This window comes from Adiantum capillus-veneris, chromosome 25, assembly GCF_014529385.1.
Source record: "Adiantum capillus-veneris isolate H3 chromosome 25, ASM1452938v2, whole genome shotgun sequence".
In the NCBI taxonomy this organism is placed as follows: Eukaryota; Viridiplantae; Streptophyta; class Polypodiopsida; order Polypodiales; family Pteridaceae; genus Adiantum; species Adiantum capillus-veneris.
Genome location: NC_140955.1, coordinates 103,098,490 through 103,170,578, shown reverse-complemented (window position 1 = coordinate 103,170,578; position 72,089 = coordinate 103,098,490). Strand labels below are relative to the sequence as shown.

Genomic DNA, 72,089 nt, shown 5'->3' with positions numbered 1-72,089 from the left:
AATATTTTTGGTGGTCTAATTTATGAGAGTAATAGAGAATATATGTAGGAAGGAAAAAATCACAATAGTGAAAAAAATATACACATAAATAGAACTAGTTTTTTTGGATTTTTGTTGGGATGGAGTTACACCAAATATAAGAGAAGCTTACATGAAAATATTTCTATATGGAATAAAAAATATGAAAAATGGTAAGAAAAATTGTGGTAATGGTGAGGCAATGTACAGAGCATAAATATCACACACCTAGGTAGAAATATTAAAATAAATACCAAAATAGTTATGAAAAAATATTTTATTTAGGCCCTATATACAAAGAAATATTTACATACGCATGGGCCATAATATACTTATATTTTTTATTTTTTTGGCTCAACTAGCCCAATGGCTAGCTAATTGAGGGTTTTTTAAGAAGATATGGGAAAAGTCCCGTGACTCACGCACGCCTATGTACAGTGAAATGGTAGGGATAGCCACAGTGTTTGGGTGATTTTGGTAGGGTGAGGTAACTCACTGTGGCAATTACAAAGAGCCGAAAAACGGCTATCAATGCTATGCAGCAAGAAATTGATTCTATTCATAAGAATCATACATGGGATCTAGTGGACTTGCCTACAGGTAAAAAGCCTATTGGTACAAAGTGGGTTTTTAAGGTAAAAAGGAAACAAGATGGTACTGTTGACAGGTACAAAGGGAGGCTTGTGGCAAAAGGCTATGCGCAACAGAAAGGCATAGATTATGATGAAACCTTTGCTCCTACTTCTCGTGCGTCCACAGTTAGATCACTAGTTGCAATTGCTGCTCATCATGGTTGGAAAGTGCATCAGTTGGATATCAAAACTGCTTTTTTGAATGGTGATTTGCAGGAAGAATTTTATGTAAGTCAACCAAGTGGTTTTGTTGTAAAAGGTCAAGAGCAAAAGGTATGTAGATTGCGTAAAGCTTTGTATGGTCTCAAACAGGCTCCAAGAGCATGGTATGAGAAGATACATACTTATTTGATTGGCCAAGGATTTTAGAATAGTCCAACAGAAAGTACTTTGTATGTCAAAAAGAGAGATGGAGTTCTCATTATGCTAACACTTTATGTGGATGATATGCTTCTTACAGGCAATAGTGCAGATGAAATTGAAGCGTTTAAAGATGTTTTGAGAAAAACCTTTGAGATGTCTGAACTTGGTTTGCTACATTATTACTTGGGTATTCAGTTTGTGCAATCAGAGGATGTCATATACATGTTGCAGGCAAAATATTTGCATAAAATTTTGGACAAGTTTGGTATGCAAAATTGTAAGCCAATCTCTACACCCGTAGAAACTGGATCAAAGTTGAGCATGCACGATGCTGGAGAACCTTTTGATGTACATACTTATGCAGCAGCGGTTGGTTGCTTGATATATTTGGCAGGCAACACTCGTCCAGACATTCAATTTGGGGTTTCACAAGCAAGCAGATTTATGCACAGCCCAGGTATGCATCATTGGCAGGCTGTGAAGCGCATACTTTGTTACCTTTCAGGTACCCCTAATCTTGCCATGTTCTTTCCAAGGGGAGATATGTATGGAAAGCACAGTTCTATGCAGCTTCTTGGTTACAGCGATTCAGATTGGGCTGGTGATTTTGACACACGACATTCCACAAGTGGCAATTGTTTTTTCTTGGGAAATGCATGTATATCTTTGCTAAGCAAGAAGCAACCCACAGTGGCTACATCAACTTGTGAAGCTGAGTACAGGGCAGCTTTCACGGCAACAGTTGATTGTGTATGGATACGCAGGTTATTGGCAGATCTTTGTGAGTGTCAACAGGCACCCACTACCATTTTCACTGACAGCCAGAGTGCTATGGCAGTTGCAAGGAATCCAGTATTTCATGCAAGAACAAAGCACATAGAGGTTCACTACCACTATGTCAGGGAAAGGCTACATGCAAGGGAGATCACACTAACTTACTGTCCTACACAGGATAACATTGCAGATCTATTTACGAAGGCGTTATCACGAGAAAAGTTTGAAGCTTTCCGAAAAGCTTTGGGCTTACTCTCATACACATGATGATCTGCTACCTTGTACGGATTCACACTATCACTACAGGGGGGATTTGTAGACATGTAGTAGTGTTAGTGTGTATACGCGCTTCACCAGGGGCACTTTTCTCCCACTGGGTTTTTCCCCCTTGACATCCGGTGTGAAAGGACACCTTATCTCTTAGGGTTTCATATAAGCTTTGTAGCTCTGAGTTTGTAGATACATTATTATTCTAATACAGAGAGACAGACTACAGAGATCTCGTACGCAAGCTCTGTGTCTTCTCCTTCTCCATCTTCTTCCTACTCTGAGTTGCTGTCTTCCTTCTGTTTCCTGTTTCATCATCCTCAACATTCATCATCACCTTTTTATGAAATGCCCTTTCAATTTTCTTTTTATGCCAAAATTTTACCAAACCCTACCATTATTTGGTTATATCTTTGCTATAATTATCTACTTGATTTATGTGTATCTTTGTCACAATTTTCTGGTTGACATGGCATCTATTAAGTATCAACATATTGTCAAATTTCTATAGCTGAAGATAAGTCATGTCATGGCATGTCTACATCTATCTAGAAGATCCTCACTTGCACCTGCATGGCTTGGAAATTTCCACGATTTTATAACAAGATTCACTACGACTTCCTCTCAAAATGGGACATGATTTGGATCATAGTAGACCATTTTAGCAAGCAAGCATATTTCATACCTTACAAGAAACCTTGTATGCACCTCACTATAATTCCCTACCATGGCTTTCCCAAAGTCATTCTTTCTAACCGCGATGTTCGTTTTTGCAATCACTTCCGGGTTGCACTCAATAAGAACTAATGCTCTAAAATAGACCACTTCTACTTTTCAACATCAGACAATGATCGGACCAAAGTGACCAAATGGACCTTCTTTGATCATTCCCGACTAAGAATGTTACTAAACAGGATCAACACTTTCTCTACTATTAGTAATGATGTCCCCACTACTGACTTTCTTTGGTAAGAGACGATGCCAAAAAATTTGTAGAGGCCACATAGTGCATTTAAAGAGCATAACAGAGGTACACAACACATGCTAATAAGAAAATAAGACCCATAGTTTTTAAAGAGAATGAACTTGTTTGGCTTAGAATAAAAAACAAAAAATACAAAATTTAGGAAAAAATCCTAAAGCTAAGTTGGTCCGAGATTCTATGGCCCATAAAAAATACTTGAATGGGTGAATGCCTTTTGCTTGGGCATGCTCTCACAATGGAAGAGACACAACTTTTTTCACATCATTTTATGAGGACCACACATGTGACCTATTCCTGATAGTCCTACCATTGATAACCCTCTCCATATTGAGGATGATGAAAAGTCTAATTCTCGAAACAATTCTTAACCATGACCTCGCCACTACTTGCACAAGTAATCAATATAGAAGGTGTTTATTGAAATATACAAATTGCTCCTTGGAAGAATGCCAGTAAATATCAAAAGCATCATCTCTCTCTCTCTCTCTCTCTCTCTCTCTCTCTCTCTCTCACACACACACACACACAGTGGTTGTTTTGGTAATTACAAGTTTTCCATGGCTCTCCCTTGTTGTAGTTGCAAGAGACCATGCCAAAATTTTTGTAGTGGCCACATACTGCATTTAAAGAGCATAACAAAGGTACACAACACATGCTTACAAGATTATAAGACCCACACTCTTTAAAGAGAATGAACTTGTTTGGCCTAGAGCAAAGAATTTAAAATACAAATTGTAGAGAAAAATCCTAAAGTTAAGTTGATCCTATATTCTATGGCCCATTTGAAATACTTGAAAAGGTGAATGACAACGCCTTTTGCTTGAGCATGCTCTCACATTAGAAGATACACAATTTTTCACACATCAATTTATTAGTACCACACAAGGGACCTATTCCCAATAGTCCTACCATTTATGACCCTCTCAAAATTCTGATTCTTGAAACAATTCTTGACCATGACCTCACCACTACTTGCAGAACTAATCAATATAGAAGGTGTTTATTTAAATAAACAAATCGCTCCTTGGAAGAATTCCAATAGAAACCAAAAGCAACGTGTGTGTGTGTGTGTGTGTGTGTGTGTGTGTGTGTGTGTGTGTGTGTGTGTGTGTGTGTGTGTGTGTGTGTGTCCTTTGCTACAAGTACAAGAAACCACGCAAAGCACATCAAGGTGCATTATTGTTTATATTAGGGACAAACTCTCTACAAGCCTAGGGCAACTTGCTTACGTAGGATTATCTTCTTGAGCTTTTCACAAAAGCTGACCTCTTTGTAGGAGAGGTCAGCTTGGCTTATGTGCCGACACAGGAAAACCTTGCCAATCTTTTCACAAAATCTCTACCTCATGAGATGTTCAAAACATTTTGCAAAGCTCTGAGCTCACTTTTATTTATGGATGGATCACATAGGGTAAGGGTTTTCCCTACGCATGAGTGCAAGATCATATTCACTGGGGGAGCTTGTAACCATATTATGGTAGTGATGCATGTGAAAAAACCTAGGATTGTCATGGCAGTTTTTCCCTTGGCTTGCATGCATACCCTTCATGTTAGGACCTCTTAATTTTGTATAAGTACACTTAGTAATAGTACTTCCTTTGTTCTACACTCTTGAGCTTTTCCTTCATCTTCTGCATCTTCATTGCACCTAAAATTTCCAACACAGAAAAGGACCATGAAAAGATTATGAAAGAGTAGGAACAACGAGAGATGTGCTTGTATGCCAATCTCACAGAAAGGAAAACTCATGCTTGGGATTGGAGGTGATGGCTAGGTTGTGCCAATAAAACAATGCTTGACTAAGAGAGCAAGGTATGTCCCACCAGTTATGAGAATTACAATAAGAGCAAAAAATTTAAAATAAAAATTGTAGAGAAAAATCTGTTGGGAGAAGAGCGGGTGACCGGTTGCTTAAACTATTCACCACATGCTCGCAAACATCACCATCAACCTGTTGGGAGAAGAGCGGGAGACCGATTGCTTAAACTATTCAACACATGCTCCCAAACATCACCATCAACCTGCCCACCTCTTTTTCCAATTTCGAAGCACACACATACACCTAGACACACACACACACACACACACACACACACACACACACACAGAACATAGAATTGACATAGACAAGATTGTAAGAGGGTGTAAGAGAATTGTAAGGGATAGCGACTTGAATAGAGAGTACACAGCAAATAGAACATTGCATAAGAGAGTAGAGAAGAGAATCTGCAAGAGAAAGACCTAAATCTAGTCCCAAACTCCATGGCACCTCTCTTGTGGAGTTGGTATTTAATATATTATCTGTGAGTTTAAGGTGCCAAAAATTGAGGCCCCTCTTTTACAACCACTCCACTTTTATAAATGAGTGAAGCTCATTAGTTCTTGCATGACCCATAAGGGGCATTCCCACTACAATTATTTACAGAGCCATAGTGGCTTATTGAATTGAAATTCTAAAATACTGTGTGAATATAAAATGGCCAAGAGTAATTGCTGACGCCTCTTCATCAACTCCCCCCCATTCCACTCTACAAAATCATCATCAACTCAATTAGAAAAATAAATAGGTAGCACATAATTTACCATTACACCAGATATCCCAATTGGAGCTAACCACTACAACAAGAGGGTGCCCAGTCTCGTAACATCCCTCCCACCAAGGATAGCAATTGTCCTCAGTTGCTCAATAAAGAAATCAACTAGATCGTGAGTGATGAAAATTGTGGAGAAGCTCTGGGAAGTTGCGAAAAAACTTTATAGGCATCCATCTGGCATCCTCTCTAGGATGGCCCTTGAAAGTCAAAAGGTAACAGTTATAAACCATGCTAGCGCGTGTAGTGGTGGTCTTGTAATCAATCATTTTGTTCGGGATGAGTTGCTCTTCTTGGTCTACAAGTGAAGGTGGGTATTTATAAATGTGATGTGTAGGTAGGGGTCCTATTGTAAATGTGCCTGTGTGAAGGTAATTAACAATTAAAGTACATTACAAGGTTAGGCTTCTTGTTGAGATAAACACCATGATCCAAAATAAGATCTTAAGAGTCCTCATACCCAACATATCCTGCTAGGGCTAGTAAGCCCAAGCTACAAGATATGCAATACCATAGCAACTTGTTAAACTTCACTTTTCTATCAAATAAGTAAATGCTATTAGGAAGAAATTGGTGTATTCTGTTATACTGTTATACAGACGTGTTTCTATGTAGAAATAGAGTTAGCATACTAGTAGTAAATAAAGTAATGATGTCATTTTAGCAACTTAATGACTTGGCATTCAGCTTTTTGAAAACAAAATGTAAACCATTGTAAATTTGGAGTTTGAAGCTCTCAATTCTCGAGAGAATTTTGGACTAACAAGTGATTGTATTTATGATCTGTCAACATTAGAACTAAAAGTGGCCTTTGTGCCATGATAAGTAGCATCAAGATTGAAAAATATGTAGCATGCAATCGTCAATGATTAACTACAAATGTCACCTTAAATTTCCATACATGATTTAAAAAATGAATATTACCATGAATCTCAATAATTTTTGTTGTAAAGAGATAGAAAGGAGAGAAACTTACAAATTATATTCACAGGCATACACTCAACATGGAATGTGATTAGACTCACGACAATCATGTGTCCGTGTCTTGGTATTGATGAAAAAGAAAGAAAGAGATACATTACCCAAGGTCTGTATAAACTTTTAAGATACCTATTTTGATTGTTGGTGGTTAGCCAATCCAAATGGCTTCAAATACAGACATGTGCTTAGTGGATTCTTCCACTGTCTTCTTGGTGCCATCTCTGCATGCAACTTACAAATAGAGAAAACTCCATGGAGAGTTAATAGTACACAGTGCATCTGATAAAACTTGTTTAAACACATGTTTCAAGAAAATTCAAGAAAATGTAATAAATTTAAATTAATGTACCTGGGTGTCAAAAGGGATTCTTTGTAAGCCCTTTTGACAATTTCTATCTGCTTTGAGAGATTTTCAACATCATCAACATTAGCGGTATTTAATTTGTACAATAAGCTCGACAATGGTATTGTTCTTGGGTAATCGTCAGAACACAAGCCACTACTTCCAAGTTGTCTGGGAATGATAATGTCAATGTCACAAATGATTTGTAAGCTAGCTGTCCTATTTGGTGGTTCAGTAAACGAGGCAAAGAATCCGACTTGGCATCGGAGAGCTATGAAGGACTTTTAGAAGGGGTGTGCTCGACATCATTAAATAAAAGGAGCAGAACTAGAAGAAGAGAAGAGTTGTCATAAACCTTAAATTATTGTCGATTGCGGCTAATCATAAGTGTAATTTGCATGTGATCGTCATTTTGAGATAGACCTCGCATCCAAAATTCCCACAAAAAACGATCAATTAAAGGGTGAGTAATCAAGCTTACCTTGGCTTCGCCTATCCATGCAAAGGAAGTGGATCATCTTCAAGGGATTGAGGATCGAGTGGAGGTTGAGCTTGGATCGGTGCAAGCTCTCAAAGCCATCTAACCAACAAGCTATAAGCTGAAATTTAAACATCCGACAAAAATTGCAAAAAAAAATGCCGTGGGAGACCTCCCTTCCTTGAGAAGAAACCCCAAATTTGACCACCACAGAATGCTGCAAAACCGCCCTCAATGTGGGCGCTCGAGGAATCTATGCACCCTTTCCTTCATGCACGAGGGCCAAGACACCTTCTACAGGTTGTGAGCTTACCAATATCCTCTGCTTGCCATCTCGAGTCTCTTTCTGACTGACCTCCCATGCTTTTAGCCTATGACCACACACCTTTTAAAAAAAGGTGTGGCTTAAATTTTGTTTTACTTTCGGCCACTGGGCTCTAGAAACCATCCACCTCCTCTCAGCTCCTTACTCCTTAGCTTCACAAAAAAGATAAAGAAAACAGATGGCTCCAAATTAATCAATGCCATTGACCACCAGCTCACTCTCAAGGGTTCAGAATCCTTAAGGGTGCAATCACCCCCCGCCTTGAATTCATGGTTGACCATGAGTGTTTGAGAAAAATGTCCCAGCTTAATATTGTGCCGTTTTTAATTTCGAAAATGTTAGTTGAGGGCAACGGGGAAAAGGAGAAATTCTGCCCCAAAATAGAGAAAAATAGTGGTACCCCCCCACCCAAAAAAAAACAAAACAAAACAAAACAAAAAAAAACAAAAAATAAAACCTCTTGGAAAATTCAAGAAAAGGAATTTTGTATGTTTGGAAAATTGATTTTTTTTTTCCCGAACACTGTCGACCACCCACTTGGTACTCAAGGGTTAAGTCCTCAAGGGCCTATCCACCCTATTACACCCTTGACCAACAGTCCCATTTAAAAACTTTCTCGATCGATTACCCAACTAGAATTGCACTTGACCAAACTTCAAAGCCAATCACTTAAAATTATTTCGACCACCCAACTTACACCTTATTTTGACCGCCTAACCTTGGTTATTTTGTCTGCCCTTATCCTTTTTTGCTGCCCATTGCATGCCTAGTCATTTACGGGCAATTCTTTGCCATCTAACTCTTGCTTACTCCTCTCCCATGATAATCTCGCACTATTTTATTAGCAATGACCTTGTGACCTTAAATTTACACCTTTGAAATTCGACTTTATGAGAAGCCGTCCCTATTCCCACCAAGGCCTTTAAAGCTGGCTCCCTAAGTCGATGCAGTTGGGAGAAGAGCGGGAGACCCGTTGCTTAAACTATTCAACAGATGCTCACAAACATCACCAAAAACCTGTCCACCTCTTTTCCCAATTTCGAAGCGCACACACATACCTAGACCACACACACACACACACACACACACACACAGAACATAGAATTGACATAGACAAGATTGTAAGAGTGTGTAAAAGAATTGTAAGGGATAGCGACTTGATTCGAGAGTACACAGCAAGTAGAACATAGCATAAGAGAGTATAGAAGAGGATCTGCAAGCGAAAGGCCTAAATCTGGCCCCAAATTCCACGGGCACCTCTCTTGTGGAGTTAGTATTTAATATATTATTTGTAAGTTTAAGGTGCCAAAAATTAAATAGACAGCATATAATTAACCATTACGCTAGCTATCCCAATTGCAGCTAACCACTACAGCAAGAGGGTGCGCAGTCTCGTAACAAAATTCTAAAGTTAAGTTGGTCCCATTATTCTATGGTCCATTTGAAAAACTTCAAAAGGTGAATGACAACGCCTTTTGCTTGAGCATGCTCTTACATTAGAAGATACACAATTTTTTACATATCAATTTATTAGTACCACACAAGGGACCTATTCCCAATAGTCCTACCATTGATGACCCTCTCAAAATTTTGATTCTTGAAACAATTATTGACCATGAACTCACCACTACTTGCACAAGTAATCAATACAGAAGGTGTTTATTTAAATATAAAAATCGCTCCTTGGAAGAATTCCAGTAGATATCAAAAGCAACGTCTCTCTCTCTCTCTCTCTCTCTCTCTCTCTCTCTCTCTCTCTCTCTCTCTCTCTCTCTGTGTGTGTGTGTGTGTGTGTGTGTGGGCGCACACACACGTGTGGTTGTTTTGGTAATTACAAGTTTGACATGGCTCTCCTTTGCTACAGTTACAAGAAACCTAGTGTTCTACTGACGCAAAGCACATCAAGGTGCATTATTGTTCATATTAGGAACAAACTCTCTGCAAGCCTAGGGCAACTTGCTTACGTAGGATTATCTTCTTGAGCTTTTCACAAAAGTTGACCTCTTTGTAGGAGAGGTCAGCTTGGCTTATGTGCCGACACAGGAAAACCTTGCCAATCTCTACCTCATGAGATGTTCAAAATTTTTTGCAAAGCTCTGAGCTCATTTTTATTTATGGATGGATCACGTAGGGTAAGGATTTTCCCTACGCATGAGTGTCAGATCATGTTCACCGCATCACTCATAGGGGGAGCTTGTAACCATATTATGGTAGTGATGCATGTGAAAAAACCTAGGATTGTCATGGCAGTTTTTCCCTTGGCTTGCATGTATACCCTTCATGCTAGGACCTCTTAACTTTGTATAAGTACACTAAATAATAGTACTTTCTCTATTCTACACTCTTGAGCTTTTCCTTCATCTTCTCCATCTTCATTGCACCTATATTTCCAACAAAGAAAAGGACCATGAAAAGATTATGAAAGAGTAGGAACAAGGAGAGATGTGCTTGTATGCCAATCTGAGAGAAAGGAAAGCTCATGCTTGGGATTGGAGGTGATGACTAGGTTGTGCCAATAAAACAATGCTCGACTAAGAGAGGAAGGTATGTCGCGCCAGTTATGAGAAATACAATAAGAGGAGAATCTACAGAGATTCTGTGTGTGTGTGTGTGTGTGTGTATTGGGACTTCTATGCATGCTAGTCCACGTTACACATTAAATAAGAGCATGTATGATTGTAATGCAAATACTCACTCATGCCATGTAAAAGATAGCCCTTCTATAGCCATGCAAAAGAGAGATCTTTATATATGTGCTTTCACAAGCACTTAGAGAGAGAGAGAGAGAGAGAGAGAGAGAGAGAGAGAGAGTCAAGTACAAAACGTACGTTTTGTGAGAGAGGGGGAGTCTTGTGTGGATGGATGTGAGAAGTGCTGAGGTCTCGTCCTTGGACTTGTGCCACACAATTCCATCATTGCAATCATTTTCATTGCTACACTTAATCATTTTTAGTTACAATTAAATCGAAATTGTTTGTAGGGACATAAAGTATGCACACTCATTGAATCATAGAGAGAGGGAGAGAGAGAGAGAGAGAGAGAGAGAGAGAGAGAGGGAAGAGGGGGGGGGGGGGGGGGGGGGGGGCTTTGGGAAGTCGCACTTCATGTAACCAAGAACGCAATCATCATTGTTAAAGTTTGATAAACTTATGTTTTCTATGTATGCTCCTTAGTTTGCTCCTTAATTTATTGTTTTAAAATGAAAAGGACCAATCTTAGGCTCTTAGATGAAAGAACCATTTACATACTAAACAACGTGAAAGTTCACTATGGTCCGAGAAAGGCTATGAGAAGAATTTAATAATAATTATATTTTTGGTGAGAGAAAACAAGAAAGTGACACTAATTTTTAAAACATATGTTATCGTAATAAAATATTATGTTTTTTGAATAAAGTGTAACAATAAACTATTTAGATTACATTATATTTCAAAAACATAAAAAACAATGTTTAAAAAATCAATTGAAAGCATTATAGAAAATTGAGCAAAAAAGGTGGAAGAAGACAAAAAACGTTATGTACGATCCAATATTGAAGGGCCCTTTTAAAGAGAGAGATATACAAATGTCAACACCTCTCACAAAGACTTATAAGAAATATTAAAAAAGAAATTTTTTTGTCGTGTGAATCCAAGGGTCCACAGTTGCACCAAAAATCCAATGCTTTATTAAGGACTCCTTTTGTAGTCTAAAAACTAAAGAAGATTTCAAAATCATTCAATGCTTCACATGGAGCTAGGTGAAGGCTCACACTGGCATTCTTAAACAAAAGAATGAAAATAGGTCATACAAGGCTCTTAATTGTAGACACTATTTTACAAACTCAAGAATAAAGAAAAAATGTCTAGTCATATGAGGCTCTTAAAAGAAAGGGCATATTTTATAGATTTTTTTTTTATAAAAAAAAACCCAAATTGTACACCCGACTCCCTCCTTCACTAAGGCTTGTTTTAGAAAATCAAAAGTACTCTTCCAATGCTTGGAATGCTAGTCTCGAAAGGCCTAAGCCCTATGATGCCTTAATGGAATGCAGTGTTAGTGAAAGATAAAGGGTAACTTTACTTGGATTAAAAGTATGTGTGAAACTTTTCTTGTCCATGCAAAAGTTTAGTTTTGTTAGCAAAGTTAACAAGCTTGATAAATGTTAAAAGAATTTAAAATGGGTTGCCATAAGAAAATTCTTTCACCATATTTGGCAAGCAAGGAACCGCCTCATGTTTGAGGGGGAATCTGACTGTCGCAAGCTTTTGTGAAATCATACAAGAGAGCAGAGGGATGATCCACATGATTGGAGGCAAACAAGCCTCAGAGGACTGGTCTAGAACGATACATGTCATGGTAATAAGTAAAGCCTAGGAGTAGTTGTGGTCTCTCTGTCAAGCAGAAAACTTGTAATCTTATGACCCTCAAGGTCGGTCAGAGCTTGAGGTTGGTGTATATTTCTGATGTTCTTAATACTATCCAATCACAATTGTGAGTTTTGCAACAAAAAAATAATAATAGTAATAAATCATGTTTAATGAATAATCAATAGTACGGTACTGAAAGTGTGGATATGCGTGAATGCGTATGTGTATGTGTTTGTGTGTGTGTGTGTGTGTGTGTGTGTGTGTGTGTGTGTGTGTGTGTGTGTGTGTGTGTGTGTGTGTGTGTGTGTGTGTGTGTGAGAGAGAGAGAGAGAGAGAGAGAGAGCACTCAAGAAATGAGTGCAAAAGGTCTTGGTTTTTTCAACCTCAAGGTCTAGCATTTAAGAACAAACAATGACATGAAGGTATCCACCTGAAACTATCATTTCCTTATCATTAAAGCTAACAAAACTAACCAAATACTAAAGCCTTTTCCGCTCCCCGTGTGTATCTACTAAGTGACCTGTAAGCCCTCCGCGGCTGCTATGATGTAATTTTTTTATTCTCCTCTAATATAATTCAACACACTTATGTTCTTTTTTTTAAAAAAAGCCTTTGCCACTGACATGCCAAAAAGTGGCATATCTCAAAGTCAGAGTACATGCAAGACTTTCCTTTGAAAGGACATTTTTAAAAGAGGGTTTGGAAAGAAACATATTGCCCATACTTTTTACTCTGGAAAACACAAATTAAAATTTCACTTTGATTGCTTATTTGGCATATATGTTGCATGCACTATCATACATGTTGCATACAACACACACGTGCACACACACATATACACACAACTTGATACAGAAGCATAAAAGGTCCCATATGTTTTCATGTAGTGCTAAAAAATCCCATTCCCTCGACAAGCAAGAACAGCTCTAGCATACGGCACAAGCAATGGCTACATTCATACATACTCGGTTACATAGTGTTAAATTTATTAATATTGGCTTTAATTTTCAAATTTCCTCTTGGAAAATCGACAAAAAGGAATTGTGTTCAGTTTCCAAAATTATTTTTACCAAACACTGTAGCGTAGTGTGTAACTTGTTTGCCGTTTGTAATGAGTTGTGCATTGATGGCTCTATGCCACCACTTAGTTGAAGGAACCCCCACAATTGAAGTGAGTCCAGAAGAAAAATTCACGACTACCGCAGGTGTTGTATGTGGCTTCTTCTCCACAATTAAAATCCACTAGAAGCGCTATTATGAGGAGCGTGGAACCTTGCTCTACCATCTAGGGCTATGGTCAAGCGAGGCTATGCCCGACAAAGCATTAAATGAATAACTAAGCCAACTATACCCCGACAGAGCATTAAATGAATAACTATGCCAACTATGCCCAGACAGAGCATTAAATGAATAACTAAGCCTCTTGCATGGTCACGAGAGGCTTAGAGCGCCTTCCCGTAGTGTAACTCAAACCGCTTCTTGTGTAGCTGGCCCTCCAAGTTGGCAAGCCCTTCGAAATTACAAGTAAGGCCCCATACTCGTCCACTCCATCGGCTACAGCCAACATCCACAATTGTACGCTCCAAAGTACACTCGCGACGGTACTCCTCATGCGGCGTCTTCATGTGAAAAAGTTGGGTAATGCATTGGTGATAGTGGGTTTCGGAGGCGAGATGCATTTCTACAGGGTGGTTCACCACCCTCCAAACCAACGGCTCTTTTACGCTCGACACAATCACAGCACGCCTATGGGAAGGCCTTGCAAGTTAGGAGGGGTAGTCAGAGGCAGTTTACGAGGGTCTACGGGAAGGCCCTCTTAGTTATTCATCCTCCCAACTATGCCTTTAACTTCACAACTATGCCAAAATCGCCATACTTATAAAGGGTAGGCATATTAATTACTTTGATGCTCCTTTTTTTTTTGCGTGTGATCAAGAAAGAATGAGGCTTAGTTATTTGTTCATATAGGCCTTGCATGACCATAGCGGAAGTAACTATGACGGTGATCACTGAGAGGATTTGATGCCCTTCCTCCCTTCAAACGGCCATCAACTCTTTGTAAGAAGGGTAGATTGGTACAAAAGGTTGCGCTTGAAGAGGTTAGAGCCTGGTCGCATGGCGTGATATCCTGTTGAGCAGGCGTGCGCGACCAAGCTCTTATAGGGTAAATGACCCAACTCAAGGACAACAAACTGGGCTCATTGCTCTAGTGCTCCAATTTCAGGCCACATGGGCACAAAAGATGTGCAACATCAATGGCGAACTTGGTTGTGTTCGATGCAATGGAGCATTTTTGCCACGTTCTCACTCTTTCTGAGGCAAAAAACAATATAGTACACATGCAAGCGAATCCAGAGCCATCCATTGCGGGGGTTTTAGTCATAGTTCCAACCAATGAAAATGCCTCAAGTCAAATTTGTAGTCCACTAACTCGAGCATAGTCCTGGTCGTTCTTCTTGTGCACTTTTCTGGTGTGTGGGGAGTGACTGGGAGTGCCCAACCCGATTCCTAAAACAAAAAAAATTGTGTTTCAAGTGGAGGGACGTCGTAACCATTATTACCGGGACATGCCCTTTTATTGGCACGATTACCTTACCAAAATTACCTTCCACTTTTGCAAGATACAATCTTGGGCATTCTATCAATAGAAGGATCCACTAACAAAATGCCCTTCAAAAACCAAATTTGTCTAGTTAGGCTGCACTTGAGACCTGCATGCTTTGGAAACAATGTTGCCAGTTACTACTTGGCCCTAGGGCTTTTGTTGGGGTGCTCCAATTTTGTATGTGAACTTGGCCGGCCTCGGAAGTTGCAATCTAGGACTTACATTTTATCGGTTCTCTTGGGCTTCAATCTATAAGTATGTTGCTTCAGCTATGGAATTGTTGAAGACATATATAAGCATGTTGTAGATTTCTAATGCATGAAGAGTATGAGTGTTTTTTTTATTACATGGTAATATTTTTTGGTCTTTCAATGTCTAACAGGTGCAACTTTTCTCATTCTTCATTGGAAGGGCAATTGCAAATTTTGCCCTTAATGCAGAAGGGCATAAGATGCATGTGCCTATTGTCAAGAGGAGTTGGCCTAGCGGTAAAGCAAACGGCTTTAACCCTTGCGAATGCTGGTGTAGGGGTGTGGGCACAATGTTGTAAAGCTAGCTGACGTGCGTCAGATTGCCCAAAATAAAACGATGCATATGCTTGTCATTAGACATTTTGGGTTGCCCTTCAAGTGCTACTGTTGTATACAAGGTTTTCTATTTGGAAGCCTTAAACTTGGCCTTCTTAGACATGTTAGTTTTAAACCTGGCCACCATCACCAACCCCTTGGAAAGAGATTCACCCCGAGAGGAAAAACAAGGACAATCCTGCCCTTGCCACATTTGAGGGCTCTCTCTCCCTTGGATGCATCAACCAAAGGGGATCTTATCGAGATCCTTCTGCTGTTCCAGCCTGCACTACATCAGTTGTCTCGCGACGATGCCTACATGTGGCTTTGCCCCACTGACCATAATACTATTGTTGCTATGAATGTATTAGCTGAAGACAACTTTGACCACACTAGCATAGCAAATTTGAAAGGTTGTGAACAAATGCCCAGTAATGGACACTTGACAGAGGCCACTCTGATAACATACCTCGATCCTCTTCATCAGGTGGAAGGGAAGATCTTGTACATATTTACATCCAAGACTATTTGGCGCACGGCCGCAACACTGCCTATAACTGTTACCACTGAAAACAGCAGAATGATGATGATATTCACCGTATATAACAAGTGAAATCGAGATAATTTGTCCCGAAAGACTGATAAATAGAATACTGACGGCAGAATGATGCATAATGGCACAAATCCAAACGCACCCATAAGAGCACTAAAATCTGCAAAAAATGGTAGCATGGCAGCAATGAGAATTGCAATTAAAATAAATAGAGAACGGCCAACCAGTCGGAGGAACAGATTGCGAGGAGAGAACCATCCCATGTTCACATTTATTACAAGGCCCTCATATTTTGCAAACAAAGGCTGCATGTATACCTGCTTGAGGAGGAAAAGCTTAGTACTTCATTGCAAAGAACACAAGAAGCATAGACGCGTAGGCTTGAGTCTTACCGCGGTTGCCCCAATAAGCTGTAGGCATGCAAAAGCATTTGAGAGGATAAAAAGCCACTTGGGAACAAGGGACTTCATGTTGTCAAAAACTAATCCTTTTGCAGAGCTTCCAAAGGCCCAGTATCCGGATATGGAGACAGAGAGAAACGTGAGTAACGACACAGAGTAACAGACCAGCAAGCCTTTGAGCATCTTGCTAGTGGGTGGGGGCAATAATGTTGCCTGCAAGGACACCATTAAAACAGTAAAACAGCAGGAGCCTATTTGTGAATGACAAACTTACAAATTCTCTCTCACATAATCATAAATTGAAAGCTCAAAAGCTCTTGAATACTTGGAACGCATGATGTAAATCAAATGGAGGACACAAAAATCTTGCAGAAGCAACCATTACCTGTATCTCTACAATCAATGGGTTTGCATAGGCTGTTAGCGTAATGGATATAGCATTAAATGTCCCAAACATCACATGGAGAGGTGAGCCATGTACAGAATAATCTTTGGGGGGTGCTTCATCTGAAAGTCCTGTTAGACAAAACCCTTCATTTTCTTTAATTCCAGGCTTGAAATTCTGAAATGCAGTTGAAAGGACTTGAACAACTATAAATGCACAAGATACCATGCACAGGCATGTCTCACATGCTCATTAGTGTCAGACCTAAAAGCAACCACGAAGCGGGCATTTAATAGGCTAACACCACAATAGACACTCGAAACAAAAGGATAACTTTTGTATGAGATTGCCATTTCACCTGCAATAATAGAGCCCCCGACTGTGCAAATGCTGAAGCCAAGGCACAATAGCATTGACAAGAGATTAAAGAATCGAAGAGAGTGGAAAGATGGTAACTGAGAGAGAACAAGAGCAAAGGCTCCAAAAATGGCAGTGTAATAATAAAGTCTGACATGTCCACCATTGGATAACGCAGCACTAAACACCGCCTGCCATTAAAAAAAATGATAGTTACCATCCCTTTGCAACTCTCTCTCTCTCTCTCTCTCTCTCTCTCTCTCTCTCTCTCTCTCTCTCTCTCTCTCTCTCTCTCTCGGAATAGTTTCCTACGACGTTAAAATTCTCTTCTTCTCAGGTGTGTGTGTGTGTGTGTGTGTGTGCTAATAAAAAAGACGAAAATGGTATAACCTTTCTATCACCCAAGTGTGGTAGATTGGTTATGCCATTAATAACAGGTTTTGAGTTCAACTCTCCTCATCGGATAGATCTTTGAGGTCTCTTGGGATAGTTTCCTACAATGCTAAAATTCTCTTTTTCCTCTCTCTCTCTCTCTCTCTCTCTCTCTCTCTCTCTCTCTCTCTCTCTCTGCGTTGGCTGCAACACACCAATCACTGCTCCAATAGAAAACTTTGTGTGGTTAGCATTAACAAAACGGTAGATTGGTTATGCCATTTCTCTCTTGAATAACAGGTCTTGAGTTCAACTCTCCTCATCGGATAGATCTTTAAGGTCTCTTGGGATAGTTTCCTACGATGTTAAAATTCTCTTCTTCTTCTTCTTCTTCTTCTTCTTCTCTCTCTCTCTCTCTCTCTCTCTCTCTCTCTCTCTCTCTCTCTCTCTCTCTCTCTCTCTATGAGATACGGGGTCATTGCACAGTGTTCTATGAGATACGGGGGCGTTTCCACTGCTTATTCAGAGAGGGTTTTGGTCCTCTATCTAGGGTCATGAGTTATGAGGATCAGAGATGTCTTGGACTATATCTACTTGAGTTACACAGGTATAGAGACACTTTACTGGGGAGAGCTAGAGAGAGGCAGTCCCAGAGACACATTACAGATTTCTTTTCACTAGATATGGGACAGCCAGAGGAGCAGCCACCACTGCAGAGCTCGTCCCACACTCATTCGACCACTACTGGCACTCTCATCGACCGAGCATTGGAGCTACAGAGATACAGACGACCGCGACTGAGGAGAGGAGCTACACAGCATCGACGGAGACTACAACAGAAGATTCGAGCCATACTCTCTCGACATCCAGAGTGCAGATGAGGATGGATCCTCACCATTTCTTCCATCTTTGTTTCACACACTGTTACATCCAGTTTACCGGGTACCTATTGTATCAGCTGCTACACCCACGTAGTTTTAGATTGTAGTAGTAGTAGTAGTATTTTGTTCCACTTCTAGTTCTTTTCTAGTTCTTTTGTACCCAGACATGGTATTAGATTCACTATTTTGTAACTGATTGGTCTCATAGGTCATTTTGGCCTTTTGAAGACGTTAATATAACATTTCATTTCTCTACCCATACATGGTATCAAATTCACCAAATTTGTAAACGGACTGGTCGTATAGGTCATTTTGGCTTTTTAAAGACATTAATATATCATTTCATTTCATCTGTGTGTGTGTGTGTGTGTGTGTGTGTGTGTGTGCGCGCGCGCGCTGGCTGCAACACACCAATCACTACTCCCATAGAAAACTTTGTGTGGTTAGCATTAACAAAATGGTAGATTGGTTATGCCATTTCTCTCTGAATAACAGGTCTTGAGTTCAACTCTCCTCATCGGATAGATCTTTAAGGTTTCTTGGGATAGTTTCCTACGACGTTAAAATTCTCTTCTTCTTCTCTCTCTCTCTCTCTCTCTCTCTCTCTCTCTCTCTCTCTCCCCCCCCCCCCCCCCCCCCCTACATGGTATCAGATTCACCAATTTGTAAACGTATTGGTCTTACAGGTTATTTTGGCCTTTTGAAGACATTAATATATCATTTCATTTCATCTGTGTGTGTGTGCGCGCGCGCTGGCTGCAACACACCAATCACTGCTCCAATAGAAAACTTTGTGTGGTTAGCATTAACAAAAAAAAAGGGTTGACAAGCTTCATAACATACCTCCAAGGTCCCTCCACCAAGTAGTATCAATGCTATAACAACTACGTAGCACAAAACATATTGTAAAGGAGCTACAAAATAATGAGCCCATGTAGGTCCTGTTTACAAGAAACAACGAAGGCCAATTCTCTCTCTCTCTCTCTCTCTCTCTCTCTCTCTCTCTCTCTCTCTCTCTCTCTCTGTGTGTGTGTGTGTGTGTGTGTGTGTGTGTGTGTGTGAGCCCCGTGCAACTAAGAGTGCTTATTCGTGATTTGATACTCAAAGAACTTGACAAAATATTAATCACCACATTCAAAGAGACAAGAAACAAAATGAGGGTTGAAGATGGGCATCCCTCAACTCCTCCAAGGAAATACATTTCTGCTCAATCCAAGTACCTTCAGATTGAACTCATTTACAATCAACCCGAGAGTGAGTTTAAGTAGACTCACACTCAGATCATGCAAGATGTCATGTATACATGCATAAAAACAAACAACACAAAAGATGAGTAAAACATATTTACAAAGAGGAAATTCACTTGCTTCTTGGAATAGAACAGTAGTCCATCTTCTTGGTTGCATTCATGGCGAGACAGAGAGCTCAACCTTTCAAAAGTAGAGCTGAATTTCGTGATTTGCAGGTTTGCTGCCCTAAAAATCAGCAAGCTACAACAAAAGAGAATTGTCTACTTGGAGAGAGTTTGAGGATAGATGTAGAGGAAGATGATGGCGGGTAGCATAGAGGCTTCTTGGGCTAATGATAAGAGTGAAAATTCAGCAAGTAGATGATGCTTAAATGAGGATGCAAGAGGCTGAATTTATAGGTGGAGTTGCTTTATGAACACAAAGGATAAGCTCGGTAGCAAGAGGACAAGTGTCCAACCACAAGACCAAAAGGTGAATGCATGTGTGACAAGTGTCCCAACTTTTGAAAAGCTCTACAACAAGTGTCCTTTCAACGGTTTAATAGAGTGGACAAGTGTCTCAACTTTTGGAAGCTTTGCAACATCTTCTAAAATCTTCAAGAACCTTCCTTAGTTGGAAAACTACTAACAAAAAGAAATATCAATATGGATATCAAATGAAAGATATTTTCGTGTAGATCAGGACTCTAGCTTTAAAACATAAATACAAGATGCTTGTGAAAACATAGAAGCATTCAAAACATTAAGCCCACATATGCACAATGAGCAATTTTTCATATTCATGCCATCTTATTGATTGTAACTGTCGTTTCTGGCTAGTCTAGATCACACTCCAGGGCATTAATCCTTTCTATGTGTGAGTATGACCCTCACATACGAGTTACAAGCCACAGGTACCCCATTTTGGTTGGCTAGGTGGGAGTGTGCATTATCTATTTTTCTAGCCCGCTGCATAGGTCCACCATAACCTATGACCACTCATCAGTGACCTACTCAAATGCACTATTCTTGCTATCTTTCAAAAAGGAAAACAATTTTCAAATGTAAAGAAAAAGAGCAGCATTAGAAAAAGGATACAAGATCTTTGTCTATTGAGTTGTGACACTCTCTCTCACAAAATAGCAGGCCTAAACCCTTTGTGTTACATAAGGCCAAAATGGCATTACAAAATATGATCGTAGCTAAAATCAAGATACAGCTATCATTGAAAAAAAACCCGCAAGACCTGTAGGGATTACTCCCATACACCCTTTAAAGGCGCAAGAGAAGGGCCCTTTATGTGACTAACGGCACCCCATAGCAATTCATACATCACAGCAGTAACGCAGTTTGACTGAGGTGATTGGCTGTCCCTGTTGTGAGGTGCTACCATTTCGCTGGAAGGTCCTTCAGCCACCCCCCATAGGCTCTGATCGCCATTTCAACAGGCTGTGGGCAGTTTGCCAGTCCATGCCGCTGGCTGTCAGAGGGCTCCCCCATAGACCCTCTAAAGGTGCTATTAGGGGGCCCTTGAAAAAACTAATCTGTGCTTCATAGGCCTCCACAAAAGTGAAGGGCCCTTCACCTAAAATGTCTCACTGAAAATGTAGGGGGTCCTTCAACCACCCCCTACACTTGAGAAATGCTTTTATAACTTGGTATAGGAGGTCAACAAGTCAAAAAGAGAAAGAGTACTCCCAATTCTTTGGTGCAAACGGCTGGAAACTTGTTGTTGAAGGGTTTATGGGCACACAAAGAGATTTTTATGGGGCCCTTTACATTTAAAAGGGCCCTTTTCTTAAAGTTTGATTTAGAGAGTTTATGGGGGAGCCCTCTCAATCGATCAGACTTTTGGAGTCAGAAGGGCCCTTCAGATTTTTTATTTTTTATTTTGGGGGGGGGGGGGGGGGGGGGGGGGGTCTTAGAAACCTGAGGGGGCAAAGTCTATGGATTAATGCAGGATAAAGGATATATATAAAATGGGGGAAGGAGGAACCTGAGAAACAAAGACTAGCACAAGAAGCTGTAAAGAACCACAGGGACTTACACAAGAAGACCCGCAAAAGAAGTATGACCGTACCAAAGCATATCTAATTAGAGAAAGAAAGAGATTCTGAATAGCTAACTGTTCCCGTGATTCCTAGTAGAAATTGCGGCACAGATCGCCGATGATGATGTGGCATGTCCATATGGCGCTCATTAAGTGGAAGCTCATGATGTGGCAATTTTTTTGTGAGAGTTTCTCTTTTAACATCTATTATTTATAACGAGCTTGCACGACCCACCTATGGAGGGTCTCACTCGCTCTTAACAACGGTTTCAAATGGCCAATCTTATATAATTTCTCAAGCTCACTCATGAGCACACATAGAAACGTTCACACTACATATCTCTATTCTCGCTTTCGAATGTCTCTATCTGTCTATGTAAGCATGTGTGTGTGTACACACACACACACACACACACACGTGTACCTTCATAAAACACCTGCAAATCTATAGTATCCTTTGCCACCTAACTTGGCTTTCAAGTTCCTGTCCTCATCATCACTTTCCGTAAGTCTCCTCTAATGTTTTTCGAGTCTTTGACGGAGGATTCAAATGTCTTCCATATGTGTCTCCGCAGTAGCTCCTCTAGTTTTGTAGTTGTTCTTGATGTCTTGGATTTGTAAAGAACCTGGGATAATGTGTTAATTAACAGCCTCACCGGCTGTATATTGTTCACCATGGTAAGTTCCACGATTACAAAAGGTGGAGGTGGCCGCTAGGTGCAATAAGGGGAGAGAGAGAGAGAGAGAGAGAGAGAGAGAGCCTGTGATTACTCGTCACGTGAACAAAAGGGAAGAGAGAGGTCGTGTGATTACACAAGGTGGAGGTCACCACTCAGTAGGAAGAGAGAAAGAGCATGTGGTTACGGAGGTCACCAGATGCTGCATGTGTTGCCACCAACTTGAATCTTGTCTATCTTGAAGATGTAATCTCTCTCTCTCTCTCTCTCTCTCTCTCTCTCTCTCTCACACACACACACACACACACACACACGCGCGCGCGCGCGCGCAAGAGTTTACCTCAAATTACTTGTTCTAAGACCATCTAAGAGATATTACCCTAGGGTGCATCCAGATGGCACTACCGGCCACCTGTTTGGCTCTTCCTAAGCTTTTGATGTAGCCCTCTCTAGTATAGGTGGTTTGTAGCCCTATGGGCAATTTTTATTAACTAGTGGAAGAAAAAAATAATTATGGCGCTCCCAAACTTGTGAGAAAACGCTAGGTTTGTTGCTCCTTTATATAGACTTTTGAGTACTAGGTCGGGAAATTTATGCTAGGACGGGAGAATGTGCAAATGTGCGCACATGGGAGTTTTCTGACAATAACTCACTTTTTTCTGACCCATTTGACAAACAGATTGGACCGACACGTTCCTCTAACCTACACCTACATGCACGTCATGTTAGATGCCCACTGAAGTGTAGAGAATGGTGTGTGTGCGCGCGCACGTGCGCTCAATGTGGTGATTCTCTTCTTCCCAGGTCAAATGCCTATTGCTCACGATGTGGACCAGTGGGTTGATTCTCTACTCAAGAGGCAAGCAATCCGAGGAGTTTACTTTGGTGCAAGAGGTTTTTATGAGGTGCGACTTGTAACAGACTTGGACACTTCAAGTCGAGAATATACCGCGACACCACAAAAGATCACTTCAAAACAATTCACAGTTCACAATTGATTCGACATTGGTCCGGCGAACTTCCGTGCCTAGAGATATTGGCCCCAAAGACTGGCGCCCCTTTCTGTATTTCTTTTTGTATTAATCTACAACTCTAAGTACAAGCGAGCCTTCAGGACTCACTCTCAGACTTTGCGTCCAGATGCTCTGCAGAGTGGAAGCCCAAAGACCAATTTAAAGAGTTTACAAGGAATGCCAAAAGCAGAGCCCCAAAAGCTGAAAATCAAAAGCTCTTCAAGAAATAAAAGCAGAAGAGGTTTCTCCCTTATAGGCTTTTGCAAAAATAAAGCAAAGCTCTCTCTCTCTCTCTCTCTCTCTTCCAATTGCGTAGCCAGCCCAAAAAGCAAACTGCCGCAAATCAGCCTGCTTGTTTTTTCCTTGCTGCCGTAATTTCCGCTGGCGTCCGTACAGCCTGCCACGTGGCACATTCACCGCAATTTGCGGCATGTCCGTACTGTAGCGCCACGTCAACAATTCAGCCTGCCACGTCAGCATTCTGGTGTGTGTGTGTGGGTCTAATGGACAGCAGCTAGTAGCCATGTCACCAATCTGTGACATACCCCCCTCTTGAAAGCATTGTAATCGCCCTCGATTACGCTGCAAAACAAGCAGAAGCCATAAACTGCCTTAGAAGACACTGACTGTTAGTACCGATGCACTACGAACACACATCTAGCACATGTACCAATCGACAGTCACATCACACGACATCATAGGACATCACTAGACATCACATGACAAATCACATTCAACATTCATTCGGATCTTAGACCATGATTTATCAGCAATGCAATTAGCAATCGCATCTAGATCCACTCAAGACCTTATAGATGCCTGATTGACTAACCTCTATTGCAACCATGTCTATTCGAGATCATTCAGACCAAAATGCTGCAGTCATTTCGTCTATCAGTTCCTGCACTTAAAAACAAGTCAAGAACAAATCAGTTTCATATTCGGAAATTCCATTTCATAAAGTCATACAGCAGAATACTTTCAGCTCTCAGTATCCCTGAAGCTCAAAGAGACATCAGTGACTCTAGCATTCTAAAATCAAGGCATTTGTTGACAAAGGAGCGGAGTAACTCCCCTCATGTGCAACCCACTGCACCAGATCTCCGACCAAGTTGAATTCGGGGTTCCATTTGAAGTGGACTATGCTAAACCAAAGCTTCAAGGTAAAGTTTCACAATCTGAGGAGTATCTGCTAGGGTCCTCCTCCTCCATCCACTTCGCATCCAATGCAGGGTAGTTCTTGAATTTAACCAAGAACTGTCTTCGTACTTTACCCTTAATCTTTATTTCCTTATGTGCCAAAATCTTTTCAGAACAAGGATCTCCTCGTCTTCTTCTACTTCGGGTTGCTCATCAGGCTCCCCATCTTCGGGCACATCACCTTTAAAAGGTTTCAAGAGACTCACGTGAAATGCATTGTGAATCCTCCAGGTGTCAGGTAGTTTTAGCGGAAGGGACATCATTGATCTTTTCAGAGATCTGGAAAGGTCCGTAGTATCGCATACTAAGCTTTGGAAAAAGCCTCTCCTTTCCCTTCTTCTTTCTCAGGCGTGCCTTCTCAAAAGGTAAGAGCACCCAATCATTCAATTTCAAATCGCGACGATGGCGATCCGTTGCCTTTTTCTGTCTTTCCTGAGATTTCTGCAAAGCCTCGTGGACCTTGGCAAAAGCCGTGTCCAAGTCGCGCGTATACTCATCGGCTTCAAAAATCTTATCTTTCGTGCTTAGAAAGGGTGAAACCTTTGCAGCACCTTCAATAATCTCAATGGCGCCTTCCCCATCGAAGAGTGTATCGTGTTATTGTAGGCAAATTCCACCAAAGGTAGATACTTTTCCCATTGAGTCTTCTGATCCGAGATGTAAGACTTCAATAAATCTAAAACCACTGAATTGGCAATCTCAGATTGCCCGTCAGTCTGCGGGTGGAAAGATGACGAGAACTGCAACCGCGTGCCAATGTTCTCCCAAATTGCCTTCCAAAACAAACTCATGAATCTGGGGCCCCTGTCGGAGACAATAGTCTCGGGCATGCCATGTAATTTGAAAATCTGGGCCACAAACCGTCTCGCTAAATGATCTGGCTTGACTGTTTTCTTCACTGGAATGAAATGAGCCTGCTTGCTAAACCTGCCAATAACAGTCCACATACCATCGTGACCACTCTGTGTTCTCGGGAGATCAAAAATGAAATCCATTGCAATACTTTCCCATGGGCGGGTGGGTATGGACAAAGGCTGTAACAATCCCTGTGCTTTATGCCTGTCAAACTTGACCTTCTGGCATACCAAGCAATTGCGCACAAACTCGTCGACATTCTTCTTGAGTCTCGGCCAAAAGAAGTATCTCTCTACCCCTTTCAAGGTGGTAGCAATGCCACGGTGACCCGTAAAAGGTGGACAGTGGCATTCGGTCAAAACCTTTTTCCTCAACGGCTGTGTAACGCACAACATGGTTTTCCTCATCAAGTAGCCATCCCGAATAGAATACCCCGCTACTATCTCCCCATCCCGTATCCGTGTGAAACGTCTATAAAATCCATATTTGTGGCATGTTGGTCGACCATATTCTCGAAGCTCCTATGATGTATCGTGGAAATAGCCAGAACCAACGGCTTCTGAGACAAAGCATTTGCCAACAAATTCTTATGTCTGGAAGTGAAACTGTGACAAGATGTTCGCCCACCGCATCTGCTTTTCCGATAGCTGCTTCTATAACAAGAAGTAGCATAAACTCTGATGGTCTATAAAGACAGTAAAATCCGCTCCGAGTAGGTAATGCCGCCACTGAGTAAGAGCATGGATAACTACGAAAAGCTCTCTCAATCTGTGATGTCAATTCCGGCCTTGAGAACAATCGGCTCTCGTAAGCAATGACATGGCCTTCTTGCATTAAGACCGCACCTAGACTACGACCACAAGCATCACAATATACTTCAAATGACTTCTGCAAGTCCGGCAAAGTCAAAACTGGTCCTGTAGTCAGTTTCTCTTTTAACGTTTGAAAGGCAGTCACCTCTGTGGGCCCCCACGAGAAAGGGACTCTTTTCTGTGTCAAGATATGCCAAGGGGAAGCAACCTCTGCAAACTTTCTAAATGAACCACATGTAGTACGAACACAATCCCAAGAAGCTTCTAACTTCATGGACATTCATCAAATCGGGCTAATCACGGAGTCTCTATCTTGGCCAGATCCATCTGCACTCCTGCTGCTGACACAATGTGTCCCAAAAAGTGTATCTCGGATAGGAAAAATTCACTTTTCTTTGCATTAATCACTAACTTGTGATCTCGTAATGCCTGAAAGACTTGAAGCAGATAATCTCTATGTTCTTCCTCATTCTTGGAGAAAACAATGTTATCGTCAAAGAAAGTGCCAACAAATAGTCAGTACTCTCGAAAAATCATGTCCATCATCCGGTTAAATGTCGCAAGAGCATTGGTTAGGCCAAATGGCATCACCAAAAACTCAAATAACCCAAAAGTCGTCCAAAAGGCTGTCTTGTAGACATCTCCCAGCGCGATCCACATCTAATGATATCCACTTTTCAAGTCGATCCTGCTAAAACACGAGGATCCCTGAAGTCGGTCAAGTATATCATTGATTCTAGGAATCAGAAATCTGTTCTTGATGGTGATTTTGTTGAGAGCTCTATAATCGATGCACATTCTCCAAGCTCCGTCTTTCTTCAAAACCAACAACACTGGAGAGCAATACGGTGAAGTACTAGACTAGACAAGACCCTTTTCCAAGAGGTCTTTCACTTGGTTCCTAATTTCTTCGTTCTGGGCTCGGCTCACATAGTAAGGTGGCCGGTTCAGTGGTGTGCTTCCAGGTATCAAATCAATGGTATGATCTTCAGGACGAGCGGGTGGTAACTCGCCTGGCAGGCCCTCTGAGAAGCAATCAACATGAGAGTGGAGAAAATCTTGGCGTTCTTTATCAAGTTCAGACATATTTGTCCTATTCTCATCACTCAACTCTTTTATAAAGATCGAGTAAACAAACAGACTAGATTTCATTAATTTTGAAATGGCCGAAGCCGATACAACAGGGACAGACTCGCCCTTAAGTTTTACATCGAGTACAATGGTTCTTACCAACTCTGTGGTCAATGTCGCTTTCCTCGCCTGATAGTCGACCACGGCGTTGTTCTTGTGGTACCAAGGAACTCCCAAGAGAACATCACAACCTTCTAAAGGCATTATGTAAAAGTCGTCATGCCCCAAATACCCCTAACAATGCAACCGAAAGTTTGCCAATGACAGGTGTAATGGCTACGTCCCTGTCGGGTGCCGCTAGAACTGCCTCTGCAAGTGGTCCCATCCGATTGGGAGTGATCTCGAGCCGCGCCGCCAGTTCCGGTAAAATGAAGTTGGCCTTGGCTCCTCCATCAAAGAAGATCAGGGCTTCTTGGTTTTTCACTTTGCCCCAAGCTCAACAAAGTTCTGTACTCTCGTCCATCGTGCTGAGATCAGTACCCATGCAATCTGGAACCAGTCCTGTTTTCATCTTGCCTTTTCTTCCACGTTGCTCAGCTGCTCTGGAACTTTCAGGCCTTTCGTCGTCCTTGTCGTTCTATTCTATCTGTGCCTTTTTAGGGCACTTTGAGGAGATATGCCCAGTTCCCTGCATCCAAAGCACTTCCCTTGATGTAGCGAGCTCTCTCCTAAGGAGTGAGTTTGGGTCGTGCATCTTCCTTTTCTGGGTTGCTCTTCCTCTTTCTACTTTCATTTGTCGAAGTCTGTTCGGCTCTTTGTGTCATGATCTCATCTGTGGGGTAGGTCAAACTGCCTGAGTGAATGGCAAAACCCCGTTTCGCATGACTCATCAACTCCTGAATGGAAGCTCACTTTTGTTCCAAGCAATGATCTCGGATCTCTGTAGGAAGACCCAAGGTAAATCGCTCAATATGTTCCTTGAACGAGATCTTCTTAAATGAAGAGGCGGGTAGAAAAGAGCTCCAAAATCTCTCGCAATAAGCGTCCACTGTATCCTTCTTGGTCATCCGAAGATGGTTCCAAGCAGTTCGTATGTCGTGTTCATACTCTCGAGTCAGCCAAGAAGAAATAAAAAGCCTCTTGAATTTCAGCCATTTAAGAAGCGCAGTCTTGTTTAATAGAAGCGTGGACCACCAAGTTTGAGCATTCCCCTTAAAGTAAGAGGCAATTCTCCGAATCTTAGAGTGCTCTGAGTAACGCCCTCTAGCGAAAGCAATGTCAAACTGCTGTACAAAAGACAGCCTTCCAAGCATCTCTATAACCAGAAAACGTGTCAAATTTAATTGATTGTCCACCTTCCTTAAACTTTTGGACTTTCTTGCTTTTGTCTTCCAGAAAGTCATACTGGTTGGCTTTGTAAAAATTCTTCTTCTTTGCATAAAAGCTGTTGTCATCAGAGTCCGAACTGACGAGTCCTCTGTAGAACTATCAACCATAGGGCGAGATTTAGACTTCTTTGCCTTTTTCTTGCCCTTTCCGAAGCTTTGCTTTTTGCTTCGCTTTTTGCCTTTTCTGTCTTCTTCGCTCAAGTCAGAGGAGCTAGAAGAACTCGAAGAAGAAGAAGAACTGGGTACTCTTTCAAATCGAACACGCTTCTTCTGCTTTCTTGCCTTTTCAAAAGTAGATTGACAACCCAAATAACCTGGGAAGTCAGCACCTTTCTTCTGCTTTTTGTCGTGCTTTTTAGCTTTGTTCTGCGCGTCAAAAAGCTGAGCAATTCGTGCATCAACCACCTCTTCTAATTCTTGCTCTGTATACTTCCTGGGAGTAGGAGGTTTCTTGAGAGCGGGTTTGCGGGGTGGTTGTGTGGTCTCCCGCCACTGCATGTGCACCTCATCGAAAGAAGTCTGGCTCATATATTTTGCAATTTCGGGTCCTTCGCAAAATTAAGCATCATCTTTGTTGCATCGCCGATCAATTGTCGACGCTCCATCTCTTGACGCTCCGCCTGAGTAGGCCGAGGCGGGCCGTACTCCTCGCGTGAATCTTCGTTGTGATCTCTTCCCGCATCTCCGGATGCAGAGGAAGTCGATTGATCTTTGCCTGAAGCCATAGGTGTCGCGTAAAAAGGATCGGATTTCTTGTAGGAGAGAAATCGGCCGCGCTCTGATACCACTAACAGACTTGGACACTCCAAGTCGAGAACCTACCGCGACACCACAAAAGATCGCTTCAAAATAGTTCACAGTTCACAATTGATTCGACACTGGCCCGGCGGAGTTCTGTGCCTAGAGATATTATTGGCGTTTCTATTAATCTGCAACTAGTACAAGCGAGCCTCTACGTCGAGATGCTCTGCAGAGTGGGAGCCCAAAGACCAATTTAAAGAGTTTACAAGGGATGCCAAAAGCAGAGCCCCAAAAGCTGAAAATCAAAAGCTCTTCAAGAAATAAAAGCAGAAGAGGTTTCTCTCTCATAGGCTTTTGCAAAAATAAAGCAAAGCTCTCCTCTCTCTCTCTCTCTCTCTCTCTCTCTCTCTCTCTCTCTCTTCCAATTGCGTAGCCAGCCCAAAAAGCAAACTGCCGCAAATCAGCCTGCTTTTTTTTTCCTGTTGCTGTAATTTCCGCTGGCGTCCGTACAACCTACCACGTGGCACATTCTCCGCAATTGCGGGCCTGTCCGTACTGCAGCGCCACGTCAACAATTCAGCCTACCACGTCAGCATTCCGGGGTGTGTGTGTGGGTCTAGTGGGCAGCAGCCACGTCACCAGTTTGTGACACTACTCACAGACATGGATGCTCGAGATGCATTGCTTCAAATGTCTCCTCTCTTCTTTAATACGCAAATGACTCATGTTTTGCCTTGGGCTCTTAACAAAGACTACCAAAGTCTTATTCGTCATAAGTGTCCAGTTTGGGTTGAGGTGGTGGATTTTCCCCGCACTTGGCGTTACTTTCTTTCCTTACTGGCTGCTCAGCTCGGTAAGGTCATTTGCCTCCTAAGCTGGAGGTGAACACCAATCGTTTCTACATCCTGTTTGGTCATATGCAATTTGAATGTCCGGAACAGAATTTGCAACCACCTCCTAGCTGTCCCTCGCCCTCAACCTCCTCTGCCTCTAAAATCCTCTTCTGAAGTTCGGCCAAAAGGTGCACCACCTTCTACTTCGACAGTTGGGGTGAACAAAGGCAAAAGCATTGAGGGGGCTCTTCATTAGTGATGAGTTCTTGGCAATGCCTGAAGCAAAAAGTGCCAATGGAGTGGCATGCTCAGCACAGGCCGGCATGCCGAAATGGTGGGAGGAAGTGAAGACAATTTCCAAAATGATCAAGCCCATCATCCACCTCCTACGAGTGTTGGATTCCATGAAACCTTGCATTGGCAAGTTATATGGCCATGGACACCATGATTGCCTCTCTTGAAAAACTTGTGACCGACCCCAATAGGTAGTCACCTTTTCCTATGCACTACTTTCTTGAGTTTATTTTGAATCTTGATTCAAGCCTTGTGCATGTACTATGTAGTTACGAGGAGATCCAAGAATGTGTCAAGGTGGAATGCTTACGATTCCCCTCTTCATGCGGCGGCTTATGTAGTGGATCCACAATTCCAACAAGGGAACCAATGGAAGGACAAAGAGGTGATGAATTGTTGGCAAACCAGCCTTGGGCGCCATGTGCCCGACCCCAAGGAAAGAACACAGATTCGGAGGCAAATTAATGTCTACAGGAATGGAAAAGGAGAAATTTTTCACATGCCCAATGCACAACGAACTCGCTTTGAGATGGGAAGTGCTCTTTGATGGGAGGCGTTTGGGGTGGGATTGGGCGGCTTACAGGATTTGGCCATTCGCATTCTTAGCCAAGCATGCACTACGAGTTGCTTGGAGCAACTTTGGAGTGTGTATGTTCGTGTTGCCTCAAAGAAGAGGAATCGTCTTGATGTGCAGATCTCATATAAATCTCCTAACTTTGAAGATGCTTTCCACGTCAGACCAAAGTGATAATTTCGTGGAGTGGATGCTTGTAGAGGATGATCTTATCCCAGAGACAGAGATAGATGCAGAGGGAGAGATTGAGACAACAACACTTGAGGATGATCTTATGGAGCATGAGGACCTTGCAGAGCCAGTTGTCATTCAGTTGGCACCATGGGCCAACATGTAGACCTCTTGAGTCTTGAGTCCTTCCCTTCCCTCTTTCCCTACACCTTTTCTCTAGGCTCTTCAAACTTGAGTTTTGAGCCATATTTTGTACTTTTGTCATTTGACCTTGTCCCATACATGCCAATGTTTCCCACTAGACTCTACTTGTACATCATTACTTTTTGCCCTTTAAGTAGGATGATTGATCACTGCGTCAACGTGGGTAGCACCGCGCATGCACTTGCGACATGTCATATTTTGGTATTAGATAATATGAGTGCAAAACCCCATTTTTCTTTGCAATCTTGTGCTCTTAGTGTTATTTAGTATATGTCAAGTAATAAATTTGCAAAGAACGAGTGTTTTTTAACGCGCGTCCCTGGTCCGTCCCCCGTCCCGTGGATTTGTCACGTCCCTAAGACACGTCCCCATCCCCATGTGACTATGCCTTGAGGGCACTATGCGCAGGATGGGTTTTTAATATGCATGGATGTTAGGTGCAATGGAACTGTTTTAAGGATTTAGCTCGGATCTAGTACTCCGCACAAACACAAGATTACTTTACTTCACTTGAAATGAGAAACTGAACTAAACACAATGAAGGAGAGAGATGCAGAGAGAGATAGAGACAAAAGAGAGACGACACCGCATGTCGGGTCCTAATCACCCTCAAGGGTCCCCCCTTGCTCTGTTGCCAGAGCAAGTACTTTCAAATGCTGATACAATGATCCTAGATGCTGGTATGCTCATGGGTACGTGATGTGAATGCTTGGTTGTGCTAAGGCTGAAAATAAAAAATGCTAGTGAACTCGGCTTGGATCTCCATTGCTTGGCCATGAATGGGCTGAAAACTGCATGCTGAAGACGCTGGAGGGCTGAGGTAAAACCGCTGAGTTTTGATGCTGAAAATGTTGATGATGACTGGCTGGAAAACGCTGGCTGATGCTTGGTACTTGTGCTGCGGGTACTACAGGTACTGGTACTACTACTTCTTGCCGGAGAGATGACCCCCCAGGTCACTTATATAGGCCTTTCATGCTGGGTTGAGCAGCCATTTATCCAGCCCCTCGACCATGGGAAGATAATGCTAGAAAAAGTCACTCATTACTAAAATGACTTAATAGGTGGTTCACATATTTGAATGCTTAAATGACTATACTGTGCAAGAGAGGGTATGCAACTACGATCTGCCCGTCCTGCTCGAGGCTCACAAAGTGCCAAGCTAATCCTAAGCTAGATTACGACTGACGCTAGACTGTAGCAGAAGCTTGTCCACGTGGCGCAAGTGTAGTGCGCACGCAACAATGGATTAGAGGGATGTCTACTCTTTACAGATGTGCTCACAACAATCACGTGTTGCTGGCAGGGGGTCGAGGGGAACGCTTTATGCTTACACACTTGTCACGGCAAGGCTGCCCTCTTGCCCCCTTCCTGTTTCTCTTCTACGCACAAGCGATGAGACTTCATAGGAGGTTGGTTTGCGTGGCGTACAGTTATCCATTCGGGGAGGAGCTCTTGGACGCTGAGTTTGATGATGACTTGGGCATGTTTCTGAAGGGCTGTAGGTGTGAGCAGGCATTGGAGGTGTTCTGTTGTGCATCGGGAGCATTGATCAACTAGACAAAGAGAGTGGCTTTTTGGGTTGCTGATGCTCCCACCCTTGATTGGTCGCCTGGCGAGGGCTTTTGTTGGATCCCTCTAGGGACACCAGTTCGTTATTTGGGTTGCCAGGTTCGCCTGGATTTATCACCAAAGCAGTAGACTGCTCCTCTCCTCCCAGCCATCAAGAGGAAACCGCTTCGTTGGAGCTCGGCACAGCTATCTCTTGTTGGCAGGGTTGTAGTGGCCAACCAAGTGCTCTTGGCCACCATATGGTACATCAATTCTTGCTAGATTTTCTTGAGTTCTTGCATCAGCCAGCTGGAGAGATTGATCAGGAACTTTTTGTGGACAGGGAGAGTCGCAGTCGGCTCCGGCCAAGGTTTCCTAGGAGGTCATTACCTTACCTTGCTCTCAGGGAGGGTTGGGGATCATAGATCTAGCAAGCTCATCGTTAGAGGTCTTCTTCCAAGTGAGGAGCTTTTGCTTCACTGGATTCGCAGCTGAGTTCCACAAATGGGCAGCCGTTGGAGCCCCTCCACTCGATGGATTTCCAGAGAGATGCACAGAGTGGGCCTAAGTAGGAGGACCAATTCCCTTTGAGCTTGCTTCGGTCTTGGGAGCAGTTAAGGAGGGGACTAGAGCAACATCAGCACACATGCACTAAGGAGTGCTTGAGGCAGCCTCTTACATAAAAGCAATTGGTCCGTACTCAGCGAGGTCACATGGTTGGTAGTAGACCCTATGTCCCTTGGGGTCCCATGGTCCAACCCATGCCCTCGGAGACTGGTTGTAGTTTACAACACTCCTTGAGGAGATTCAGAGCATCCAGGCTTCCAGCTGCATGGCATGAGGGAGGGCAGAGCATGTGTCAGAATCTTGTCGAGGATATCCCAACAGAGTGGCACACTCCTCTCAAGCTGGCGGCTCCTAGCTGGAAGGGGGCTTTCACTCGCCTTGAGATCCTCATCGCAATTAGGGCTTGTTTAGACTTAGCCCTCTGCATATTCTGTCACAAGACGGGCACCATGTGCCAATAGAAAAGAACAGACTGAACAAATTTAAGCACGTCAAATAACAATTGAACTGAGAGAGAGAGAGAGAGAGAGAGAGAGAGAGAGAGACGACACGTGACACGAGGTGGCGGAATTCCACCCCAAAGAGTATTGGCCCCAAACCTTTGCACCCCTTTCGGTATTTCTTTATATTGCATCAACTCAGTACAAGCCGGTACTCCAGACTCTGCACTTTCTCGAGGAAGCATGCCAGAGAATGAGCCCATGGCCTCATATTTAAAGGCCCTAGGCCCCAAATCAGTTTACATGAAAAGCCTTCAAACTCAAAAGCTTCTGGTCCAAAAAGCTGTTAACGTAAATCACGGGACACATCAAGAGTCAGCGCAAAACGCGGAAATCCATACAGTGCCATATCATCATGTTAGCAGAAAATCCGGAGCGTCTGTACAACTGCCATGTCATCAATTTTTGCGTGTGTGAGAGTGTGGGCCCTGCTTTATTTTAATTTCTTTATGTCACTTGGGCCCCATCGGACAGGGTCCAATAAGTTGGTAGGACTTCTTCTTCTGTTGCTTGTTCTTCTTAGGGTTTAGGCCCCTCGGCCGTGATCTGAAGGTTAGCTCTACTTTTCAGTGTCTGGACACGTCAGCAGTTTGTTACATCCCCCCTTCTGGAAAGAGAGTAATCGTCCGCGATTACAGCATATCTGCAAAAGAACTCAAATTAGCTCAAAAATTTCCTGGGGTCATTCCGAGGGACAATCAGTTTGTTATTTTTTTTGTTGAGGAGTTGGCTTCTCCTTTCGTCCAGATCAGAACTCTTGATATTCCGACGTAGTAAAATTAGCCATGACACCCAGACCACATTGATCTTCCACGAGTGTCTTGATGCACTAAAATTACATACCCAGGCAATCTCATCCAATTAGGAATATTCAGTGGTTGGCACATCACAATGCAACACATATGCATGTTACAAGACACAGAAACATAAAGCCGCTAACGAATACTCCTCCCGCATAACCTAGCAAGGTCCGAGCCGGGAGATATTCAACGACTCCCTCATCACTCCTCTCGCATAACCTAAAAAGGTCCGGGCTGGGAGATATAGAGGCCTTTTACAACCAAAAGCCCCCCAGACCGTAGCCAGCGTCGTTTGGAGGTGCTGAGAGTAACTACTTCTCAGACTTCTTAATACTCCTCCGCATAACCATCCAGGTCCGGGCCGGGAGTCACAACAACAATTATTTTACAAGCATACAACCAAACGCTCCCCAGACATCCCCTCTGCGTCGTTCGGAGGTTTTCTAGCATACAACGAAACGCTCCCTAGACATCGGCCTGCGTCGTTCCAAGGTTCAAACAATACCAAAACAGTATTTCTCACTTCTCCACCCGAGAGTAAAATGACCAATCAATGAAACCAGTATTGAAACCAGAGTCAAACATTTCAAATCGGCACCAAAACAGGTTCAAAACTGATAGCATCCATTTCAAACAATACTTTCTCAAACAATGTTCAAAAGTCTCTGGGCTTTGTTCGGACAACCGAACTTTGAGGACAACTAGCTTGCTCTTTTGCATCACGGTGATGGTTCGTTCGGAACTTAGAGAGTTGCATCAATCTTGTCGTGCCAGGGCATGCCCAAGAGAACGTCGCAATTACGCAACTTCATAATGTGGAAATCGACTTTTCCATGATAATCTTGTATAGTCACTAGAAGAGCACCAATGAGCGGTACCACTTTCTGAGTTTGCCCCGTGGCTAGCTCAAGTTCAATTTCTCCACCCTCTACATTATAATCAAAGTGCATCTGCTTCAAGAATTGTAGATGGATGAAGTTCTGCATAGCTCCGCGGTCAAAGAAAATAAGGGCTTTCAAGCCGTTGACTTTTCCATAAGCTCTACATAATTCATTAAAACTCTCGAGGTGTATACCATAAATATCGGGTACTAGTCCAATAGCAGGTCTAGCCCTCTTGGCCGGAGGTGGCCCCGGGGATCTGTGTAATAGAATGGCCTATGAACTTTCAGAACAGCGCAATTAAGAGAATTAAAGTTAGCATTTTTGTGAGATCACTTTGAGAACATAGAGGGTGAACTTAATCGATGGTAGCAACATAAACATAGTACTTAATTAACGTGGCATGAACAATAATTTTGCAAGAGAGAAAGTATTAGAGAACATGACGATAGTTGAGGACCAGATTTACTTGGAGCCGGTCCCCCCTCCAGAAGGCGTTTGTATTATAGATTCTCCGATCAAGAGAGACTTGGTACATTACAATCTTGGTGTTCCTTGTGACCTTGGTGATGCTATGAAGTAAAAAGGGATCCTCTACCCACTAGGAAACATGGACTAATGACTAGGCTTTATCTTCTCTACCTCATAATCGACGACGACTATGATAGAGAGGTAATGTCATAAAATATAATATCTAACTTTACTAAATGATTTTCTCATATTAAACTGATCATTTAATGTAAGAAGATAAAAGAGGAACAAGAGTTAGGATATAGATATGTGCTTCTAAACCTATCTCAACAGGGGACCAAAAGGAGAAATGGTTGCATCTCAATAGGGGTCCAAAAGGAGACTGTCTACCAAAGAGAAATGTGCAATAAGTGCTTCTAGATTTACCACAGCAAGGGACCAAGACGAGAGATGGTTACATCTCAATAGGGGTCCAAAAAGAGGTAGTCTATCAAAGCGCAACGTGCATCTAATGGAGCTTAAAAGACCTTAGGGTTAGCTTCATTAAAGACCTCCAAAAGTTAGTGTTTAAAAGTCATTTGACCTTAGGCAAGCTAGTGTCACAACGTGATGACGTGGCGGACAGCAGAAACCCTAATTTCTGCCAAAAACCCTAAAATTCCTACAAATCCTAATTTCTGCCAAAAGCCCTAATTTTCGGAAATCGCGGAGGCTTTTATTATTAAAAAAAATATTTTTTTATTTTTTGGAAAAATTATGAGCGATGCGAATTTTGCTTTTTTTTATAAAAAAAAGAGAAAAAGACTCTCTAAGAGAGAGAGAGAACTGATGCTTTTTATTTTAAAAGCTTTTGGGGCTCTGCTTTTGGGCATCCCTTGTAATCTTTAAATTAGTGGTGAGGGCCTCACTTCTCAGAGCATCTGGATGCAGAGTCTGAGCGTGAAACCCTAACCGCTCTCTTGTACTTTGATGATTGTATAATACAAAAAGAAATACCGAAAGGGGCGCCAGTCTTTGGGGCCAATATCTCTAGGCACGGAACTCCGCCGAGCCAATGCAAATCTATTGTGATCTATGAATTGTTTTGAAGTGGTTATTTGGTGCTGTCGCGATTGATTTTTGACTTGGAGTGTCCAAGTCTGTTACAATGGTATCAGAGCACGGTCGATTTCTCTTCTACGGGAAATCCGATCCCCGAAAAAAAAAATTCCGCGGCACCTATGGCTTCAGGCAATGATCAGTCGACTCCCTCTGCATCTGGAGATGCGGGCAGGGATCACAACGAAGATTCCGGCAGAGAGTATGGCCCGCCTTGGCCTACTTAGGCGGAGTGGCAAGAGATGGAGCGTCGTCAATTGATTGGCGATGCAACAAAGGTGATGCTCAATTTTGCCAAGGACCCGAAGATGGCAAAATATATGAACCAGACCTCTTTGGAAGAGGTACAGATGGAGTGGCAAAGAACCAAAACACCACTCCCGAAACCCGCTCTCAAGAAACCTTCTGCCTCCAAGAAATATACGGGGAAGGAACTGGAGAACGTGGTTGATGCACGGATTGCTCAACTTTTCGACGTGCAAAAGAAAGGCAAAAAGCACGGCAAAAAGCAGAAGAAAGGCACTGACTTCCCGGGATACTTGGGTCGTCGATCAACATTTGACAAGGCAAAGAAATTGAAGAAGCGCGTCAAGTTTGAAGACCTACCCAGTTCTTCTTCTTCTTCTTCTGACAGTTCTTCTAGCTCTTCAGACTCGAGCGAAGAAGACAGGAAAAGCAAAAAGCGAAGCAAGAAACAATGCTTCGGAAAGGGCAAGAAAAAGGCAAGGAAGTCTAAGTCTCGCCCAGTGAGTGACACTTCTACAGAGGACTCGTCTACGAACAGTTCAGACTCTGACAACGGAAACTTTTATGCGAACAAGAAGAATTTTTACAAAGCCAACCAATATGACTTTCTCGAAGATAAAAGCAAGAAAGTCCGAGAGTTTAAGGACGGTGGCCACTCGATCAAGTTTGATACTTTTTCAGGATACTCAGATGCTTCGAAGGCTTTGTCTTTTATACAGCAGTTTGACATCGCTTTCGCGGGAGGACGCTATTCAGAGCACTCCAAGATTCGGAGAGTTGCCTCTTATTCTAAGGGGAATGCTCGTACTTGGTGGTCCACGCTTCTCGTAAGCAAGACTGTGCCGGTTACACGGCTGAAATTCAAGAGGCTTTTTATTTCTTCTTGGTTGACTCAAGAGTTTGAGCGAGATATACGAGCTGCTTGGAACCATCTCCGGATAACCAAGAGCGATATAGTGAATTCTTACTGTGAAAGATTCTGGAACTCTTTTCTACCCGCCTCTTCATTCAAGAAGATCTCGTTCAGAGAACAGATTGAGCGGTTTACCTTGGGTCTACCTACAGAGATCCGAGATCACTGCTTGGAATAGAAGTCAACTTCTATTTAGGAGTTGATGAGTCATGTGAAGCGGGGCTTTGCTATTCACTCTCGCAGTTTGACCTACCCCACAGATGAGGCCATGACACAACGAGCCGAACAGACTTCTGGGAATGAAAGTAGAAAGAAAAAGAGCAAACCAGAGATAAATGATGCACGACCCAAGCTTACTCCTGAGAAGAGAGCTCGCTTCATCAGAGAGGGGAAGTGCTTTGGATGCGGGGAACAGGAACATATCTCCACGAAGTGCCCTAATAAGGCACAGAAAGAACAGAATGATAAAGACGACGACAGGTCTGAGAGTTCGAGAGCAGCTGAGGAATGTGGCAGAAAAGGCAGATAGAAAAGCAGAACTGGTACCACATGGCGTGGGACCTGCACCGAGGGACCTGCACCGAATCTAATGAATGAAAGTACAAACTTTGTTGCTTTTGGGGCAAAGTGAAGGATCAGGAAGCTCTTTTGAAGGAGCCAAGGCCAACTTCTTTTCACTTGGAATTGGCGGCTCGATTTGGAATTACGCCCGACAGACTGACGCCACAAGCGGAGGTAGTTCGACTGGCACATGGATGGGATGTTGCCATTACACCGAGCATTGGCAAACTTCGTTTGCAATGACAGGGGTGTTCAGGGAACGCGAGCGACGTTCTACTCAGGATCCCTTGGTACCACAAGAACTATGCCGTGGTTGACTACCAGGCCGAGAAAGCGACTTTGATAAATGAAGGGCTTAGAGATTGTACTTGATGAACTTCAGTTTCTTACTCATTCTTTTGGGAGAGAACTGAACGATGAATAAAGGTTGAATATGTTTTGACCTGATCAAAATAACGCCAAGATTTTTCTCCACACTCATGCCGATTGCTTTTCAGAGGGCCTGAAGATCAAACCATTGATCTGATACCTGGAAGCACCTCACCCAACTGGCCACCCTACCGTGTGAGCCGAGCACAGAATGAAGAGATTATGAACCAAGTGAAAGACCTCTTGGAAAAGGGTCTTGTCCAGCCTAGTACTTAACCGTATTGCTCTCCAGTGTTGTTGGTTTTGAAGAAAGACGGATCTTGGAGAATGTGCATCGATTATAGCACTCTCAACGAAATCACCATCAAGAACAGATTTTCGATTCCTAGGATCGATGATATACTCGACAGGTTACAGGGATCCTCGTGCTTTAGCAGGATTGACTTGAAGAGTGGATATCATCAGATCAGGATAGCACCGAGAGATGTCTACAAGACAGCTTTTCGGACGACTTTTGGGTTATTTGAGTTTTTGGTGATGCCTTTTGGCTTGACCAATGCTCCTGCGACATTTAACCGGATGATGGACAGGATTTTCTGAGAGTACAGGCTATTTGTTGGCACTTTCTTTGACGACATCATTGTTTTCTCCAAGAATGAGGCAGAACACAGAGATCATCTGCTTCAAGTCTTTCACGCATTACGAGATCACACGTTAGTGATTAATGCAAAGAAAAAGTGAATTTTTCCTACCAGAGATACACTTTTTGGGACACATTGTGTCAGCAGCAGGAGTGCAAATGGACCCGGCCAAGATAGAGACTATCCATGATTGGCCCGATTTGAGGAATGTCCATGAAGTTAGAAGCTTCTTGGGACTGTGTTCGTACTACAAGCGGTTCATACGAAAGTTTGTAGAGGTTCCTTCCCCTTTGCATACCTTGACACAGAAACGAGTACCATTTTCGTGGGGACCCACAGAGGTGACTGCCTTTCGGACATTGAAAGAGAAATTGACTACGGGACCTATTTTGACTTTGCCGGACTTGCAAAAGTCATTTGAAGTACATTGTGATGCTTGTGGTCGTAGTCTGGGTGCGGTCTTGATGCAAGAAGGCCATGTCATAGCTTACGAGAGCCGTTTGTTCTCTAGGCCGGAGATGACAGCACAGATCTATGAGAAAGAGCTTTTGGCGGTTATCCATGCTCTTACTCAGTGGCAGCATTACCTACTCGGAGCGGATTTTACTGTCTTTACAGACCATCACAGTTTGCGCTACTTCTTGTCACAGAAGCAGCTTTCGGAAAAGCAAATGCGGTGGGCGAACATCTTGTCACAGTTCCACTTCCAGATTGTCCATGTGCAAGGACAGAAGAATGTGGTGGCAGATGCTTTGTCTCGGAAACCGTTGGTTTTGGCTGTTTCCGCGATACATCATAGGAGCTTCGAGGATATGGTCGATCGGTATGCCACAGATACAGATTTTGCAGATATTTTCACACGGATACGGGATGGGGAGACCGTAGCTCGATACTTCCTTTGGGAAGGCTACTTGATGAGAAAGACTATGTTGTGCGTTACACAACCGTTGGGGGAAAAGGTTATGACTGAATGCCAATGTCCACCTTTTACGAGTCACCGCGGCATTGCTATCACCATGAAGGGGGTAGAGAGATACTTCTTTGGGCCGAGACTCAAAAAGGATGTGGAAGAGTTTGTGCGCAGTTGCTTGGTATGCCAGAAGGTCAAGTTTGACAGGCATAAGGCACAGGGATTGTTACAGCCTTTACCCATACCCACCCACCCTTGGAAAAGTATTGAAATGGATTTCATTTTTTATCTCCCAAGAAAACAGAATGATCACGATGATTTTCCGATTACATGGCACATCTGAGACGATTGTCTCCGACAGAGACCCCAGATTTATGAGTTTGTTTTGGAAGGCAATTTGAGAGAACATTGGCACACAGTTGCAGTTCTCGTCATCGTTCCACTTGCAGACCGACGGGCAATTTGAGATTGCCAATTCAGTGATTTTAGATTTATTGAAGTCTTGCATCTCGGATCAGAAGACTCAATGGGAAAAGAACCTATCTTTGGTGGAATTTGCCTACAGTAACACGATACACTCTTCGACGGGGAAGACGCCATGTGAGATTGTTGAAAGTGCTGCGAATGTTCCATCCTTCCTGAGCACGAAAGATTAGATATTGGAAGCGGATGAATATTCGCGAGATTTGGATACGGCTTTTGCCAAGGTTCGCGAGACTTTGCAGGAGTCTCAAGAACGACAGAAAAAGACAGCGGATCGCCATCGTCGCGACTTGAAACTGAAGGAGGATGATTGGGTGCTCTTACTTTTGAGAAGGCACGCCTAAGAAAGAAAAAGGGAAAGGAGAGGCTTTTTCCAAAGCTTAGTATGTGATACTACGGACCTTTCCAGATTACTGAAAAGATAAATGATGTCTCCTTCCGATTGAAACTGCCAGATACTTGGAGGATTCATAATGCATTGCATGTAAGTCTCTTGAACCCTGTTAAGGGTGATGTGCCTGATGATGGGGAGCCTGATGAGCAACCCGAAGTGGAAGAAAACGAGGAGATCCTTGTTCCTGAACAGATTTTGGCACATAATGATACGAAGAAAGGTAAAGTCCGAAGGCAGTTCTTGGTTAAGTTCAAGAACTTTCCTGCATTTGATGCGAAGTGGATGGAGGAGGAGGACCTAGCAGATACTCCTCGGATTGTGAAACTTTACCTCGATGTTTTGGTTTAGCATAGTCTACTCCAAACGGAACCCAGAATTCAGCTTGGCCGGAGATGGGGTGCAGTGGGATGCACAAGAGAGGAGTCACTCCACTCCTTTGTCAACAGATGCCTTGATTTTGATACTAAAGTCACTGATGTCTCTTTGAGCTTCAGGGATACTAAGAGCTGACAGTATTCTGCTGGATGATTTTATGAAATGGAATTCCTGATAATGATACTGATTTGTTCTAGACTTCTTGTGAGTGCAGGAACTGATAGCCGAAATGACGGCAGCATTTTGGTCTGATTGATCTCGAATAGACATGGTTGCAATAGGGGTTAGTCAATCGGACATCGATGAGGTCCCGATTGGACCTAGATGTGATTGCTAGCTACATTGCCGATAAATCATGGTCTAAGATCCGAATGAATGTTGAATGTCATGTGATGTCCTGTGATGTCTTGTGATGTCGTGTGATGTGACTGTCGATTTTGTACATGTGCTAGATGTGTGTTCCTAGTACGTAGGTACTAACAGTCAGTGTCTGCTAAGACGGTTTATGGCTTTTGTCGGTTTTGCAGGCGTAATCGCGGTCGATTACAATGCTTTCAAGAGGGGGGTATGTCACAAAGTGATGACGTGGCGGACAACAGAAACCCTGATTTCTGCCAGAAACCCTAAAATTCCTGCAAACCCTAATTTCTGCCAAAAACCCTAATTTTCGAAAATCGCGGAGGCTTTTTTTTTTTTTAATATATTTTGAAAAATGATGAGCGACGCAAATTTTGCTTTTTTTTAAAAAAAAAGAGAAAAAGACTCTCTAAGAGAGAGAAAACTGATGCTTTTTATTTTAAAAGCTTTTGGGGCTCTACTTTTGGGCATCCCTTGTAATCTTTAAATTAGTGGTGACGGCCTCACTTCTCAGAGCATCTGGACACAGAGTCTGAGAGTGAAACCCTAACCGCTCTCTTGTACTTTGATGATTGATTAATACAAAAGAAATACCGAAAGGGGCGCCAGTCTTTGGGGCCAATATCTCTAGGCACGGAACTCCGCCGGGCCAGTGCAAATCTATTGTGATCTGTGAATTGTTTTGAAGTGGTTATTTCGTGCTATCGCGATTGATTTTTGACTTGGAGTGTCCAAGTTTGTTACAGCTAGGGCTGACCTTGAGGTGGGAATCCTACCCAAGCATGAGGTGCGTGTCGGCTTGCTAACTGAAGTACTTAAAGTGTTTGTGGGAACCTTGCCCAAAGCTTGAGGTGATTTTTATGCTTAAGTGACTAAGGTTCTTGAAGTGTTCAATTCAAAGATAAACTCTCAAGAGGCATAAACGGTTTCCATGCTTGATTGACTAAGTGCTTGAAGTGTTTTTTGTTTTGTTTTGTTTTCGGAGTCGGGTAGGGCACGCCCGGCCGCTCCCCTCATACACCAAAAAGGTATACAAGAAGAACGACTAGGACTATGCACTCAGAAACCGAAGGCAGATGCTTTTGTCACTAGTTTCCTCTGGACTACGAGAGGCCATAATTATCTACACTCTTAGGGCCATGACTAATCCCTTGAGAGACCCATTTCGCCAACTTGATTTGGGCGTGACAGCGACCAAGTACCTCTGTTCAGAGGCCTAGGTATTTCGGGACTTGCTTCGGTCTTCCCTTTGGAGTCGCCTCCTCCAGGTAACTTATCACTCACCTCACTAAACTGCCTTTGAAACCCGACGGTTTTCCCCTAGGAAATGCCATACCCGCTTGGAAGGACGTCGGCTCACAGGTGGCGTCCGCTGAGGTTGGTGGTGTCTCCCTTTTGCACCTCCCAGTCCCTTTTAGGTGAAATTGACCCCCCCGGGGGAAAATGGCACTTTGGGCGCTCTTGTAGCTCATCTGGCTTCGCTTCGGGAGAATTACGTCATTTCCCCCGAAAGGGATCGGATTCAAAATAAACACCGAGAATCTATTCAGAGGCTTGCTACACGCCGAGCCGTTGCCATTTTGGAGTTGGTTCACACCGACCTTGGTGGAACTTTGCAGACCCCGTCCCTCGGCAAGGCTCTCTATTTCATGTTGTTGGTGGATGATTTCAACTGCTTTACTTGGATATACTTTCTACAGCACAAGTACGAGGCATTTGGCCTCTTCAAGAATTTGCGTTCTCTTGTGGAGAAGAAAAGCAATAAAGTGTTGAAGACTATTCGATCAAACAAAGGCGGGGAGTTTACCTCCAATGCTTTCATTCAATTTTGTGCCGACAATGGCATCAAGCGAGAGCTTGGGAATACCGGATCACCTTCAGAGAATGGTGTTGTGGAACTGAAGAATAGGACATTGGTAGAAATGGCACGGACCATGCTTGAGCATCGAGATTTTCAAAAGTCTTTATGGGCCGAGGCAATTGTGACAGCAGTTCATACCATAAAGAGATCTCCAACCTCTTCCATTCCTAAGAAGACCCCATTTGAAGCCTATTTTGGTAATAAGCCCGACATCTCCCACTTTCGGGATTTTGAAAGCGATGCATATTACTATGTGCCAAAGGAGCAAAGAGGAAGTTTAACCCCAAGTCCAGGAGAATGATTTTTATCGGCTACAACTCTCCTTCCAAGGGATATCGACTTTATGATCCAGAGAAGAAGGATGTTGTACTTAGCTGTGATGTTGTCTTCCAACGAGTTTTTACCTTCAGAGGGGGCTTCGCTCCCAAATCTTCCACAACAACCCTTGATTTGCCGATACTTGGAGACCCAGATTTTGATTTGCCTCTTGATGAGCTCTCTTCTCTTACCCCTGTTCCTTCGAAGGAGAATGTACCCATTCCTGGTTCTCATCATAGTGCAGAGTTAGAGCCAAATATACCAGTAGCTCCTCCCTCGGGGAGCAAGACAGACAAGTTGCCGAAGTGGCTATTGGAGACTTTGCGAGATTCAGCAACTTCAGATTTTTCACCCGATTGGCATGAAGCCGGTACTACACGACGATCTCAATGACTTTGTGTTGCCGAGGTAGATGGGACTGTATTACACGTAAACTATGCTTTGATGTCTACAGTGATCAAGGATAGAGATCCTCTTACAATTGAGGAGGCACTTTCACAACCGAAGTGGAAGTTGGCCATGCAGAAAGAACTCGATTCCATAAAAAAGAACAACACTTGGGCGTTGGTTCCACGGCGCCTGCCAAGTGGAAAGTGATTGGTGTCACATGGGTCTACATGACCAAGTACAAATCTGATGGTTCTTTGGACAAGCACAAGGCAAGACTAGTTGTCAAGGGCTTCTCTCAAAAAGCTGGTGTGGTGTAAGGTGCAACGGAAGTGAATGTTGATGATCATGTTGTGTGCAACCAGAGGATATGCATCTAATCTAAGTGTTTGGGCATGCACGGTCTGCGAACAGACTCACAAAGGTGCAGAACACTTCCTAATCTAACTGAACTGAGCCCATGTCATGAAGTACCTTGTCCACGTACACATAGGGTTAGATGTGCACGTGACATCCCCTCCTTTTCAAAGTGAGGTACTGGTACCCAACTGTATGGCGTCGAGGGAGATTGCCAACAACGTCTAGAATCCTGGAAAGGACTCTTCGCCGGTCCACCCTGATGCGTGGCTCGTGCGATACTTGAACTTCATAAAGGTCTGCAATCCCTTCTTCTTTGGGCCGCGCCGAAAGCAACACAATCATCTGAGTCTCCTTCAATGCTTCCACTTCTTCTATGGACGTATGTCCACCTTCAAGAATCTCCGAGGAGGAAAATTCCTAAAATCACTTCCAACACAAAACCATGAACATACCCATTCCATGTAAAGTGACTGGAAAAATTCTATTCCTTGGAAAAAACTGTGCATGCAATGCAGATGAACAAAGTGACGGAGTGCCAAACCGTTCATCAGACACACGTAAACAATGGGGTCGAATCTCAACTTTCTGATCTGAATAAATCAACTGTGGCAAATCACAATGGAAATGCCTATGCTTAATGCTCAGTTCTTCTCTTTCGGAAACTGTGTCATGACAAGGAAGAGACATGGAATGTAAATTCCTTGAATGAAAACATTTCATCTTTTCATGAATCATCCGCATACATCCGTCCTCATTCATGAGTGAATCGTGCTCATCGTGCAATATGTCATGCCTATGAAAAGGGATCACATAAGCACAGGAAAGCATCACAAATGAAATATTCGAACAATGCGTGCTGACTAAAATACAGGAAAGCATCACAAATGAAATATTCGAACAATGCGTGCTGACTAATCATTCGAACACATAATACTTCCTATGGGGGTTCTTTGGACCTCGACTCGAGAGCCAAGATCGGTTCGTCGTGATGAATCGAATCTGCCTATGGGGGTGTTGTGGACCTCGACTCGAAAGCCAACATCGGTTCTTCGTGATTGACCGAATCTGCAACGAGGTTAGATTCACTAGAAAAAGCATCTACTAAACCATCATCCTGGTGAACAATCACATTATCTTCCTACAAATCATCATGCTTGTGAGAAATCACATCTTGATCATGCTAATCATCATGCTCATCATCATGCTTGTCATTATCATTCAAATCATCATGCTTATCATTGTCGTTCAAATCATCATGCTTATCATAATCATGCAAATCATGTGTGTCATGCTTTGGAGAAGAAGAGACTGAAAGAGTCTCCTTTTCCTGATTCTCTTCAAACTACGCTTGCACAATAGCAAAAAGTCGTCACATCTCTTTCATGTGTTGGTCGCCCCCCTCTTGTCTTGCGATCAAATGCGTCTTGTCTTTCTTTGTTCTCGCGATCAAATTCAGCTTGTCTTTCTTTGGCTTCCAAGCGTGCTTGCTCGCTCTCACACTCTATGCTTGCCGTTCTTTCTTGGTACTTACGATCAATTTGTGTGTAAGGTGCAGCGGAATGAATGTTGTTCTTTCTCAAGATGAGTGTTCCATAATTTGCTCAAGGTTCCTTTTAGTTCTTATGGAAGGGAGAGCCTTCCGTTCTTAATGCAGAGTGCTATCATCACGAACAAAGTGAGTGGACACTGTGCGTGCAAGTGTATGAGACTGAGAGATAGAGAGAAGAGAGATACGACACCAGAGACGACGTAAAACCCTCCTCCGAAGGCCCCACTCTCGTTGGCGAGAGTGGTCTACGATTAATTGCACAAACGAGTACAATGATGATGCATGAAACTGATGCAGATCTAGACTATGTCGACGATGACAACTGGGATGGCGAGGCCGACAATAGGGCTGAAAACTGAATGGTTCTAACTGCTGTCCAAAAACGCTCAAATGCTGAAATCTGCTGCGAATGAAGTGCTGATTTTTGGGGCTGTTTTTGTGCTGCTGAAAAACGCTGAATTGGCCTGATAAAAACGCTGATGAACTGCTGTGTTCTAGGGCTGAAAACACTGCTGTCCTGCTGCGGTTCAATGCTGAAAACGCAGGTTTATGTGCTGCTGGTCAAGGCTTAAAAAGCTATGATCACGAACGAAGTGAGTGGACACTGTGCGTGCAAGTGTATGAGACTGAGAGATAGAGAGAAGAGAGATACGACACCAGAGACGTTGTAAAACCCTCCTCCGAAGGCCCCACTCTCGTTGGCGAGAGTGGTCTACGATTGATTGCACAAACGGGTACAATGATGATGCAGATCTAGACTATGTCGACGATGACAACCGGGATGGCGAGGCCAACAATAGGGCTGAAAACTGAATGGTTCTAACTGCTGTCCAAAAACGCTCAATGCTGAAATCTGCTGCGAATGAAGTGCTGATTTTTGGGGCTGTTTTTGTGCTGCTGAAAAACGCTGAATTGGCCTGATAAAAACGCTGATGAACTGCTGTGTTTTAGGGCTGAAAACGCTGCTGTCCTGCTGCGGTTCAATGCTGAAAACGCAGGTTTATGTGCTGCTGGTCAAGGCTGAAAAACGCTGATAAGACAGCCCTGCTGGCGATGGTGAAAACGCTAGATGCAAGGGGGAAGTGCTGTGCGGTATCTGCTGAAAACGCCAAGGCCAAGGGGTGGCTAGCAATGATGCAAAACGCTAGGGATGAGGGAGGGAAAATGCCAAGGCAATTGGGTGATGGAAAACGCCAAAGGATCTTGGAGAGTCTTGCTGAGAGAGGGGGAACCTATCGCCAATGGCCTGCTGTTCTCCTTGCTCATCTGCTGTTTAGGGCTAACCTTGGTTTGCTTATATATTTTCTTACCCAATTTGCCCTACCTACTTTCCAACAAAAGTCACTTAAATTAATAAGAGAAAAATGTCAAAAATAGGTAAAATAGGCTAAATGCACTGGAAAAATCCCCTAACTGATTCTAATGGATTCTGATGGGAATGCTTATGATCATGCTATGTGCAACCAGAGGATATGCATCTACACTAAGTGACTGGGCATGCACGGTCTACGAATAGACTCACAAAAGTGCCAGATCACTTCTAGTCTAGACTGATTGGACTAACGGAACCCTATTATGTTGTAGCTTGTCCACAGACACATAGGGTTGGATGTGTCACGTGACATTGTGCCATTCTTTCTATTGTTCTTGCTTCGCGTTCTAACTTCCTTGCTTTGCGTTCTAACTGCCTGTCCATCATCATCATGTAGAAAGCCTCCATAGGAGTTAGTGCAATCCTTGGCTTAGATGGGGAAGGGGGAGGGTCGGAATAACATTCTGGTGGGGAAAACTCTTCGTCGCCACTCCCATGCTCACCATCTTCATGCGAAGTATTCATTCCGCTTCGGGTGATGACCATCCATCAAGTCTTTGCTTCTTAAGTTCACGAGGAACTTGGGTTCTTGTGGGTCTTGGGTTCTTGGGGGTCTTGAGGTTCTTGGGGGTCTGGAGGTTCTTGGGTTCTTGAGGTTCTTCTTTAGCTTGCAAAATGTGTTAGAAAAGGATCTTCTCTTCACCCGAGTTATGCTCTTTTCCGCGGGCGCACCCCTTAGCGGCCTTGCGCTCACACCAATGTTGCTTTTTTCCACCTCACGTCGATTGGCCGGCTGCTAAGTGCACAGTCCGCTCTCAATGAGTAAAAAGAGGCACAAGGGGAGGCTGGATAAGCCCTTCTGTCAGGTGCAACGGAAGAGAATAAGGATTTTGCTCGCATCTAGTACTCCGCAAACAAACACAAGGGACACTTTACTTCACTTGAAAGAACTGAACTGAACTGAACCAAAGAGAGATGACACGAGAGAGAAAAGAGACGACACAAGGATGTCGAGTCCCACCCCTCAAGGGCCCCTTTGCTCTGTTGTCAAAGCAAGTACTTTCTTTATTCTTGCACAAATGCTACTACAATGACTGGATGTTGAGATGCTGATGCTAAGGGGTACTGCGGGTTCTATGTAGAAGACGGGGAGGTCGACGACGAGGTCTATGTCGAAGATAATGAAGTCGACGACGAGGTACTAAGGGTCTTTGTCGATGACGATGAAGTCGACAACGGTGCTGTGTCGAAACGGTGCTGTGTCGAAGACGGTGATGTCGACGACGGGGTGTATGTCGAAGACGATGATGTCGACGACGGGTACATCTATGTCGACGACGATGATGTCGAAGACGACGACGACGATGGTGAATGTGACGATGACAACGATGGTGTCGTCGTCAAGTCCGGGACTGCGATGACGATGACGACGATGGTGTCGACGATGACGGCGTCAAGGTTGAAAACTGAAAACGCCAGGCTGATCTGCGTCTTCTTCTTCTTGAGAAAACGCTAGGGCTCCTGCTGAGGTGCTGCCTGACTGCTGGGGACCTGCCTCCTTATGTCCCTGCTTCTTCTGCTTCTACTGAGTGCCCAATGGGTTTCTTTTATAGATCTTTAGCAATTTGCCCTACCTACTTTTCCAACAAACTTACAAAAAGAATTCCAAAAGTCACTTTTAATAAAATGACTTATAAGAGGTGGTTCGCGCGGTAAAACGCCTGCATGATGAAATGATTGTTCTTGTGCAAGAGAGGGTATGCAAGTGTGACTGGCCTGGACATGCACGTCCTACTAGAGGCTCACAAAGGTGCCAGCCTCAGTCCTAAGCTAAGACTCATGCTAGACTATGGCAGAAGCGTATCCACATGGCGCAAGTGAAGTGCGCACGTGACATCCCCCCTTGTTAAAAGTGAGGCACAGCTGTCGAACTTCTTTCTGTACTTTTGATGCTAACTGATGAATGCTTCTGATGCCGTGGATGCACAAACCAATGCAAATTCCTCCGAAACCAGCGTCTGATGGTACTGCGGGTGCTCTGGGTACTGTTGGCGATGCAAACACCGTGTAAGGGTCACTGTCCAGCCTTACTACGATTACCGAATATCAGCCTGGGCTCTATACCAAATAGTGCTGACTCTGCTTGCTGTAGCAAGAGTTGTTCCCCGAACACTGACGGTGGTGAAAACATTACCGGTGCTGATGGACTGAAGTGTGGTTCCGGAGTCCTTTCCAAAGGTTCAATGACGAGGGAAATGCACGCACGCTACATGCGAATGCAAATGCTGAAGAGGTTAGGGATTGTCTCCAACTCCTTCCATATCTGCATACAAAGCTAGGAGATCTTGGTACTCAAGATCTGGGTTCTCGTGTATCCGATGTCGATCTTCTTTCAAAGACATGGCAATGAAGATGGAATCTCGTAAATCCATGGTCGGGACTCAAAGATTCTTCAGGGAAAAAAATTTGGGAGAGGTTCCTTGGGTTCTTGGGCTCGATGGTTCTTCTTGGGTCCCTTGGGGTTCTTGGTTCTTGAGGTTCTTCTTTAGGTTCTTGATGGTTCTTCCCTTGAGTTCGCAAAGCCAAAGCACGCACAAAGCTCTAATACCAATGTCAGGTGCAACGGAAGAGAATAAGGATTTTGCTCGGATCTAGTACTCCGCAAACAAACACAAGGGACACTTTACTTCACTTGAAAGAACTGAACAAAAGAGAGATGACACGAGAGAGAAAAGAGACGACACCACTCAAGGGCCCCTTTGCTCTGTTGCCAGAGCAAGTACTTTCTTTATTCTTGCACAAATGCTACTACAATGATTGGATGCTGATGCTAAGGGGTACTGATGATGTGGTACTGGGTACTGAGGTACTGAAGGGATACTAAGGTTCTATGTCGTAGACGATGATGCCAACGATGGGTACTGCGGGTTCTATGTCGAAGACGGGGAGGTCGACGACGAGGTCTATGTCGAAGATGATGAAGTCGACGACGAGGTAGTAAGGGTCTTTGTCGATGATGATGAAGTCGACGACGGTGCTGTGTCGAAGACGGGGTGTATGTCGAAGACGATGATATCGACGACGGGTACATCTATGTCGACGACGATGGTGTCGAAGACGACGACGACGATGGTGACTGTGACGATGATGACAATGGTGTCGTCGTCAAGTCCGGGACTGCGATGACAATCTGTGCTCAAGGTTTCTTTTACTTGCGAAAGGGAGAGCCTTCCGTTCCTTTAGTGAGAGAGTGCAATGGACACAAACAAAGTGGTGAACACTGTGAATGAAGGTGCTGAGACTGAGAGATAGAGAGAGAAGAATACGACACCAGAATGTTGTCAAACCCTCCTCCAAAGGCCCCACTCTCTATGGCGAGAGCGGTCTACTTATGATTGCACAAATCTCTACAATGCTTGGACTTGCCGACGATTTCGACGACGATGAGGACGACGACGAGACGGGCTGAAATTTGCAAATGCTACTGGCTGAAATCTGCAAATCTTGTATCTGCTGAATTCTGACTCTATGTCGATGACGACGATGCAACGACGACACGCTGAAAATGCAGATGTTGAAATCTGCGTTTTCCGGGCTGAATCTGCAAACTACGCTGGATCTGACCGTGCGGCGAGGATCTGCTACGGGAAGGTGAGATCTGCGAGGTTCGGGACTTCTATTGCGGTGTCTGACTGCAAAAAACTGAAAACGCTGAGGCTATCTGTGGTCTTGTCGCAATGGAACTGCAAAACGCTAGTCTACTTGTTGATCTTGTCGCGATGGAACTGCAAAACGCTAAGGGCTGAACTGCAATCCAAAAACGCTAGGGGCTGAATGTCTTCCTGCGGTGGAAATCTGCTAACGCCGGGCTGATCTGCTATGTGGCTGTGGAATCTGCTATCTTCTGTTGTCGCCGGGGCTGATCTGCTGTACAAAACGCTAGGGCTGATCTGTCTTGCAAAAACGCTAGCTTCTCAGATGGGCTAAAAACGCTAGGTCTGTTGCGGGGGTTGGTCTTGCTGAGAAGTTGCCTGTTGAGCAAGTGCTCCTGCTGCCTCTTCTACCCAAAAGTGCTAGCGCTAGGTTTCTATATATACTTGCTTAGCAAAATTGCCCAACCTAGTTCCCAATAAAAGTCACTTAAAAATAATAAGTGAAAAATGTCAAAAATAGGGAAAATAGGTCTATGCACTATAAAAATGCTCTTGATGGGTTCTAATGGAAATCTGATGATCATGATGCGTACAACCAGAGGATATGCATCTACTCTTAAGTGCTTGGGCATGCACGGTCTGCGAACATACCCACAAAAGTGTAAGATCACTTCCTAAGCTAGACTGATTGAACTGAACTGAACCCATGTCATGAAGTAGCTTGTCCACGGACACATAGGGTTGGATGTGTCACGTGACAGACCGAGTGAAAACCTATCTCAACCCCTATGGATTCCAATCAGAAGTTGTCACAGTATGATTCCCCATATGTGGCAGATGCTACAAAGTATCGAAAATTCGTTGGTTCTCTTATTTGAGTTTTCAACACCCGGTTTGATGTCAGCTTCTCGGTGGGACTTCTCACTTCTTTCATGCAGAAACCCGCCAAGTCACATTTGGAGCAGTCTCTTTGAACTCTGCGGTATTTAGAGGCGACCAAGTGATTAGGTATACACTATGCAGCTGGAGGTACAGACTCCCAAATCATTCTATCCAGATGGATGACGGTCGACTACAGGTTATACCTTTTCTTTTGGCTCAGGAGTAGTTTCATGGAGCAGCAGATACAACCTACAATTGCCTTATCTTTCACGGAGGCAGAGTACCGAGTTGTTTGCAGTGCTACATCTGAGTCAGTGTGGATACGGAGGTTACTTTCGAAGATGGGATTTCCCAGCAGACCATTGTGTACTCTTAAAACCAGAGTTGTAGAGCTAATGCGAGGAACGGGTGTTCCATGCCCGGACCAGGCATATAGAGATACAGTACCATTTTGTTTGTGAGAAGACCAAGGATGTCTCTATCCAACTAGAGTACATCCCGACTTCGGATAACCCTGCTCACATCTTCACCAAACCTCTTTCACAGGCGACATTATCCTCTCATGCCAGCTCCCTTGGACTAGTTTCCTGTCTAGGAGCTAAGAGGAGGTGTTAAGAGTTCAGTTTCCTGTCCGATGCTAGCTCCAATGTCACGAGACGGGCACCACGTGCCAATGGAAAAGAACAAACTGAACAACTTTAAGCACTTCAAATAACGACTGAACTAAAAGAGATGCATGAGGAGTTTCACCCAGAGAGCACTGGCCCCAAACCTTGGCGCCCCTTTCGGTATTTCTTTATATTGCTTGAACTCAGTACATCGTCGGTACTCCATCCTTTGCATCTCACACGGAGCATGCCAGAGAATGAGCCCTTGGCTCATATTTAAAGGCCCTTGGCCTATGAAAAGCAATTTAAATGAAAAGCTATAAACTCAAAAGCATTTGGTCCAAAAGCAGGTGGCCAAAAGCTGTCAGTGCGTTTTGCGAAAATCCGTATAGCTGCCACGTGGCACTGTTAGCGCAAATTGCGCGACTATCCGTACAGTCTGCCACGTCAGCATGTCAACGCGTTTTGCGGGAGTTCCGTAGAGCAGCCACGTCATCATCTTCTACGCTTTATGTGTGTTAGCTCTGCTTTGATTTTAGTGCCTCTAGGTCCCCTAGCCCCCATTGGATGGGGTCCCATAAGTTGGTGGAACTTCTTCTCCTTCTGCTGCTTCATCTTAGGGTTAGACCCCTCGGCCGAGATCTGCAAGTTGGCTCCATTCTTCAGTGGCTTGACACGTCAGCAATTTGTGACACCAATATCTCCCTGGAGCAAATTAGGGACTGAGGGCTGTTTTGTGGCTGTGCCGAGCCGTATCTTGAGATAGACGTACCGGTGTTCTCGACAATGCACTCCACGGTGTTGCTCAGGCTGGTATGAGGCGGGACCCCCGTTCCTAGGGTTTCCTGCAGTCAAAGTCTCGAGTATTCTGCAATCCTGCTACTAAATATGTGTCAGGTCACTTTCAGTGAGTTTACATATTTATTAGCATTTATTAGTCATTTATCAAGGTCGTGGGGTTTTGCAGTAGGTAATATATCCAATCCCTCCCCTTGTACTTTTGGCATGTTGTGCAATGCAGAGATTCAGCGTTTTGGGCTACAATCTCTCTCTAGCATTTCGATGTGTATGGGAACACTCTCTCTAGGGTTTCCTCTCTCCACCATCAATCTCTCTCTCCCTAGCATTTCACTTGCGATCACTCTCTCTTGCTAGTCTCCCTCTTCTAGCCGTGTACACCCTTTACGCTGTGGCATTGCTTGCGGTGAGTTCCCGTGCACGTTCGGTGGGCAGGACACGCTAGGAGCTTGACGACAAGGAGATCCATCGCGATAGACCCGAGATCTATTGGCTGCCCGATACGGAGAGGAGGTTTTCTTGCACTTGCAGACAAGTTCGTCACGCAATTCACCCTTTTCTGTTGCACCTATGACAAATGGTTGGCTGCAAAAATGCAGCAGATTTGACGCGCTGAGCAGGGCTGAAAATGCAGTTGACGATGGAGTAGATAATGGGCAACGATGGGAGCAGTCGATGCGGCAAGGGAATGGCCGGGAAGAGGATCGATGGGCTACCGAAATGTTCGGGCTGCAGCAAAGAATTCGCGTTAGCAGATGGAAGCCTTTTCCGGCAAGGAACAGGGCCAAAACACCAAACTGCTGGCAGATCTGGGGTGATTTGCACTCGCAAATCCCAAAACGCTGGGCTGCGAGAGATGGTTGTGAGGTGGAGCAAAAACACCAGGGGAAGTGGAAGCTGCAGAAAACACTAGCTGATCTGCAGCTTGCGCCGGAAAACTTGATGAGAAAACGCTGGCCTTTGTGCTTCTTTTATACAAACTTTTTGGGTGACAAGTAGGAAAAATCTGTGTGGGCGCACATGTGAGTCTCAAGTGGTAGAATGGCCATATCTCACTAATCCATGAACCATTTGGTGAAAGAGCTGGACCGACATGTTCCTCTAGCCTAGACCTACATGCACATCATGTCAAATGCCCATCGCAATGTAGTCACATCTGTACAAGCCATTTAGGCAAGAGGGTTCCAAAATTGGAAAACCTAATCTAATGGACTCGTTCACACATGCAAATCCTGCAAGCTGACTCACAAAATTGCCGGTACTAATCCTCTAGGATTCTAGACACTCCTATCTAGAGATCTGTACAGAATTGACTCTAGAAGTCGATGGAGCATATCCATATGGCACACAGAGCCATGTGCACGTGACATGTAGAGAAGCATTGGAAGAATTTTTTGTATGGTAGAGATTTTATTGTTCATATTGATCATCAAGCCCTCAAGCGGCTCCAATCTATGCCTAGTGCACATTGGAGTGACCGTCAAGCTAGATGGTCCCAGTTTTTTAAGCAAATTGGTGGTTTGATTGAATATGTTCCAAATCTACTGCTTATGATGCCAGAAAGCTATGGCTAAGTCTCTTCATGCTTTTTCAATTCAATAGCATCGTCAATGGAACACCAAATAAGGGGGGGAAAGCCCAAAATCATCCTCACAACACCTCTACCCGCTGCCTTCATCACATATATGTGCTTTTTATTGCCTCATTTCACATTGCCAAAACCCTTAACAATGGGGGCCCATCCTATTAATGCCTTAATGGCCAAAGCAATGGACTCTAGAAAGACCTTTATCTCAACATAAAGCCAATCCTCAAGCAAAAACTTTGCAAACTAGAACTTAGCTATATTTACACTCTTTTCTTGTAAAATCCAAGCGGAATTTTTCATATATTTACACTATTTTACTGTAAAATCCAAGTAGAATTTTTCCTTTTTAATCTCCTCTCAACTAGCTGTCTTGAATTACTAACCAGCTCAAGGCTAAGCTGACACACACTTCCCCAACACTGGCCTATTTTCTCCTTGTAGACAGGAAGTAACACGACAATGCTTTGGAAAAATGTGCCTAGAGTGACATTACAAAGTGGCTTGTAGTAGGAAAAACTTTCCATAAAGGTTACAAAATCACTCCTTGAGTAGTTGAAGCAACCGTGGTAGGTCATTAAATGTCTCCTGGAAGAAACAATGAGATAGCTATATTTTTATTTGTGGCATTCTAGACTATGTAGTGTTGACTCCACAATTAATTGAAGCCTGAAGTCAATTTGTTTGAAAAAACAAGAAATGCTGGTAAAATAGAAAGCTGAGATTCAAAGCTAATTAATTCCAACCAAAAAATTTATGCAATGAAGTTACTACTGCAAAGCACATACCCATCACATGAGATGCAACGTCCCAAAATCGGAAACATTGTAATCCTTGAGAATTAAGTTCCTCCGTAGTAATAGATAGCAGGAAACACTCATAAAATGTGACTGCAGCTGCCAGGAGTAGGGTGAAAATACCAGGGCCCCAGCCCAAGTGTGACATGGCAAAAGGCAATGCCAATAGTGGTGGACCAGCGGTAGCAGCGGTAAGATGATAGCCAGCATGAAGCCAAGTTCCTGACAATGAAAACTCTCCATAGGATCAAATCACCTTCACAATGCACATGTCTGATACAAATATAGCTCAATTTTGATCATTCGACTTAGCTCAAGCATTCTACCCATGAATGCGTCTCATTCAACCCACATGTTCACAGTTCTTTGCAAACTCAATTCAAGCTCTAATTTGGTAGTTCATGTCAATCAAAAAACGCAAAGTTCAGCTTAAGCATTTTCCTCATTGGTACATGTCATCTGACACTAGCTCAAGTCCGTCCTCCTGCTGGTCCATTTCTGCAGTTTCACCAAGAACAGGCGAGAGGAGCAAAGGCACAGGCTCTCTCTCTGTCTGCCCAGACCCTTAACTAGCTCCGGAAATACCTTTGGACTCGAGCACAAATGCCTTTCTTCCTCTCTTCTTCTTCTTCTTCTTCTTCTTCTTCTCTCTCTCTCTCTCTCTCTCTCTCTCTCTCCCCAGACCCTTGACTAGCTCCGGAGATACCTTTGGACTCAAGCACAAATGCTTTTCCGGCATCAGCTTGGGTTGGTTCCAACTCTAGAGGTGGCTGGGTAGGCGCCATTGTCCGGTAAATAAGCTACATGCGAGACGGCTAGTTTCGGCAACTAGCTCTCGCTGAGCTGTGTTCTCTCTTTCTAGGGAATAACGTTTTTCGATCCGAAAAAAGGATGATTGATCTCTGAAATTTGTGATTGGCTCCAAGTGAGGGTATAAATTGTAATAAGTGACGAGACAAGGGTGTTACTGCAGTCTGCAATCACATTTCCAAGGAATAATCACCCTATATCCCAAGGAGGAAGGAGTGTTTGGATAGGGGGAATAAGGTGAATGTGGATAGGGTGTGTTTTAAAGATTTCCAAACTCCCAAGAGGTATGATGTGATTGACTAGGTACGAGGAAAGTCGCTTGTATAATAGAGGGTCGTGCAATTTTATGCTTTTAGCTTGCAAATTTTCGGAAGGGGGGGGGGGGGGGGAGCAACTTGGCCCCACCACTTCTTGCTCTCGTGCTTTGACTGTTCACAGAGAAACTCCAAACTGCAAGGTCTCTCTCAATCCTATCGTAGCCTTCCCTCGATGGTGGCAACTCAAGCGAGCGCTTGTACAACATGCTCACCTTTGTTTGGCAAGGAAACCTGATCTGTACATTCTCCACAACACAAGTCATGGTCATCTCCCTCTCAGTCCTCAACCTTGTTGGCTTCTCTCGGGCACCTACATGTCTTTCCCACCTTCTCAACTTGTCTCTCGTCCCTTAACCTCTATTGTGATTCTCTCTTCGACCCTCTCCACAACTCTCTTCTCCAACTTGTTCGTTCTGGCCCCTCCTTCCTAAACATCAACCACAACTCCTCACACTTCCTCTAAGACAACCCTTCCCTGTCGGCCATTGTGAAGCACACTTCATTGCTCTATGGCTTTATTATAGTGTGTGCATGCTAGTTGCCATCGTGCAACATAAGGTCCTTGTATATTGAGAGAATGATTGTAAGTCTTTGATCACAAGTGCCTCGTATGACTCGAGAGGATGATTCTCATTCAAGAACTTGGGAATTAGAGGTCATAGTGGCCTAGTTATAAGATTGATTGAAATCGTCTCTTGATGTTGTGAAATAGGTTTGCAGAGAAACGCACACAGCTTGGAGAAGACGAAGGAAGCTCAAGGCACACAATCGAGAGTGTGTTTCTTAGTATGCAATGGAAAGATAGATAGCCCTACATTGATGGCCGTATATACAATGCTCGGGGGCAAAAAACCTCCTAAAGAGGGGAAAAATGCCCCGGCGGTCCTAGTGTGTTCACACACATCACTACCACATGTATATGGTAACAAATCCCCCTTGGAGTGATGCGGTGAACAAGAGCTGGCACATGAGTAAAGGGAAGTGCCATGCCTTGAGGACATGATCAGTCCACAAAGGGGAGTAAGCCCAAAGCTTTGTGGAAAGCTTCAAGCGTGCGAGACAATGCCTTTGTGAAAAGATCTGCAAGGTTGTCCTGTGTTGGCACATAAGCCAAGTTGATCTCTCCTGCTGAGAGCCTCTCCCTGACATAGTGGTAATGCACCTCAATGTGCTTTGTGCGAGCAAAAAAACTGGGTTCCTCGCAACTGCCAATGCGCTCTGACTATCAGTGTAGATAGTGTTGGCAGTGTCCTGTCCAACACCCAAATCAGCCATAAGGCGTCTGAGCCATACACACTCAACCGTAGCTTTGAAGACTGCCCTGTACTCAGCCTCACAACTCGAAGTGGCCACAGTAGGTTGCTTCTTGCTCAACCATGATATACATGAACTACCAAGCATGAAACAAAAACCACTTGTGGACACTCGCGTCAAAACAACCAACCCAATCTGAGTCCGAAAAAGCATGTAAGTCTGGCGGCAATGATCCCCCCTTGGGATAAAACAAGCCAAGATGTAAAGTGCCACTAAGGTAGCGGAAAATCCTCTTGACAGCCTGCCAATGCTTAGACCCTGGGCTATGCATAAATCTGCTGACCTGTGAGACTGCAAATTGAATATCCGGCCTCGTGTTGCATACATAAATGAGGTAGCCAACAGCATTTTGGTAAAGAGTGACATCAGCGGGATCGCCAGCATCATGTAGACGCAACTTCAAACCTGTTTCCATGGGAGTGGCAATAGGTTTGCAATCCTCAAGTCCAAACTTACATAGCAATGTCTCTATGTAACTTTTCTGTCACAAGGCAATACCACCATCACACTGCTTAAACTGTATACCCAAGTAATGATGCAACAGCCCCAAATCTTTCATCTTGAAAGTAGCATTCAAATCAACCTTAAATTCAGCAATATGTCTCTCATTTGGTCCAATGATCATCAAATCATCAACATAAAGAACCACGATGAGAAATACATCACCCTCACGCTTTACATACAATGTGCTTTCTGTTGGACTGTTACGAAAGCCTCCTTTAACCAAATTAGTGTCAGCCTTCTCATACCAAGCACGAGGAGATTGCTTCAACCCATACAAAGCCTTCTTACATCTACACACTTTGTCCTCTTGTCCTTTTTTGACAAAACCGCGAGGCAGCGTTACATAAACTTCCTCAAATATGTCACCATTCAAGAAAGCATTAACAATGTCTAATTGATGTACATCCCAACCAAAATGAGCTGCCAATGCACATAGAAAACGCACGGTAGTCATACGACAAGTGGGAGCAAAAGTCTCTTCATGCCTTTTTTATGTGCATAACCCTTTGCAACAAGTCAAGCCTTATGGCGATCGATCTCACCATCCGGCTTGCGTTTCAACTTGTAAACCCACTTCGTACCAATGGCCTTTTTGCCAGGAGGCAAATCACATAAAGTCCATGTGTCATTTTCTATAAGTGCATCATATTCTGATTGCATGGCAGCCATCCAATTTTTTGAATTATGTGCTTCATCAAAAGACAGAGGCTCCTCAACATCATGTAAGCTATACACAGCCAAAGCATAACAATCTGATGCATAAGATGCATGGCGAGAGCCTGAACGAGTACGACTAAACAAAGGTGCATCCAATTTACTGTCACGCAAAGTGTGCACCAGCCATTTTGGCATACCTCTAGCCTACTCATTTTCAACCCTTTCCTCATCAAGTACATCATGTACATCTGCATCAGTAATTGGCTGATCTGTAACATTTTTAGAAACCCCCATAGGCTGTACATTTTCCTCATTGAAAATTACATTCGTATTTCCACCACTGAAAAGAGGCAACAAAGTATCATAAATGTCATGTGAGCTTACATTAATGTCTCTAGTACATGACAGCAAGGGCTGAACAGAATCTTCCACAAACACTACATCCCGTGAAACCAGAATACGCTTTGTTTGCGGATGATACAACCTGTAACCTTTGCTTTCAGCACTATAACCAACAAAAATACATTTGACAACCTTATCATCCAATTTTCTACACTGTGTTTGTGGCACCAAAGCATATGTCAAACAACCAAAAACACACATGTGCTCAATAGAAGGCTTTCTATCATGCCATGCTTCATATGGAGTAATAGACTGCAAAGCTTTCGTAGGACACCTGTTAAGTACCTAAGTGGCACACATGATGGCCTCAAGCCAAAAAGAATGCGGCAAAGCTTGAGTTTTGACCATATTCGTGCCATTTCTGTCAGTGACCTGTTTTTTCTCTCAGCAACACCATTTTGCTGAGGTGTATAAGGCACTGTACATTGGTGTTTTATCCCTCGACTAGCCAGAAATGCATTAAATTCATGAGACATATACTCCCCCCCTCGATCGGAACGGAGGGTGTCCATAGTACATTTCGAGACATTTTCAGCCATAGCCAAAAATTGTTTGAAGCACATAAAAACTTCGGACTTCGCTTTAAGTGGAAATACCCATGCATGCCTGGAGTAATCATCAATGAAACACACGAGGACGGAGTTCGCATGGGCCCACAAACATCACTATGCACAAGCTGCAACCTGCATGTGGCCCAAACCATCCTTTGGAAACTTAGAACGCTACATCTTACCCAAAATACAGCCTTCACAGACAAGTTTGACAGGTGCTTCAAGAGGCGGCAAAGAAGCAACCATATCAGATTTCTCCAAACTCAGCAAACTGGCAAAATTCAGATGACCAAAACGTGCATGCCAAAGTTTTGCATCTGAAATAGCCCTTGAATCTGCAACAGCATTTGCAAAATTTTGTCCACACTTGTCATACAAAGTGAGCTTATACAGCCCACGGCACAAAAGGCCGGATGCAACAATTTCATCACCAAAATTGAAATCATGAACTGCACATGACCTGTGAGACTGCAAATTGAATATCCGGCCTCGTGTTGCATACATAAATGAGGTAGCCAACAGCATTTTGGTAAAGAGTGACATCAGCGGGATCGCCAGCATCATGTAGACGCAACTTCAAACCTGTTTCCATGGGAGTGGCAATAGGTTTGCAATCCTCAAGTCCAAACTTACATAGCAATGTCTCTATGTAACTTTTCTGTCACAAGGCAATACCACCATCACACTGCTTAAACTGTATACCCAAGTAATGATGCAACAGCCCCAAATCTTTCATCTTGAAAGTAGCATTCAAATCAACCTTAAATTCAGCAATATGTCTCTCATTTGGTCCAATGATCATCAAATCATCAACATAAAGAACCACGATGAGAAATACATCACCCTCACGCTTTACATACAATGTGCTTTCTGTTGGACTGTTACGAAAGCCTCGTTTAACCAAATGAGTGTCAGCTTTCTCATACCAAGCACGAGGAGATTGCTTCAACCCATACAAAGCCTTCTTACATTTGCACACTTTGTCCTCTTGTCCTTTTATGACAAAACCGCGAGGCTGCGTTACATAAACTTCCTCAAATATGTCACCATTCAAGAAAGCAGTAACAATGTCTGATTGATGTACATCCCAACCAAAATGAGCTGCCAATGCACATAGAAAACGCACAGTAGTCATACGACAAGTGGGAGCAAAAGTCTCTTCATAATCTATGCCTTTTTGTTGTGCATAACCCTTTGCAACAAGTCGAGCCTTATGGTGATCGATCTCACCATCCGGCTTGCGTTTCAACTTGTAAACCCACTTGGTACCAATGGCCTTTTTGCCAGGAGGCAAATCACATAAAGTCCATGTGTCATTCTCTATAAGTGCATCATATTCTGATTTCATGGCAGCAATCCAATTTTCTGAATTCTGTGCTTCATCAAAAGACAGAGGCTCCTCAACATCATGTAAACTAGACACAGCCAAAGCATAACAATCTGATGCATAAGATGCATGGCGAGAGCCTGAACGAGTACGACTAGATAGAGGTGCATCCAATTTACTGTCACGCAAAGTGTGCACCAGCCATTTTGGCATACCTCTAGCCTGCTCATTTTCAGCCCTTTCCTCATCAAGTACATCATGTACATTTGCATCAGTAATAGGCTGTTCTAAAACATTTTCAGAAACCCCCATAGGATGTACATTTGCCTCATTGGAACTTACATTCGTATTTCCACCACTGAAAAGAGGCAACAAAGTGTCATAAATGTCCTGTGAGCTTACATTACTGTCTCTAGTACATGACAGCAAGGGTTGAACAGAATCTTCCACAAACACTACATCCCGTGAAACCAAAATACGTTTTGTTTGCGGATGATACAACCTGTAACCTTTGCTTTCAGCACTATAACCAACAAAAATACATTTGACAGCCTTATCATCCAATTTTCTGCGCTGCACTTGTGGCACTAAAGCATATGCCAAACAGCCAAAAACACGCATGTGCTCAATAGAAGGTTTTCTATCATGCCATGCTTCATATGGAGTAATAGACTGCAAAGCTTTCGTAGGACACCTGTTAAGTACATAAGTGGCACACATGATGGCCTCAAGCCAAAAAGAATGCGGCAAAGCTTGACTTTTGACCATACATCGTGCCATTTCCGTTAGTGACCTGTTTTTCCTCTCAGCAACACCATTTTGCTGAGGTGTATAAGGCACTGTACATTGGTGTTTTATCCCACGACTAGCCAGAAATGCATTAAATTCATGAGACATATACTCCCCCCCTCGATCGGAACGGAGGGTGCCCATAGTACATTTTGAGACATTTTCAGCCATAGCCAAAAATTGTTTGAAGCACATAAAAACTTCGGACTTCGCTTTAAGCGGAAATACCCACGCATGCCTGGAGTAATCATCAATGAAAGTCACGAAGTACAGGTAATTGCCCAAGGACGGAGTTTGTATGGGCCCACAAACGTCACTATGCACAAGCTGCAACCTGCATGTGGCCCTAACTGAACCATCCTTTGGAAACTTAGAACGCTGCATTTTACCCAGAATACAGCCTTCACAAACATGTTTGATAGGTGCTTCAAGAGGCGGCAAAGAAGCAACCATATCAGATTTCTGCAAACGCAGCAAACTGGCAAAATTCAGATGACCAAAACGTGCATGCCAAAGTTTTGCATCTGAAATAGCCCTTGAATCTACAACAGCATTTGCAAAATTTTGTCCACACTTGTCATACAAGGTGAGCTTATACAGCCCACGGCACAAAAGCCCAGATGCAACAATTTCATCACCAAAACTGAGATCATGAACTGTACATCTGTCATCCACGAATTTGACTACAAGTCCAAGTCTAGCAAGTGCGGATACAGACAAGAGATTCTTCTTGATCCCAGGTACATAAAGTGCATCAACAAGTGTGAAGGAACTGCCATTAGCAGCAGTGAGCACAATCTTTCCAACTCCCTGAACCGGATAAGAGGCATTGTTGGCACAAGTGACTGAATTCCCATGAGGGACAGACTCGAGAGAGGTAAACAATTCACGATGTGAGGTAATGTGCTTTGTAGCACCATTGTCGAAATACCACACATGTGAATCTGCAGCAACTGACAAGCATGCATCATGGACAGCAGGATAATTGCACTTTGCGCTAAAAGCCCGTTCTACATCAACATCAGCAACACAGTCTCCTTTCACAGAAGACTCAACAATGGCTGCATTTGTAGTGGAACAAGCATTTGTAGTGGAACCACCCTCTTTCTTCTTAGCCTCTTTGGCCTTCAACTTAGGACACGACTTGATCAAGTGATCATTAGCTTTACAATAATAGCAACGCATCTTTTTTTGCCCTTATCACCAGAATTTCCAAACGAATTGCTGTCAGCAGAAGCATTAGGAATAGAAGTTTTGCCACTCGTAGCAGAACCATAAGAAGTGGCCGTAGTGCTGTTACCACCTTTTCTTTGAGAAGCAATAAAAGCCTGTTCAACTGCACGCTGCCTAGTTTGTGTTTTTTCTGGAAAGTGACTTTTGCAACAGCAATGTGCATAATGCATCAAACTTGACAACTTCAGGATTTCCTTGGGTCATCAGTCTCCAAGTACTAGCAAAAGTCTGGTAGGAATCTAGTAAAACATCAAGAACAGTCTGCACAAGGGAACTGTCTGAAATGACTTCACCTGCAGAAATAAGTTGCTCATTGATATCCTTGACACCAGCAAGGAAAGTGTCCATATCATCTTCCTCATGCATAATCTTTGACTCCAACTCTTTACGCAGTAAAGCAATTTTAGCCTCATTGCGGCTTGCATAAAGACCTGCTAGAATATCCCAAGCCTGTTTTGCAGATTTTGTTGAACGAATGTGAGGAACAATGGTGCGCTTCACAGACAACGCAATCAATGCATGAGATTGCTCATCCTTTACATCCCAACGAGCTGTTTCTGCCGTAGGCAAAACAACTCTAATAGCAGCAAATCCTGCAACATCCTCAACACCGCCTACATCCTCAGAATGAAGACGTACATCAATGCCTTGCACAATGTTCCAGACGCCCTTTGACACAAGAACATGTTGCATCATATAAGCCCACATAGGGTAGTTGTCCCCATCCAACCTATCCTCAACAGCAAACATCTTTAACACATCTGTGTTGTTGTCAGCCATGGTAAATGCTGCACCTAACGTGAAAACTGCCCGAAAATAGGAGAAACGGAGCAGGAACAACACGTGCTATATAGCACAAACCATAGAAGACTATGAGGCACCTGCTATGCAAAAAACGGCACTGACAGAAATTTTGCACAAAATGACAAAATAGCCTGTGCAATACTACCTGTAGTGGAAACGGAGGCCGAAATGAGCCCGAATCAAAAATCTGAGCAGACTAAGCTCTGCGAGCCTTCTCGAATTTTATGTCGACCTGCGAACGCTTGCCAAAGCTCACTGAAATCGGAGAAAGTGAGCAAGCGTGTGCTGGAGCAGCTGGCGACTAAGCCCGGGAGGACGCAACCTGCTCTGAAACCAATTGTTGGAATTAGGGTTGCAGAGAAACGCACACAGCTTGGAGAAGACGAAGGAAGCTCAAGGCACGCAATAGAGAGTGTGTTTCTTAGTATGCAATGGAAAGATAGATAGCCCTAGAGTGATGGGCGTATACACAATGCTCGGGGGAAAAAACCTCCTAAAGAGGGAAAAAATGCCCCGGCGTCCTAGTGTGTTCACACACATCACTACCACATGTATATGGTAACAGATGTGTCACCATGTCTTGGAGAGTTTGCATTTTCATATAAGCAATGGTGCATGACATAGTGCTACACACCATTTTGAGCCCCTACAATGCTGCATGACACAGTGCTAGACACCATTTTGAGCCCCTACCATCTTAACTAGATCTACTTGATATGATACACTAACACAAAACTCACGTACCTTATTGATGGATTCAAACTATGAGCCGCAATGATGTGTTGACATCTTAAACCATGTAGGCTTGAGGGCTTTCAATTGACCATGTTGAAGCACATAATTCAAGCTCACAAGTCGCTTACTTTGAAATGGTTTTCCAACGAAACTAATTAAAATCATAGGTTGATAATTTCATGAGCTGAATTTGGTCGCTTAAAGCCATAATGGCTTTAGATAGGTTCAGTCAATTTTACGAGACCATGATGCCTACTCCATCTCTGATACTTTCTTAATTTGCACTATTGCTCATCCTTGAAGTAGATTGAATTTTAAAGTGTTCGGGAATTCATCATAGGTCCTTTATTACACACCCACACAAATACTCGCCCAATGTAGGAAAGACAACCATATGAAAAGACCTTCTAGAACTAACAATTGATCTCTATGTTCGGTGGATATGATGGGGATATGATTGTGTAGACATGATGGAAAGAGTTCACACATGATTAGAGCATGGAACACAACACTATCATGAATTCAAAGCATATATTCTATTACTATGTCACATTGATGTCAGAACTTCTAAGAGTGTCTTAGGTGAGTCACATGTAATCATCTATATGAGAAGCTATATGGAGGCACAATATTCTCACTAGCATATATAATTGTCAAAGTGCTCACAAAATTCCATGAATTTGCATCGATCATAAATAGTTTTTAAAAGTAGAAAATCCAAAAAATGTATATATATATGGGGTAGAGTGGAAAGAACTCATGTAGCCATAAATTCTATTTTAGATTCACTTGCCTCAAACACTTTTTTGAGTCATCAAGCAGATGGGCATGACTCCTACCACAAATGCCGAGAAATTCTACTAACACAACAGTTTCCCTACATTCAATAAAATGGCACACTCTTTGCCTAGTCCTCTCCTTTTTCTCGCCATTATTGAAGATTTATATACATGCATGTTGTAATTGCTAAGCCCATTTATGGCTTGATCACTCAATTTATATGGGTTGATGAGTGCAAAGAGTCATTCCAAAAGCTCAAGCAAGCTTTGTCTTTATCACCTATTTTGAAGACTCCGTATTCGACAAACATTTTCCATGTGCATGTTTATGCTTCAAATTTTTCTATTCCTAGCATATTGACACAACCACTAGAGGCAACCATGGATTTTTCTATCTCATATACTAGTAGGCAATCGAACACAGCTAAAAAAAATTTATACCACGATAGAGAGAGAAAGACTTGGAATGGTCTATGCCGTTAAAGAGTTCAGGCACTCCTTATTGGCAAATAAGTGTGTCTTCCACTATAAGAGGAGTAGTCTATAATCGCTAGCATTGCCGCAGAAAAACAAAAGAAAATGGAAAGAGAAAATATTGCATACGCGGCAATAACCGCGGCTCAAATCGCGGTAGTGGTTTGAAAGCAAATAATCGCGGTAATACCTGCGATAATATACCCGCAGCTATTATCGCGTCTATTGCCACCTATATTACCGTTAAACGCCCATTCAAAAATAAAGGTGCTCATTTGGGCCACCCAAAATTGGGGGGCCCAACTAAGCACCTTTAATTTTGACCTACATAAAACAATGAAACGTCAATCGTTTTTTGAAAGAGTATACAAAAAAACCAAAGAATTGACATTGATCAATTTACTTTACCTTGACAATTTAATGTGCAGAAGATCAACAACTTAAAAAAGTTACAAATAAAATGAAAATAGTTGTATATACATTGTGCTACATTGGGACTTTATGAAAGTTTGGACTGTTGGAATTAGGGTTGCAGAGAAACACACACAGCTTGGAGAAGACAAAGGAAGCTCAAGGCACACAATAGAGAGTGTGTTACTTAGTGTGCAATGGAAAGATAGATAGCCCTAGAGTGATGGGCGTATATACAATGCACAGGGGAAAAAGCCTCCTAAAGAGGGAAAAAATGCCCCGGTGGTCCTAGTGTGTTCACACACATCACTACCACATGTATATGGTAACAAATCCCCCCTGGAGTGATGCAGTGAATGAGAGCTGGCACATGAGTAAAGGGAAGTGCCATGCCTTGAGGACAGGATCAGTCCACAAAGGGGAGTAAGCCCAAAGCTTTGCGGAAAGCTTCAAGATTCTCACGAGACAATGCCTTTCTGAAAAGATCTGCAAGGTTGTCCTGTGTTGGCACATAAGCCAAGCTGATCTCTCCTGTTGAGAGCCTCTCCCTGACATAGTGGTAATGCACCTCAATGTGCTTTGTGCGAGCATGAAAAACTGGGTTCCTCGCAACTGCCAATGCGCTCTGACTGTCAGTGTAGATAGTGTTGGCAATGTCTTGTCCAACACCCAAATCAGCCATAAGGCGTCTGAGCCATACACACTCAACCGTAGCTGTGAAGACTGCCCTGTACTCAGCCTCACAACTCGAAGTGGCCACAGTAGGTTTCTTCTTGCTCAACCATGATATACATGAACTGCCAAGCATGAAACAAAAACCACTTGTGGACACTCGCGTGTCAAAACAACCAACCCAATCTGAGTCCGAAAAAGCATGTAAGTCTGGAGGCAATGATCCCCCCTTGGGATAAAACAAGCCAAGATGTAAAGTGCCACTAAGGTAGTGGAAAATCCTCTTGACAGCCTGCCAATGCTTAGACCCTGGGCTATGCATAAATCTGCTGACCTGTGAGACTGCAAACTGAATATCCGGCCTCGTGTTGCATACATAAATGAGGCAGCCAACAGCAGTTTGGTAAAGAGTGACATCAGCGGGATCGCCAGCATCATGTAGACTCAACTTCAAACCTGTTTCCATGGGAGTGGCAATAGGTTTTCAATCCTCAAGTCCAAACTTACATAGCAATGTCTCTATGTAACTTTTCTGACACAAGGCAATACCACCATCACACTGCTTAAACTGTATACCCAAGTAATGATGCAACAGCCCCAAATCTTTCATCTTGAAAGTAGCATTCAAATCAGCCTTAAATTCAGCAATATGTCTCTCATTTGGTCCAATGATCATCAAATCATCAACATAAAGAACCACGATGAGAAATACATCACCCTCACGCTTTACATACAATGTGCTTTCTGTTGGACTGTTACGAAAGCCTTGTTTGACCAAATGAGTGTCAGCTTTCTCATACCAAGCACGAGGAGATAGCTTCAACCCATACAAAGCCTTGTTACATTTGCACACTTTGTCTTCTTGTCCTTTTATGACAAAACCGCGAGGCTGCGTTACATAAACTTCCTCAAATATGTCACCATTCAAGAAAGTAGTAACAATGTCTGATTGATGTACATCCCAACCAAAATGAGCTGCCAATGCACATAGAAAACGCACAGTAGTCATACGACAAGTGGGAGCAAAAGTCTCTTCATAATCTATGCCTTTTTGATGTGCATAACCCTTTGCAACAAGTCGAGCCTTATGGCGATCGATCTCATGATGCGGTTTGGGTTTCAACTTGTAAACCCACTTTGTACCAATGGCCTTTTTGCCAGGAGGCAAATCACATAAAGTCCATGTGACATTTTCTATAAGTGCATCATATTCTGATTGCATGGCAGCCATCCAATTTTCTGAATTCTGTGCTTCATCAAAAGACAGAGGCTCCTCAACATCATGTAAACTAGACACAGCCAAAGCATAACAATCTGATGCATAAGATGCATGGCGAGAGCCTGAAGGAGTACGACTAGACAAAGGTGCATCCAATTTACTGTCACGCAAAGTGTGCACCAGCCATTTTGGCATACCTCTAGCTTGCTCATTTTCAGCCCTTTCCTCATCAAGTACATCATGTACATCTGCATTAGTAATAGGTTGATCTAAAAAAATTTCAGAAACCCCCATAGGCTGTACATTTGCCTCATTGGAACTTACATTCGTATTTCCACCACTGAAAAGAGGCAACAAAGTGTCATAAATGTCTTATGAGCTTACATTACTGTCTCTAGTACATGACAGCAAGGGCTAAACAGAATCTTCCACAAACACTACATCCCGAGAAACCAGAATACGTTTTGTTTGCGGATGATACAACCTGTAACCTTTGCTTTCAGCACTATAACCAACAAAAATACATTTGACAGCCTTATCATCCAATTTTCTGTGCTGCACTTGTGGCACCAAAGCATATGCCAAACAACCAAAAACACGCATGTGCTCAATAGAAGGTTTTCTATCATGCCATGCTTCATATGGAGTAATAGACTGCAGAGCTTTCGTAGGACACGTGTTAAGTACATAAGTGGCACACATGATGGCCGCAAGCCAAAAACAATGCGGTAAAGCTTGACTTTTGACCATACATCGTGCCATTTCCGTCAGTGACCTGTTTTTCCTCTTAGCAACACCATTTTGCTGAGGTGTATAAGGCACTGTACATTGGTGTTTTATCCCACGACTAGCCAGAAATGCATTAAATTCATGAGACATATACTCCCCCCCTCGATCTGAACGGAGGGTGCCCATAGTACATTTCGAGACATTTTCAGCCATAGCCAGAAATTGTTTGAAGCACATAAAGACTTCGAACTTCGCTTTAAGCGGAAATACCCATGCATGCCTGGAGTAATCATCAATGAAAGTCACGAAGTACAGGTAATTGCCCAAGGACGGAGTTTGCATGGGCCCACAAACATCACTATGCACAAGCTGCAACTTGCATGTGGCCCGAACTGAACCATCCTTTGGAAACTTAGAACGCTGCATCTTACCCAAAATACAGCCTTCACAAACATGTTTGACAGGTGCTTCAAGAGGCGGCAAAGAAGCAACCATATCAGATTTCTGCAAACGCAGCAAACTAGCAAAATTCAGATGACCAAAATGTGCATGCCAAAGTTTTGCATCTGAAATAGCCCTTGAATCTGCAACAACATTTGCAAAATTTTGTCCATACTTGTCATACAAAGTGAGCTTATACAGCCCACGGCACAGAAGCCCAGATGCAACAATTTCATCACCAAAACAGAGATCATGAACTGCACATCTGTCATCCACAAATTTGACTACAAGTCCAAGTCTAGCAAGTGCGGATACAGATAAGAGATTCTTCTTGATCCCAGGTACATAAAGTGCATCAACAAGTGTGAAGGAACTGCCATTAGCAGCAGTGAGCACAATCTTTCCAACTCCCTGAACTGAATAAGAGGCGTTGTTGGCGCAAGTGACTGAATTCCCATGAGGGACAGACTCGAGAGAGGTAAACAATTCACGATGTGAGGTAATAAACTTTGTAGCACCACTGTCGAGATACCACACATGTGAATCTGCAGCAACTGATAAGCATGCATCATGGACAACAGGATTGTAAGTGCACTCTGCGCTAAAAGCCCATTCTGCATCAACATCAGCAACACAGTTTCCTTTCACAGAAGACTCAACAATGGCTGCATTTGTAGCGGAACCAGCATTTGCAGTGGAACCACCCTCTTTCTTCTTAGCCTCTTTGGCCTTCAACTTAGGACACGACTTGATCAAGTGATCATTGGATTTACAATAATGGCAACGCATCTTCTTTTTGCCCTTATCACCAGAATTGCCAGACGAAGTACTGCCAGCAGAAGCATTAGGAACATAATTTTTGCCACTCGTAGCAGTACCATAAGAAGTGGCTGCATTACTGCTACCACCCTTTCTTTGAGAAGCAATAAAGGCCTGTTCAACTGCACGCTGCCTAGTCCTGTTTTTTCTGGAAAGTGACTTTTGCAACAGCAATGTGCATAATGCATCAAACTTGACAGCTTCAGGATTTCCTTGGGTCATCAGTCTCCAAGTACTAGCAAATGTCTGGAAGGAATCTGGTAAGGCATCAAGAACCGTCTGCACAAGGGAACTGTTTGAAATGACTTCACCTGCAAAAATAAGCTGCTCATTGATATCCTTGACACTAGCAAGGAAAGTGTCCATATCATCTTCCTCATGCATAATCTTCGACTCCAGCTCTTTACGCAGCAAAGCAATTTTAGCCTCATTGCGGCTTGCATAAAGACCTGCTAGAATATCCCAAGCCTGTTTTGCAGATTTTGCAGAACGGATGTGAGGAACAATGGTGCGCTTCACAGACAACGCAATCAATGCAT

The 72,089-nt window shown here is 43.3% G+C and overlaps 1 protein-coding gene across 1 annotated transcript; it reads right to left on the bottom strand.

The window, feature by feature from the left end:
* Nucleotides 1-14,568: 14,568 nt before the first annotated feature.
* LOC147425410 (GABA transporter 1-like) lies at nucleotides 14,569-57,429 on the bottom strand. Its single transcript, XM_086500546.1, has 7 exons — nucleotides 57,270-57,429; nucleotides 56,555-56,785; nucleotides 19,069-19,166; nucleotides 16,974-17,163; nucleotides 16,616-16,746; nucleotides 16,222-16,443; nucleotides 14,569-16,146 (listed from the first exon to the last, which is right to left on the bottom strand). The coding sequence occupies exons 1-7, from the start codon at nucleotides 57,346-57,348 to the stop codon at nucleotides 15,760-15,762; spliced, it is 1,338 nt and encodes a 445-aa protein (XP_086356672.1). The 5' UTR covers nucleotides 57,349-57,429; the 3' UTR covers nucleotides 14,569-15,759.
* Nucleotides 57,430-72,089: the final 14,660 nt, after the last annotated feature.

Excerpts from the sequence above, each read along its gene's own strand:
- LOC147425410 (XM_086500546.1), bottom strand. The coding sequence starts at position 57,348 with ATGGCGCCTACCCAGCCACCTCTAGAGTTGGAACCAACCCAAGCTGAT. Across the intron at positions 19,167-56,554 it reads CGTTGCATCTCATGTGATGG|GACCTACATGGGCTCATTAT; the intron begins GTATGTGCTTTG and ends TCTTGTAAACAG. Across the intron at positions 16,747-16,973 it reads CGGGGGCTCTATTATTGCAG|GACTTTCAGATGAAGCACCC; the intron begins GTGAAATGGCAA and ends TTTGTCTAACAG.